The following is a 69,836-nucleotide window of genomic DNA, read 5'->3' on the forward strand; positions in this document are numbered from 1 at the left end:
GATTATTTTCAAGAAGATTTATTTCTTTGCCCTCATTAATTTAAGCACAGACTTCCCCCTATATGTCATCCTGGAACATGATTTATTTATGAAAGAAATATAAAATCGATTCCGACTGTACACTTTAAAAATTTTAGGTACCTTCAGCAATATGTGATCTTCATTCAATAAAAAGTCCAAATAGCACCCCATCTATAATAGCTGTCCTGAAAGGGAAGAAAGAAACATGGAAAGGCTTCATGGAAAAAGCAGAACTGGAGCTGGGCCCAAAGGAATTACAGAATCTTGAAAGGCAGCAGGGAGACAGGGAGGCTCGGTGCAGGGTGGGGGGACAGGGAGGCTCGGTGCAGGGTGGGGGGACAACCACACGGGGAGGTGGAGGGCGGAGAAGCCAGACAAGCCAGGAGCTGGGACCCAGAGCAGAATGCAGCCCTGCAGAGTTTCTGTCTGACAGGAAAATCCAAGCTACATCAGAAGAAGATTCCAAAATCAGAGAGAAGTTAAAGCTCCTGCCTTGCTCCTAGAATAACCTGAAGAGGAACAGACTCTGAGATGCTCACGTGCTGTATGCAAATCCTTTGGCGCACTGTCATTTTTCAAAACTTTTCTTAGAATCATCCCTTCCCCCAGACACACAATACCCTGACTTCCAAGGCTTGAAATCCTAGAGGTTATTTCAATTTCTGATCCTTTACCATCCATATCAAATTTCCCTCAAAGCCTGTCATCAATTCCTTATCAGTGGTGCCTTGGAATTATCCACTCCATTTCCACGTCCACAGGTAGTCACCAGTGCACCCCTCCTTGTTATTTCACATATGAGTTAGGGTTCAGCCTCCCACACCAACATAACCAGAAGGCAATGGAATGACATATTTAAAGTATTATTAAAAGAGAAATCAGGAGATCCAAGATGGCTGAGTAGATATACACTGTGCCTCTTTCCTTTTATGAACTGAATTATAGAACATTACAACTAAATTATAGAAAAATTAACCTGGAGAACCATCTGAAAACTGGCTGAACAGAAAGTTTATAACTAAGGATATAAAGAAGAAGCCACATCAAGACTGGTAGAAGGGGTGGAGATGCAGAACTGGCTAATCTCAAACCTTCGTGTGGCCACTGAAATCAGGAAGGACATCTTGGCTGCAGAGGTTCCCCCGGAGGAGTGAGGGACCCCAGCCCCACACCAATCTCCCCAGCCCAGAGTACTGGTGCCAGGAAGAAGAGCCCTCACAACACCTGGCTGTGAAAAACAGTGGGGATTCTGACCATCTGGGTGGGACAGAAGATGGCAGGAAACCCAGACATCCTCTTAAAGGGCCCATGCACAGATTCTCTCACTTGCAAGAATCCATCTTGACCTCCAGTGGAGGAACAGTAACTCAGGGGGTGTCAGAGACGTATGTGGGAAGGGGCAGACTGAGTTGTGTTGCTTTGGGTTGCAGGCAGGAAGATAGTCGCCATTTCCCTGTGAGGGGGAATTCCTCCTGTGCATCCGGCAGGTGGGCACCATCTTCCTTGTGTTGAGCCCACCCCAGCACAGCCAAATCTGAATCTGATTGGTCTGGTGAACTCCACAGCTCCACCCAGCTGACTCACTGGGACTCCTCCCCATCCAACTCCCCCACCCCCTGAGGCACTTTTTTCAAGAGCAGCCAGTCCCACCTGCATTGCAAAACTATCAGAGTCCTACAGACCCCAGGTGGGCAGCAACTGGCCTCGGTGTGGCTCTGAGACTTTTGCTGAATAACTTCAGGCTCAGTGCTGTCACCAAACCAGAATATATATTAACCTGGTGACCACAACTCTTCCCACTTTAGTGACTCCCTAACCCTGCTTCACCTGACTTGTGTACTGCACGAGGTTTTATCTGTGGCTAAACCTTAAAGGAACTGGCAGGTGGCAGAAGGCCTTGGGGTGTCCTGGCATTTACAGAGCTACCCTAGGCCTGGTACTGGTTGCAGACATCCTCAGTTAACAGCATGGTCTCTCCCACACACCTCCAGGGTTAGCACAGGCAGCAAACAAACCACGGATCACTTTGTAGCTCCTACCAGATAGTCCTTGGCCAGTCACAGGCAGTGGGTGACTTGGACCTGCACTGGAGCCTCTCACAAGAGGCCGCAGAACCAACATACTTGGAGGTTGGCTTCAGAGCACAGCTGAGCACCACCCAATTAGCCCCACAAGCAGCACACACAAAGGGCCGTCTCACAGTCACCAGAACCTGCTGGGGCCAATCCCATTCAGTGGGGTTAGACTCCTGCACAGAAGCCTGTAAGCTGTGGATGCGGCCAAACCCCACAACAAATTAGCCTGAGGGTCAATCCCACCTACTGACATGCCAATAGCAACCAAGGCTCAACTATAACAAGAGAGCACATACAACCCACACAAAGAACACTCCTGGAGCACCTGATGCAGGTGACCAGAAAGACTGTGCCCCTGGGCCCCACAGGGCACCTGCTACATAAGGCCACCCGCCAAGACTGGGGGATGTAGCAGACCTAATACTTGTGCATAGAAACAGAGAGGCAGCCAAAATGAGGAAACAAAGAAATATATCCCAAGTGAAAGAACAGGAGAAAACTCCAGAAAGAGAACTAAACAAGATGGAGAGAAGCAACCTACCAGATACAGAGTTCAAAACAATGACGATAAGGATGCTCAAGAAACTTAGTAAGAACTTCAACAAAGAGATGGCAAGCATAAAAACCATCAAAAAGAACCAGTAACTGAAGAATATAGTTACTGAAATGAAGAATGTACTAGAAGGAAATCACCAACAGACTAGATGAAACAGAGGATCGAATCAGTGATTTGGAAGACAAGGTGGCAGAAAACACTCAACCAGAACAGCAAAAAGAAAAAAAGAATCCAAAAAAAATGAGGATAGTTTAAGAGACCTCTGGGACAACATCAAGCATAACAAAATTCACATCGTAGGAGTACCAGAAGGAGAAGAAAAAAAGCAAGGGATTGAGAATCTACTTGAAGAAATAGTGACTGAAAACTTTCCTAACCTGACAAAAAATTGACATACAAGCCCAGAAAGTGCAGAGAGTCCCAAAAAAGATGAATCCAAAGAGGCCCACACCAAGACATATCATAACTAAATTGGCAAAGGTTAAAGACAAAGAGAGAATCCTAAAAGCAGCAAGAGAAAAGCAGTTACCTACAACGGAGCTCCCATAAGGCTGTCAGCTAATTTCTCAACAGAAATGTTGCAGGCCAGAAGGGATTGACACAAAATATTCAAAGTGATGAAAAGCAAGGACCTACAACCAAGATTACTCTACCCAGCAAGGCTATCATTTAGAATCAAAGGACAGATAAAGTGCTTCCCAGACAAGAAAAAACTAAAGGAGTTCATCAGCACCAAACCAGTATTACAAGGAATGTCAGAGGGACTTCTTTAAGATGAAAAGGGGGGGGAGGGGGAGAGAGAGAGAGATCAAAATTATAAATAATAAAATGCCAATAGATACATATCTATCAAAAATTACTTTTGATGTAAATGGATTAAATGCATTAAGGAGGGCTGAATGGATAAGAAAACAAGACCCTACATATGCTGCCTACAAGAGATTCACTATAGATAGAAAGACAGACACGGATAGAATTAGTAAAGGGACGGAAAAAGATATTTCATGAAAATGAAATGAAAAACAAACAAAAATCTGGGGTAGCAATACTTATACTAGACAAAATAGACTTTAAAACAAAGGCTATAACAAGAGACAAAGAAGGACCCAGTAATCCAATTCTGAGTATTTACCTGAAGAAACCCAAATGCTACTTTGAGGGGACACGTGCATCCATATGTTCACTGCAGCATTGCTTACAATGACCAAGATGTGGTGGCTTCCTGGTTGTCTATCAAAGGAAGGATAGATAAAGAGGAGGTAGTACATATATACAATGTAATATTGCTCAGCCAGGGAAGGGAATGGGTTCTTGCCATATGGCATGGATAGACCTGGAGGGTATTGTGCTGAGTGGAGTGTTAGGGAAAGACAGATGCAATGCGATTTCGCTTATATGTGGAATTTAAAGAACAAAATAAACAAACAAAACAGGACAAACTGATACATACGGAGAACATATTGATGGTTGGCAGCTGGGAGGGGGATTGGGAGTGAGTGAAAAAGGGGAAGGGAAGGGATTGAGAAGTACAAATTAGTTGTTACACAGTAATCATGGGGATGTAGGGTATAGCATAAGGAATATAGTCAATAATATTGTAGTAACTACGTATGGTACAGATGGGTACTAGATTTGGTGGGTTGATAGATGAGAGGGGGTTATGGGCAGGGGGAAAAAGTGAAGGGATTAAGAAGTACAAACTGATAGTTACAAAATAGTCAAGGGAATGTAAAGTAAAGCACAATGAATATGGTCAATAATATGGTAATAACTATGTACAGTGCCAGATGAGTACTAGACTAGTCAGGGGGATCATTTCTTAAATTAGACAAATGTCTAACCACTATGCTGTACACCTGAAATTAATATAAAATAATATTGAACATCAACTGTAATTGAAAAATTATAAAAAGGGAGGAAAAAGTGAAGGGGAATAAGAGGTTCAAATATCCAGGTATAAAACAAATAAGTCATGGGGATGTAATGTACAGCATAGGGAATATAGTCAATAGTGTGATAATGTGGTACGGTGTCAGATGGTTGCTGGACTTATGGTGATCACTTCTTTAGGTATATAAATGTTGAATAACTTTGGTGTGCACCTGAAGTTAATATAATATTGTACGTTGGCTATATTTTAATAAAAATCTTAAATAAAATAAAATAAATTGAAAAAATGTAAATCAGATTGGAAAAAATATATAAAAAATTAAGTATTAAAAGAAATTGTCAATAAAGAATTCTAATAAAAGTAGAAGTAGTTAGAGATTTCAATATCCCATTCTCAATAATGGATAGGTTAACTGTACAGAAGATCAATAAGGAAATAGGGAACTTGAACAATACTATAAACTAACTAGACCTAACTGATGTATATAGAAAACTCCACCCAACAACAAAAGAATACACATTTTTCTCATGAGCACATGGAACATTCTTTTTTTTTCTTTTCTCTCTCTCTCTCTCTCTCTCTCTCTCTCTCTCTCTCTCTCTCTCTCTCTAAGATTTTATTGGGGAAGGGAAACAGGACTTTATTGGGGAACAGTGTGTACTTCTGGGACTTTTCCGATTCAAGTTGTTGTCCTTTCAATCTTAGTTGTGGAGGGCACTACTCAGCTCCAGGTCCAGTTGCCATTATTACTTGCAGGGGGCGCAGCCCACCATCCCTTGCGGGAGTCCAACTGGCAACCCTGTGATCGAGAACCCACACTCCAACCAACTGAGCCATCTGGGAACTCAGCAGCAGCTCAGCTCAAGGTGCCGTGTTCAATCTTAGTTGCAGGGGGCAGAGCCCACCATCCCTTGCGGGAGTCAAGGAGTTGAACCGGCAAACTTGTGGTTGAGAGCCCACTGGCCCATGTGGGAATCGAACCGGCAACCTTCGGCATTAGCAGCACGGAGCTCCAACCACCTGAGCCATGAGGCTGGACTTTTTCTTTCTTTTTGATTTAATAAAGTTTTATTTTTCAAAATGTACAGTTGGTAGGACCTGTTGCTCTTCCATCTTTACCAGCAGCTGAGGCATCCCCACTCTTGGTATTTTTGGTGTAAATTACTTGAGCTCTGTGCTTTGAAACTAGTTTAATAAGTCCTTTACTAAGGAGCTCCTGAAGGACTGCCCTGGCCAAGGAACTGGAGATCTTCAGTTGTCTCTCAGAGACAAGAGCTCGGTTATAAGCTTATAGTTGGGAACTTCCTTACAGAGTTTGTCATATGTCGCTTTGTCAAACAAGATTAGGATATTGAGCTTGTCCTGAACTTTGCCTTTGGACCACTTCTTTTTGGCCTTGCCTCCAGATTTGTTCATTGGGTCTTTGTCTTTCTTGGCTGACTTTCCAGCATCTTTCTTCTTCTTGTCATCTTTGGGTGGCACAGCAAAGCTTGGCGAGAAGCTGCTACCACTGAAGCCTCACTAAGATGTCGGACCTAAAACATTCTTCAGATAGACCATATATTAGGTGACAAAACAACTGTCAATAAATTTGAAAAGATTGAGATTATATAAAGTCTCTTTTGAAAACAATAGATCAAAGATAGGAATCAGTAACAAAAGGAAAACTAGATAATTCACAAATATGTGGAAATTAACCTACATGTCTTGGACCAAAGTAGACCAAAAATAAACACAAGTAAAATTAGAAAATACTCTGAAATGAAGGAAAATTAAAACAAAACATACAAAAACTTATGATATACAGCAAAAGAAGTTCTCAGAGGGAAATTTATAGCTATAAATGCTTATATCTTAAAAAAAAAAAAAGAAAGATCTCAAATCAATAACCAAATTTTGTACCTTAATACCCTAGAAAAAGAAGAGCATTTTAAACCCACAGCTAGCAGAGGAAGGAAATAATAAAAACCAGAGCAGAGATAAATGAAATAGAGAAGAGAAAAACAAAAGGATAAACAAATGAAAAGTTGGTTCTTCGAAAAAAATCAACAAAACTGATAAACATTTTAGCTTGATAGGCCAAAAGATACCAAAGAGAGACTGAAATTATTAAAACCAGAAATAAAAATGGTGACATCACTACAGACCTTCCAGAAATAAAAATGACTTTAAGAAAATATTATAAACAATTTTACACCACTTAGCCTGGATTAAATGAACAAATTTCTACAAACATACAAACTACAAAAACTGACTCAAGAAGAAATAGAAAATCTGAAAAGATCTCTATAACAAGTCAAGAGATTGAAGCAGCAATTGAAAACCTTCCAACAAAGAAAAATCCAGGACCAGATGGTTTCACTGGTAAATTCACCAAAATACTTAATTAAAGAATTAACACTAAACCTTCTCAAACTCTTCCAAAAAATAAAAGAGGAGGCAACACTTTCTAAGTCATTCTATTTGGCCAGTATTACACTGGTACCAAAGCCGGATACAGACATCAGAATAAAAAAACTATAGACCAATATCCCCTATGAATATACAAGAAAAAGCCCTCAACTAAATATTAGCAAAAATTTCCAGCAACATCTTAAAAGGATTATACATCATGACCAAAGAGGATTTATCCTAGGAATACAAGGATGGTTAAAAATATGAAAAGCAATGTAATACATCATATTGGTATTATAGAATTAAGGGGGGGGGGAGACATGATCACGTAGAAAAAGCATTTGCAAAATACAACTCTCTTTCATCATAAAAACACTCAACCTAGGGCTAGAAGGGAACCCCCTCAACATGATAAAGGGCATTTATGAAAAACCTATAGCTAAACTTATCTTCAGTGGTGAATAACTGAAAGCTTTCCCCCTAAGATCAGAAAAAAGACAAGGATGCCCACTTTCACCACTTCTATTCAACATTGTACTGGAAGTTCCAACTAGAGCAAATAGACATGGAAAAGGAATAAAAGGCTCTAAAATTGGAAAGGAAGAAGTAAAAACTATCTCTATTTGCAGATAACATAATCTTGTACATGTAAATTCCTAAGGCATCCACATGCAAAAAATAAACAAACAATAAGAGCTTATGAAGTAATTCAGCAAAGTTTCAGGATATATAACTAACATAAAAAATCAGTTGTATTTCTATACACTAGCAATGAACAATGTGAAAAGGAAGGAAATTAAGAAAACAATTTCATTCACAACAGCATCAGATAGAATAACATACTTAGGAAATTTTTAACTAAGGAGGTTCAAGACTTGTACACTGGAAACTATAAAAAATTGTTGAGAGAAATTAAAGAAAACCTAAATAAAAGGAAAGATATCCCATATTCATGGATTGGAAGATGACACTGTTAAGAAGGCAATACTACCAAAAGCAATCTGAAGATTCAATGCAATCTCCATCAAAATCTTAGTGGCCTCTTCTGCAGAAATGTAAAAGCTTATCCTAAAATTAATATAGAATTGCAAGGGATCTCAAATAGCCAAAACAATCTTGAAAAAGAAAAAATTGGAAGACTCACACTTTCAAATTTCAAAAATTATTGCAAAGCTACAGTAATCAAAATAGATGGAACTGGCATATGGGTAGACATATACACCAATAGAATAGAATTGAGAGTCCAAAAATAAATTCATACATCTATGGTCAAATGATTTTCAACAATGGTGCCCAAACCATTCAATGGTGAATGAATACTTTCTTCAACAAATAGTGCTGCAAAAGAATGAAGTTGAATTCCACCTCACACTATATACAAAAATTAAAATAGATCAAAAATATAAACGTAAGAGCTAAAACTCTTAGAATAAAACAGGAGTAAATTTTCATGACTTTGGATTTGTTAATTGATTTTCAGAAATGATATCAAAAGCACAAGCAACCAAAGAAAAAAATAATAACACCTTATCAAAATTAAAAACTTTTGTGCATCACAGGACACTATAAAAAAGGAAAAAGATGATCTAGAGAATGGGAGAAAATGTTTGCAAATTGTATGTCTGATAAGGGTCTAATATCTAGAGTATATAAAGAGCTCTTAGAAAACAGCAGCAAAAGGAAGGAGGGACGGAGGGACGGAGGGAAGGAGGGAAGGAGGGAGGGAAGAAAATGGGCAAAGGACTTGAACAGACATTTGTCCAAGAAGGCATACAAGTACATAAAAAGATGCTCAAATCTAGATTTGTTTTTTCAGGTTCAAAGTGTGTTGGGAATCAGACTCTTTCTTTCACCTTGTATGTCTTCTGTTCATTTGTTATGCCTCATTCTGAAACCGAGTCTCCAACTGGAATGCCTTTGAGGACAGATGCTTCTATAGAGATCGTCTGACCTAATAATTTAGTTCAGCGTTTGTACTAAGTTTTATATCCATAGCTGTTCAGAATCCTAATCATAGTCCATGAGAAGTAATGTGATGTTAATATTGGACTTAGCTGATGTGCTTGCATGTCTGCTAGTTTTTTTTCCTTTAAATCATAGCCATATGGTAAATTTTCTGTTTTGTTATGGTTCTCTTTTTATTGATGGGCATGCAGTGGGTGTTTCTTGGAAATGGCTAATTTTTACTAAAATATTTCTGGAAGAAAATTTAATATGACCTAAAAAAAAAAAAGGTGCTCGACATCATTAGTTGTTAGGGAAATGTAAACCAAAATCACAATAAGATATACTTCAAAACCCAGGAGAATGGCTATAATAAAAGAAAAGAAAAATAACAAGTGTTCATGAGGATGTGGAAAAATTAGAACCCTCATACATTACTGGTGGGAATGAATATTAAATGCTGAAGCCATTGTGGAAAACATCTTGGGAGTCCTTCAATACGTTAAATATAGACTTACTACGGTAAATATAGACTTACCCAGTAATTCTGATCCTACTTATATATCCAAGAGAAATGAAAGAATATCTTGTACCTGAATGTTTATAGTAGTACTACTCACAATAGCCAAAACATAGAAACAAGGCAAATATCCATAAACAAGACAACTGGATAAGCAAAACATCCATGCAATGGAATATTTTTCAGCCATAAAAAGGAATGGAGTACTGACATGTGCTACAACGTGGATGAACTTCAAAAACATTGTGTCAGGTGAAATAAACTAGACATAAAAAGACATATACTATATGTTTTCATTTATAGAAAATGTCCATTTATAGAAAATGTCCATTTATAGAAAATGTACAGAAAGTAAATCCACAGAGACAGAGAACAGATTAATGGTGGCCAGGGGCAAAGGGAAAATGGAGAATGACTGCTTAATGGGAATGGAGTTTGGGGGGGACTGATGGAAATGTTTTTGGACCTAAATAGAGGTGATGGTTGCACAATATTGTCTATGTACTAAAATGTCACTGAAATGTATACTTTAAATGGTTAATTTTATGTTACATAAATTTTGCCTTAAAAAAAGGAAAGAAAAAGATGAATGAACACAGGATTCAAGATTATGATTAGTCTGGTTGGAGATATGATGGTAGATGAGATAGGAAGGGAAGGGATGGGCTACTGTCAAGAGTCAATTTATGTTCCCATAGCTAACGTCATACTCAATGGGAAAAAGATAAAAGCATTTTCTTTAAGATCTGGAACAAGATAAGGATGTCCACTTTCACCACTTTTATTCAATGTAGTACTGGAAGTCCTAGCCACAGCCATCAGTTAAAAGAAATAAAAGGCATCCAAATTGGAAAGGAAGAAGTAAAACTGTCATTATTTGCAGATGACATGATACTATATAAAGAGAAACCTAAGATTCTACCAAAAAACTATTAGAACTGATAAATGAATTCAGTAAAGTAGGAGGATACAAAATCAATATTCAGTTGCATATTTATACACCAATAACGAACAATCGCAAAGAGAAACTAAGAAAACAATCCCATTTATAATTGCATCAAAAAGAATATAATACCTAGGAATAAATTTAACTAATAAAGTAAAAGACCTATACTTGGAAAACTGTAAGATATTGGAGAAGATACAAATAAATGGAAGGATATACTATGCTCATGGACAGGAAGAATTAACATTGTTAAAATGTCCATACTATTCAATGCAATCTACAGATCAATGCAATCCCTATAAAAAAATCCATGGGATTTTTCACAGAACTAGAACAAATAATCTTAAAATTTATATGGAACCATAAAAGACCCTGACTAGCCATGGCAATCTTGACAAAAAAGAACAAAGTTGGGAGTATCACATTACCTGATTTCAAACTAAACTACAAGCCTATAGTAATAAAAACATCATGGTACTGGCATGAAAACAGACACATAGATCAATGGAACAGATGAGAAAGCTGAGAAATAAACCTATGCCTATACAGTCAATTCATCTTTGACAAAAGAGGCAAGTATACACAATTGGGTAAAGATAATTTCTTCAATAAATGGTTAGGAAAACTGGACAGACACATAAAAAACATAGACCACTTTCTCATATCAAGTACAAGAATAAATACAAAATGGATTAAAGACTTATATGTAAGTCCATAATACTCCTAGAAGAAAATATAGGTAGTTAACACTTTGACATTGCTTTTATCAATATTTTTTTGGATATGTCTCCTTGAGCAAGGGAACTGAGGCTGGCTTTGAGGCTGTTTAGCAAGAGGTTCAGGGCACGCTGAGGCCAGATGCTGCTTGTTTGCAGTTTGTGGACTTTTGAGAGATTTTGGGAAAGTCTCTTGCATAAGCCAAGACAGGAAATTTGTGTGCAAAAACCAGTGGAAGTAGCTTGAGTGGGCCCGAAAGTTGGGGTGGGGTTGCAGGGAATCACCAGGACCGGGGTGAACAGTGTTAGCCAGGTTGATGGACACTGAGATATGGGTGGGGGGAGGGCTCAACAAAGGAACAATGGTTTCTGTCAGGTCTTCTGTCTGGGAGAAAGCTACCCCTCCAGCCCTCGCCCTGCAGCCCAGACAATTCAGTTCCTCCTCGTATGTTCCTGGTGCCTTTCAAGCTGCTGTCCCAGGGCTGGGGCTCAGAGTGAGTGAGTCCATCAGTGAGTAAGTCTATGTGGAGGCTGTTTAACAAGGAATGCCTGAAACTCCAGCAGCCTTCCATCTCACTTAGCCACAATCTCCAGTGTTTTTCACATTCAGAAGTTATGGGGACTTCTTTTCCTGGCACTGGAAACCTGGACTTGGGAGCCTCATGTGGGCTTCATCCTCAGGGGGGACCTCCACCCCGAGATATTACTCTTGATTTTTGACCACACATTCTACCAGTGTGCCAGCCCATTCTGAGATTCTGCCCCTCCTATCAGTCTTGAGGTGGTTTCTTTTGTATGTCCTTATTTGTAGGACTTCTGTTCAGCTAGATTTCAGATGATTGTCAATGATGTTTTTTCTGTAGGTTAGTTGTAAATTTGATGTGGTTGTGGGAGGAGGCGAGCATAGAATTTACCTTGGCCAGAAAAGGGAAACAAACAAAAAAATAAACAAATGGGACTAGATCAGACTACAAAGTTTCTGCACAATGAAGGAAACCATCAACAAAAGGAAAAGACAACCTACTGAATGGGAGAAGATATTTGCCAATGATACACCCGTTAAGGGGTTAATATACAAAATATATAAAGAACTCATATAATTCAACACCAAAAAAGAAACAATCTGATTAATAAGTGGGCAGAGGACCTGAATAGACATTTATCCAAAGAGGACATACATATGGCCAACAGATCTATGAAAAGATGCTCAACATCACTAATCATCAGAGAAATTCAAATTAAAACTATAATGAGATATCACCTCACATCTGTCAGAAGGACTATCATCAATAAATCAACAACAGTTGGCAAGGATGTAGAGAAAAAGGAACCCTCGTGCATGCGGTGGGATTGCAAATTGCTGCAGCCACTATGGAAAACAGTATGCAGGTTCTTCAAAAAATTAAATTAGAACTACCTTATAAGCCAGCAATTCTACTTCTGGATATTTAACCAAAGAAATCCAAAACACTAATTCGAAAAGATATATGCAACCCTATGTTCACTGCAGCCTTATTTACAATAGCCAAGATACGGGAGCAACTCAAGTGTGCATCGACAGATGACTGGATAAAGAAGACGTGGTACATATATACAATAGAATATTACTCAGCCATAAAAAGAATAAAATCTTACTATTTGCAACAACATGGATGGACCTCAAGGGTACTATGTGAAGTGAAATAAGTCAGACAGAAAAAGACAAATACCATGTGACTTTATTTATATGTGGAATTTAAAAAACAAAATAAATGAACAAACAAAACAGAAACAGACTCGTAGATACAGAGAACAACCTGATGGTTGCCAGATGGGAGGGAGGTTGGGGGGCTGGGTGGAAAAGGTGAAGGGATTAAGAAGTATAAGTTGGAAGTTATAAAAATAGTCATGGGGATTAAAGTACAGCATAGGGAATACAGTCAACAAATTGTAATAACTATGCATAGTGCCAGGTGAATACTAGACTTATTGGGGGGATCACTTTGTAAATGATATAAATGCCTAACCACTATGCTGCACATCTGAAAATAATATAAAATAATATTGAATGTCAACTGTAATTGAAAAAAAGAGTACCACTGAAAAGGCTGTGAGGTTCCCAATTGTTTCCTCCAGTATCAATGGCCTAGACCCAAGGCAGCACAAAACTCTGAAGTGGGCACCGGGAACACACAGAGAAATCTCCAGGAGAGACTCTCTTATTCTGAGTCATGAGCAGGAAAGGGGTTCCTAACACTTTAAGGGAATGGAGGGAAATCCTCTAGTTCTTTTTCTTTTTTCCATTTCTCAAGCCCCAGCCTTCAGAGAATTCTATGGTGATATAATTGGTAATGGGAGCCTGCAGGCACCTAAAATTCTGAAGGAGGGGAAACTTTCTCTCTGAGTGGAGAAGCTGTGACCTCAGGAAGGTGGAGCTAATGCTTGTTGCTTTTCTACCACTTGGCTTCTGTTGTGGAATGGAAAGTGCACAGCAGAGTGGGGTAACTGAAACCCAGCTTTCTGGACAAGGACCAAAAGGGGAGGCCCAGAATGGGAAGATCACAGAGGGAAGAGATCCCCTAATGTTGTACCACACTAATGTAAGATATTAATAATAGGGAAACTGGGTTCAGGGTATAAAGAAACTCTGTACTATCTTTGTAATAATTCGATAAATCTAAACCTATTCTAAAATTTAAAAAAAAATTTTTAAACTAAATACTTACCTTGGTTCAGTCATTCCCGTATTCATTCACTTCACTCATTGATTTATTTACTGAGCACCTACTATGTCCCAGGCACTGCTCTAGCCTCTGGAGACACAGACAGCAAAAATATCCCCAACATGATTCTTGGCATCAAGGCACTTACAGTGCAGTGGAAAATGAAACAAATAACACCAAGGGTTGGTAAATCATAGAAGGAAGTAGTCAACTCTTTCAAAATTAAAAAATTGAAACACTGGCATGCTGTGTTTGCCTCTACTGTGGAGGGCCTACCCTAATCCTGCCACATAGTAGGCATCTAATTCATGTTCAGAGAATGAATAAGTGGAAGGTGAGAATGGGAGGATGAGTGGATGAGTCGATGAGTGGATGCATGGGTCCCTGTGCAGCTAGGGCAGAACCTGCACAGGGAGTCACTGCTTTCAAAATGAAAAATGATCACCTTGAGACTTCATCACAGCAGGAAAATTTTTCAGAAGTTAAAGGCTGAGGCTGCAGACCATACAATATGGCAACTTGACAACCAAGGAGCAGGATTTCAAAAAAGGAGCAAAATGCCGTTCTGGAACCAAATAAGGCAAATCCCTAGCTGGAGGCCCAGACTTCTAGCCCCTGTAGGAGTAGCTGCCGGAGTCTAGGCTTACAGCAGGGGGCCAGGTTAGCTGCTGGTTCTCTGCAAACCAGATCTGTGCTGGGGGAGCAAGACCTGGATAGCAAGCCACATCCCTATCGGGATGCGGCCTCAACCGTGGCTGTGCAGGCAGGAAAGGTAGAGGGGCAGCAAGGCCAGGACAGGCTCTACTCCAGCTGCACAGGGACCCACATGGTCATCCATCCTCCCGTTACTCTCATATTCCACTCATTCATTCTCTGAACACGAATCAGACGCCTACTATATGCCCAGAACAGGGTAGACCCTCCACAGCAAGGACAAACACAGGTATACCAGGTGACGGGGTAAGAACACTTACTAAGGCTCACAAGCTGCAGAGCATGAAACCTTCATGACATTTCAAATGCTTCAGTGAGGCTGGGGTGTGGAGCATGGGCTGGGGGACAGCAAGACTAGAGGTGGTGGCACAGGCCAGGTCATGAAGGGCTCTGTGGGTCCTCTAAGGAATTTAGACTTTTTTCTGACAGAGAAGCCAAGGAAAGGTTTCAGGCACAAGATGTGCATGGATGGGGCAGAGGATCAGATGTAGACATTTACAGAAGCCATTTGGCTAGCTGCTGCTATTGTGTGTGGACACTGCATTAGGTAGGGCTACCCTGGAGGCAAGGAGGTTATGTCGTGTTGTCAGAAATTAGAAGTGGGATCTGATGCCTCACTGGATGTAGGAAGTAGGGGAGTGGGAGGACTCACGGATGACTTCCAAGTTTCCGGCCTGGGAGAATGTGCAGGATGCCAGAGTCAACTAACGATGACAATAAGCACAAACATTGCACATTACCAGCATGTGTGAGGCACGGCCAGAGGTGAGTGAGTGTTGGCGCCCTGGGGAAAACTGGGTGCTCTCCATGACCTATTCTAGTCACCCACCCTGCAAATACTAGTGCTGCCTTTTTCCAAGTAAACAACTTGCTTAACAGGTCAGGACATATTAAATACAAAACCAAAAAGTTTAAACATTGTTATAGATATAAAATATAAAAATAATTCCAGATCATAATAAAGCAATTTCTGTAAGGATTTTAAAAATAAAAATGTGATTCTATATTAAATAAGCAATATTCTGAAGGCTGTGGTTATCACTAAATAAACAGTACTCACTTTACACAAGCAAACACATTCACCAAGGTAAATATCCAACTGAAGTAAAAATGGAGACAACATGGGTGTGTTTAAAATTAACCAGTCATTTCAGAGGAAAAATCAGGAACTTGGGTGGGACAGAGGGGCAGCATATGATTGGCCAGCTGATCTCCCAGCAGAGGGTGGAGGGAAGGAAAGGGGAGGATTACATAAGCCCAACTATTGTCAGGTGGAGAACCACAAATGGTGAGCGCTCCTGCAGAATTCTCTGCTCAGCAAACAATCACTCTACTGTAGAATGGCTTTTACATTTAAAAAAAAAAATTATTTTTCAATTATAGTTGACATTCAATATTGTATTAGTTTCAGGTGTACAGTATAATGGTTAGACATTTATATAACTTACAAAGTGATCCCACCAATGTCTTTTTTTTATTTCTTTTTTTTTAATTGAAGTTTATTGGGGTGACAATTGTTAGTAAAATTACATACATTTCAGGTGTACAATTCTGTAGTACATCATCTATAAATCCCATTGTGTGTTCACCACCCAGAGTCAGTTCTCCTTCCATCACCATATATTTGATCCCCCTTACCCTCATCTCCCACCCCCCACCCCCCTTACCCTCTGGTAACAACTAAACTATTGTCTGTGTCTATGAGTTTCTGTTTCTCATTTGTTTGTCTTATTCTTTTGCTGTTTTTGGTTTATATACCACATATCAGTGAAATCATATGGGTCTCTGCTTTTTCTGTCTGACTTATTTTGCTCAGCATTACACTCTCAAGATCCATCCATGTTGTCACAAATGTTCCTATATCATCTTTTCTTACCGCCAAATAGTATTCCATTGTGTATATATACCACAACTTCTTTATCCAATCATCTATCAAAGGACATTTTGGTTGTTTCCATGTCTTGGCCACCATAAACAAAGCTGCAGTGAACATTGGAGCACACGTGTCTTTATCTATAAATGTTTTCAGATTTTTTGGATAGATACCCAGGAGAGGGATTGCTGGGTCATATGATAATTCTATTCGTAATTATTTGAGGAACCTCCACGCTGCTTTCCACAGTAGCTGCACCAATCTGCATTCCCACCAACAGTGTATGAGGGTTCCTTTTTCTCCACAGCCTCTCCATCACTTGTTACTATTTGCCTTGTTGATGATAGCCATTCTAACTGGGGTAAGGTGATATCTCATTGTGGTTTTTATTTGCATTTCTCTGATGATTAGTCATGTTGAGCATTTTATCATATGTCTATTTGCCATTTGTATGTCCTTTTTGGAGAAGTGTCTCTTCAGGTCCTCTGCCCATTTTTCAATTGGGTTGTTTGTTCTTTTGCTGTTGAGTTGCATGAGTTCCTTGTATATTTTGGATATTAGCCCCTTATTGGAGGCATTGTTTGCAAAAATCTTCTCCCATTCAATTGGTGGCCTCTTTATTTTGTCGATGGTTTCTTTTGCTGTGCAGAAGCTTTTACGTTTCATATAGTCCCATTCATTTATTTTAGCTTTTACTTCCCTTGTCTTTGGAGTCAAATTCATAAAATGCTCTTTGAACCCAAGGTCCATAAGTTTAGTACCTATGTTTTCTTCTATGCAGTTTATTGTGTCAGGTCTTATGCTTAAGTCTTTGATCCATTTTGAATTAATTTTGGTGCACGGTGACAGATAGCAGTCCAGTTTCATTCTTTTGCACGTGGCCATCCAATTCTCCCAGCATCATTTATTGAAGAGGCTGTCTTTTCTCCATTGTATGTTTTTTGCTTCTTTGTCAAAAATTGTCTGTCCATATTTCTGTGGTTTTATTTCTGGGTTCTCAATTCTATTCCATTGGTCTATGTGTCTGTTTTTCTGCCAATACCATGCTGTTTTAATTATTGTAGCCCTGTAGTACAAGCTAAAGTCACGGAGTGTGATACCTCCAATATTGTTCTTTTTTCTTAAGATTGCTTTGGCTATTCGGGATCTTTTGTGGTTCCAAACAAATCTGATGATTTTTTGTTCTATCTTTAAAAAATGCCATTGAGATTTTGATGGGGATTGCATTAAATCTGTATATTGCTTTGGGTAATGTGGCCATTTTAATTATGTTGATTCTTCCAATCCATGAGCATGGAATGTTTTTCCACTTCTTTGTGTCTTCTTCAATTTCTTTTAAAAATGTCTTAAATTTTCAGCATGTAGGTCTTTCACATCCTTGGTTAAGTTTATTCCTAGGTATTTTATTCTTTCTGCTGCAATTGCAAAAGAAATTGTTTGTGTGTTTTTTTAATTTCTTTTTCTGAGATTTCATTGTTAGTATACAGGAATGCAATGGACTTTTGTACGTTGATTTTGTAGCCGGCCACATTACTGTATTCGTTGATTGTTTCTAATAGCGTTTTGGTGGAGTCTTTAGGGTTTTCTATATATAGCATCATGTCATCTGCAAAGAGTGACAATTTAACTTCTTCATTCCCAATTTGGATGTCTTTTATTTCTTTCTCTTGCCTGATTGCTCTGGCAAGGACTTCCAACACTATGTTGAAAAGCAGAGGTGATAGAGGACAGCCCTGTCGTGTTCCTGAACGTAGACCACCAATAAGTCTTGCACCCACCTGACACCATACATAGTTATTACAATATTATCGACTATATTCCATAAGGTGTATTTTACATCCCTGTGGCTATTTGGTAACTGCCAATTTGTACTTCTTAATACTTTTACCTTTGCACCCAGCCCCCCCAGATCCCCTCCCATCTGGCAATTACCAGTTTGTTCTCTGCATCTATGAGTTTGTTCCTGTCTTGTTTGTTCATTTATTTTGTTTTATAGATTACACATATAAGTGAAACCATATATTTGTCTTTCTCTGTCTGACCTATTTCACTTAGCACAATGCCCTCTAGGTCCACCCATGTTGTCGTAAATGGTAAAACTTCATTCTTTTTATGGCTGACTAATATTCCATTGTATATATATCCTTTCTCTTTATTTCTTGTATATCTCTTGTATATTTTTGGTTTGTGGTTACCATATGCTTCATAAATACCAAGCTATATTTATAGCAGTGTATTTTAAGTTGATGGTCGCTTAAGTTCGAACACACTCTATAATCACTACCATTTTTACTCACCCTCTCCACGCTTGTTTTTGTCATTATTTTTTCTTTTTTTGTGTGTGTGTGTTCATGTTTATCCCTTAATTTATCTTTATATTTACATATAATTGTCCTACTTTTGCCTTTGAAAATTTGTACTAGCTTTAGTGTTGGTTGACCCACTGCTTTTATTATGTGTTTGCCTTTGTCAGTGAATATTTTCTTTGCAAAATATCTTCTTCTTATTTATTTATTTTTCTTCTTCTTAAAGAAGCCCCTTTGACATTTCTTGTAATACTAGTTTGGTGGTGATAAACTCCTTTAGCATTTTCTTGTCTGGAAAGCTCTTTATCTGTCCTTTGAGTCTAAATAATAGCTTTTCTGGGTAGAGTAATCTTCGTTGTAGGTCCTTGCTTTTCATCACATTGAATATTTTGTGCCAATCCCTTCTGTCCTGCAAAGTTTCTGTGGAGAAATCAGCTGACAATCCTATGGGAACTCCCATATAAGTTACCAGTTGCCTTTCTCTTGCTGCTTTTAGGATTCTCTCTTTGTCTTTAACCTTTGCCATTCTAATTATGATGTGTCTTGGTGAGGGCCTCTTGTTCATCTTGTTTGGGACTCTGGACTTCCTGGGCTTGTATGTGTATTTCCTTCACCAGGTTAAGGAAGTTTTCTGTCATTATGTCTTCAAATATGTTTTCAATTCCTTGCTCTCCTCTCCTTCTGGTACCCCTATGATGCGAATGTTGGTACACTTGATGTCCCAGAAGTCTCTTAAACTATCCTCATTTTTTAAAATTCTTCTTTCTTTTTGCTGTTCTAATTGGGTATTTTTTGCCACCTTATCTTCCAAATTGCTGACTTGATCCTCTGCTTCATCTAATCTCCTATTGATTCCCTCTAATGTATTCTTCACTTCTGATTTTTTTGTTTCCTATGTTCATTTTTATGTTTCCTATCTTCTGTTGAAGTTCTCACTGAGATCATTGAGCATCCTTCTAACCAGTGTTTTGAACTCTGCATCTGGTGGATTGCTTAGTTCTTTTTCTGGAGCTTTGTTCTGCTCTTTCAAGACATATTTGTCTCCTTATTTTGGCTGTCTCCCTGTGTTTGTTTCTATGTATTAGGTAGAGTTGCTATGTCGCCTCGTCTTGGTAAAGTGGCCTTACGTAGTAGGTGTCCTATGGTGCCCAGTGGCACAGTCTCCCTGGTCACCTGCACCAGGTGCTCCAGGAGTGTCTCTTGTGTGGGTTGTGTGTGCTGTTCTATTGTCGTTTATGCTGTTTGCACATCAGTAGGGGAGGGGGGGACTGACCCTCAGGCTTATTGGTTGTGAGGACTGACCATGACTACAGTGGAGGAGCTATTGTGCAAGGGCTGACCTTATGGAGCAGGGTTCACTTTACAGGGCACTGGTGCCTACCTAGTCTGTCTTTTGGGTGTGTCATTTGTGGAGATGGCTGCATGGTACTCTGATGTGGTCTCAAGCTAGCCACCAGATGTATTGCTTCTGGGGACTCTTGGGAGGGACTCCTTTGTAGGCCAAGTTCAGCCACTGCCAGTGACCTGCCTGGAGCCACTTGGTATTAGCTACAAAGCGATGTCTTCCACCCGCAATGGGCTTGGAGGTGCCTGGGAGAGGCTAAACTGCAAACCAAGGCCAGCTGTTGCTACTGCCAGGCTTGGAGCTGCTTAGCAAGAAGTACAGGCATGCTGAAGCCAGATGCTGCTGTTTGGGGTTTGTGAACTTTTGACAGATTTTAGGAAAGTCTTCTGCATGAGCCAAGACAGGCCATTTGTATGGGAAAACCACTGGAAGTGGCTTTGGCGGGCCCAAATATTGGGTGGGGCACAGTCTCAGGGAGTCATCAGGACAGGGTGAATGGTGTTAGCCAGGTTGGTGGAGGCTAAGATATGACACCTTCCTGCTTGTGCAGACTGGGTGGGGGGAGAGCCCAACAGAGGAAAAATGGCTTCTGCCAACACTCCTGTCTGGGAGAAAGCTGTCCCTCCAGCCCTTGCCCTGAATTCCAGACAATTCAGCTCTTCCCTGTATGTCGCTGGAAACTTTCAAGCTGCGGTCCCAGCTCTGGAGCTCAAAGTAACTGAGTTTGTCAGGAAGTAGGGCTGTGTGGGGATTGTTTAGCAAGGAATGCCTGAGACTCCAGCAGCCCTCTGTCTCACTTAGCCACAGTCTCCACTGGTTTTCACAGCCAGAAGTTATGGGGCCTTCTTTTCCTGACACTGGAAACCTGGGCTGGGAAGCCTGGTGTGGGGTGGGGACCCCTTGCTCCTCAGGGGGGACCTCCACCCCGAGATATCACTCTTGCTTTTTGACCACCCATTCTACCAGTGTGCCAGCCCATTCCGAGATTCTGCCCCTCCTATCAGTCTTAAGGTGGCTTCTTCTGTATGTCCTTAGTTGTAGGACTTCTGTTCAGCTAGATTTCAGATGATTGTCAATGATGTTTTTCTGTAGTTTAGTTGTAAATTTGATGCGGTTGTGGGAGGAGGCGAGCATAGAGTTTACCTATTCCACTATCTTGACCAAAAGTTCCTGACTTGTAATATTTTTAAAGTAGAAGAATACTCAGTCAAACCTATGAAACAATTCATAGCTATCAATATGAATATTAAATACACTATACATGGTTTCAAGGAGTTAACCATCACCTGTCAACTCTAAACTTCTTTACTTAGAAGACAGCTTAGCTGTGGACATCTGTCAGCATCTGTAAAGATTACATGAAAGCACATAACTTCCACTTGGAAATAAAATCATAATGGCTATAGCCAGTAAGTATCAATCAGTTTTATATTAAAAATTGAAGATTATCTCTTCTGGCCTCATTAAACTTATAGAAATTTAAAATATCATGTCCTTCCATTTATGTCAACTCACCATAAATTCAACAAAACAGGTGGGAAATCTGGGAAGTGTACTGATTGGTAGAGAACCTTCTGACCTCAGTCCACACTTTACTTAACGGGTAATATCATTGACCTAAGGTTTCACAACAAGGTTTCACAAAGGCTATGGCAGAGACAGAATTCAAGTCCCATCTTTCCCAGAATATAATTTCTTCACTAAACAAACCCCCATCCCAAACAACGAAACAAGAAGTTAGAACATTTTAGAAGCAAAAATTGTGGAGAAAGAAAATTACAGTCATAAAGTAATCTGCCTTTAGTTTTCTCTTAATATTTTGTCTTTCTCTTATTTACCCTAGAAAATATTTTGATAATAATAGTGTTATTGGGGGTCTAAATATTTTAAATAAGAAGCCAAAATAATTATTTAGGCAATTTTGGCCAAACTGACCCTCCCATCCAAGCTTTTACTCCAAAAATGAACACAATTGGGTCAGAAGTGTTTCATGTTTAGCAATGTCTATATAATGGCTCATTTGGGGGTTTCAGAGCAGTTTTTAGAAACATATGTGGATGCAGCGTCCCATCCCTACTCTGCCTCTGATACCAACTTTCCACATTAATAAATACATAGATGGAGAGTCTTGCAGTTTACAAGCACTTCTGCAAGTGTCAGCTCATTCAGTTCTCACAACGAGTCAGGCACGGTATTGTCCCCATTTAATGGAGGGGGAAGCTGAGGCCCAGAGAGAATCATTGATTTATTTTGGGTCATACGACTAGTAAGTGATACCACACTCAAACTCAGCTCTTTCAACGCCAAGTATTGTCTCCTTTTTCCACATTGTGCTGCCTATTAAAAGTGCTTCAGTTTTTTCCTAATTCTACATAACAAAAAGTAATTACCTATAAACTGTGGTTACTTATATAACTGCTACTAGCTGTTCTAAAGCTTTCTGCTACCAGAGCTTAGAAACAAAGCTTTTCACAGCTTCATTTGCAGAAAGCTTGCCATTGGATGCTCTGGAACTACACCCAAAGGGTTCTTGGACAATAAAACAAGTCCATCTCTAATTCCCTTGCTCAGTGTGACCTGCTTCCACTGGCTTTGAAGCCGTAAGGATCATGTGCACCACAGCACTGTGTCCAGTGGACCATCAGACCCATAAAGGAGAAAGGGACGCTGTGCTCAGCCTGGGCTCAGAACCTACAGCCTGAGCCAAGGGCCCTGCCAGCACTGTACTCACGACTCCCCTCGCCGCCCAGCGTTACCCAGGCAACCCTGCACCACCTTCTTTGTAACCGCAGCACTAACCCAAGTGTCACTACTTATTTCCTCTACAGTCCCTTCTCCACCACACACACCCTCTGAGGATACTTGAGGCCCTTGTTATTCAGTGTGGTCCCCCAACTAACAGCCTCAGCATCACCTGCCCACATGTTAGAGATGCAGAATCTGGGGCTCCTCCCTAGACTACGAAATTAGAATCTACATTTTACCAAAATCCACCCTGTAATTTATAAGAAATTAAAATTTGGGAAGCACTACCCTAGGAAAAGGGCAAAGTAAGTGAACTTCCTCCTGTCTGGTTAGTCACCCCATGCTATCCTTAGGTACCAGTTCTTCAGGCCAAGTTCAAACCCTCCAGCACCAGCCTACCCGCTCACCTATTCCCCTAGCATATCCAATTCAGCTAGGTTTTATGGTTTAGCAAAATAGCTTGGGCTACTTTACACTGAAGTACTAATAGCTAATAATGCCTACAAACAGTAGGCTCTGATGGAATGTGACTGAGAGAACACAGTGGTAGCAAGAAAATCTTAAAGTAAAAAATATCATTTCAGCATGTATCTCAGTTCTCTCAATGATCAGCTTTGAGAATCTCAGAAGCTTAAATGACTCTCTGAACTTCTGTTTGTGCCTCTGTAAAATGGGGACAGTATCTGCTTTACACAGGGAGTAGACGTACTGCAAAGTATCTTGCATACCATGCCTGGCACATAGTAAGTGTTCTCTCTTCCTTTTGAATGAATGAATGTAACGTCAGAAATAACTGAATTTCAAAAAGTGTTGATGCAAATAAATATCTAGTGGGTGTCACTCCAGCTAGTGTGGCCACATGGCAGACACTACTGGGTAGGTAAGCATTTCTTGTGACTTATCAAACTGCATCTGCCAACCACCATCAGCCTCGCTGGAAGTCACTCACTCTACACCTCCCACCTGGTAAATTCTCGTGTATTAACTTACACTTCAGAGTCCTCTGATTCAAACGTTCTTTTCTTTTCCCCTTGAAGAAAGAGTTTAATCATCACATTAAAAAATCAAAAATATTAGCAGTGGCGGAAGTAGGTGGAGGTGTTTGAACTGCAATAGGTTCATTTTTAGCACTTAAAATATCATTTCAGCATCTCATCAGTGCACGAGTCATGGGCTAGAATTGTTTTTATTACTCAATGTAACTGGTAAAATTATGCTTTACCTGATTTTTAAATTGTCAGTTTGATTACTGACTTTACTTGAAGGAAATGAATATGAAAAATCTAAATTAAAATACATGAAAATTATTTTAAAAGATAGTTCTTAAATCAGACTGGATAGCTTATAAGAATTATAATGTTTCATTACTTTATTGAACAAAAGACAAAAAAGCACAAAATATGAGTGAAAATTGTACATTTAATGAAAATAAAAGTTAACATTTTTGCCAAACAAGAAACAGCATAAACCAAGTTAAAAGGCAACCCACCACCTGAGAGATTTCCCAACACATCTAGCCAACAAAGTCAATAAGAAAAAGACAAACAAATCAATAACGAATATAAGCAAATAATATGAACATGTAATTCTTAGAAGAGCAAACCTATTGTCCAATCAACAGGAAAAGATTTGTAACCTCACTAATGAACAGGGAAAATGCAAATTAAACAACAAAGAAGCTACCACATTACATCCTGTTATGGGTGAAAATGTTGAAGTGTGACATTACCAAGCACCGGAAAGGACACAGCATATTAGGAACCCCACACCCTCTGGTAGAATTGTCTAGTACACTTACATGATCGCGTTGGAAAGCAGTTTAGCACTATCTGGCAGCTTGAGAGCAAGCACTGGGAAGTCACAGGTGGGCCTCCTCCAGCCTAGAGCTGGTGGGCAAGAGCAGGACCCCTGAGGGCTTGTCAGAAATGCACACTGTCCACTCCAGCCCAGACTCATGCCTTACTGGGGTGCAGTTAAGAAGCCCTCTAACGGATTCTGATGCATGCTCAAGTTTCAGAACCACCGCCCCACAGAAACTCTCACACTTGAGTTCTCACCTGTTTCAACAGGACATGGTGTCAGGAACTAGAGATGCAGTCCTTGATACATTCTCTAGGAAGGCCATCTGACAGGCCTTGGCTTACTATGACAGTGTCACTGAGAGTCAGGGACATTGTGCAGGCAATCCGATTTCCTCAATGTACACATTCATACAAAGAGCTACTTACAAGGATGTAGGTATAAAAATAAAAAAAATTAAAGTCTAAACAGCTGCCAGCAGAAGAATGGGTACAATGGTACATTACACAGCAGTTAAAACAAATGAAGTAGATATACTTCAATCAGCAGGGATGAATCCTGAACTAAACAAAGCAAGTTGCAGAATGCCACCTATAGTGTGATACCATTCAACACTAAATTCAAATCTCACACCCCCCAAAAAATTGACGTTATTTTTGCACAAATAAATAAGCAAATATTTGTAGGAAAACATCAGGGATGTATACCTGGGGATGTATATCTTGAGATCTACTGATCTCAAGATATTATCTGTGGGCATGAAATGAAAGGAATGGGATGAGGGAGTACAAAGAACATCAACTGTAAGATTTTCCTTTTCTAAAAAGCTGTCAAATATATGGTAAAATGTCAATATTTGTTAAATCTGGGTTGGGGTAAAAGATATTGCTTATATTATTGTGTACTCTTGTGCATATTTGGAGTATTTCATTCTAAAAGTTGTATTTTATTATGTTTGTGAATATTAGAAAACCTAATTTCTGTACAAAAGGAAATCTTTCAAAGCCACAGTCTCAAGAAGTAGGGCTATTGAAAACTGAATCTTTGTGACATCTAGTGGTAGCAGAACTAGTTACAATTTAATACACAATTAGAAACAACCTTGATTCAAGGCATTATTCATATCTGAATTCTAGGTTTAATTGTCACAAATGTTAAAAGCTTGTGCTTTTGTTTTTATTTGTGTTTTCAGTGGTCCATACTTGAATATTTTTAGTGGAGATAACACTTTGGAATAGGTTATCTTGTATACATAACAGTACTCAGCCACTGGTCTCCTAAAAACTGTATCAATTTTGTCAGTTCTAGTCCTCCAAACAACCACCACACACACACACACACACACACACCACCACCACCACCACCTGACTCTAGGTCAGTGCGAGCAGCAGGAAGAGGCTCTGAGCTTCTCCCTTACACCCTGCTACAGATCCAGGTGAGGCGTCCTTTCCTGCCCCAGACCTGCACCTCTGCATGATTTTTCTAAGCTTTTGATGGCCTGGCCATTGTTCCAGATCCCAGGTTCTTCCAATGTCCGTCACATCTACACAATCAGCTTCCAAATCCACTCCAGGTGTCACCCACCATTGTTTTCTTTACATCCCCTACTAAACTGTGACTGATTTGAGAGCAAGAACCATGCCTTGCATGTATGTTCCCCATGAGCACCCACTACACTTCTTGGCACATAGTAGGTGCACAATAAATGTTCATTGAATGAATTTCCACTGCCATAACCCAGGCTCAGACCTTAATTACCTGAAGCCTAGACGATGGCAATAGCATTCGAAGCCCAAATCATCCTTCAGCGTGACAATCACCATTTAAGGATCTTAAAACACCTCTTTGCAACCTATTAGGTTGGTGCAAAGGTTATTGCGGGTTTTGCAATTATGTTTAACCTTTTAAACTGCAATTACTTTTGCACCAACCTAACAACATCCCTGTCTCATCGCTGATTCCCAATAAAGTTGCTCAATGTACAATTTTCATTTCTATTCCCACTGTCAGCAGATACTGTCTCAACTCTTAGCTTGGAACTTAATAGGCTCTGCAATCTGGTCCAGATCGATGTCCCTGAACGTCCCTCTCACTACGTCCCGGCACGGATCTGGAGTCTTCAAGCATCGTGCCCGCACTCACACCTTTGTTTCTCTGCTCATGCCTCCTACTGCCCACCCACAATCAAGTCTGTACCTTTGTCCTTTGGTTTTTGGTGTGCTGTGGTGCCTCACTTCCCTGAAGCTCTGACCGACTTCTCTCCATGTACAAAGTTAAGAGCACTAACTACCAAAGTGGGCACTGGGAGCTTGCCTCATCATTTACCTTCTTGCCTGTGCTCTAGCTCCCATCTAGAAGAGTGCTTCTCAGAGGCACTGACCACCTGTTACACCAGTGTGTGCACTCATAAACTAGCTAAGTCCTCAGAGGGGAAGCAACCAAGAGAGGTTTGTCAAAATGAGGAAAATCAGGTCAAGGGTAGAGGCCACTGATTGCAACCGGGATAAACCCTTATAATCTTTAATCTGGAGGTGGCTGGCATGTGATTCTGAATAATGTGTTAAGGCAAGCTGAGCTTTTATACTTTGACAAGGGACTGGAGACAGTGACACCAGGAAAGTGACTAAGAAATCTGTCTCCTGTGGCTTCAGAACATGAGAAAAAGAGGAGCAAGTATTAGGCTCATTGTATTAGACTAAAAGTATGATTAACCACAAAAGGTCAAGGGTGACGCCCACACTATAAACTGGGCACTTGGACAATTATGAAGCCGCCTAGGATACCAAAGAAATAAGGAGGAGAAAAAGCTTCTAGGAAAATAAAGTCAATTCTGTTTCAGACATAGCTATCTTTTAATGCTCTTAGCATTCCAAAGTACATTCACAAATTAACACATGCCGCCCAGAACTGGGCAACAACGCCAGCTCCAACACTTACTCGCTGAACAACTCTGAACAGTTACTTCCTGCAACTTCATTTGTCTAGACATTCAAACACAGGCTCATGTAAACAATCCTGTAAAACCCCAGTCAAGCCTTTGGCATTAATAAGAGCTCACCGTTAGTCTCCTTCCCTCTCCTTCGGCACCTTCCTGCCTGACCCCTCCCCACCCAGGCACAAGCCCCCTTCTGTCTTACCCAGGTCCTAACATTGTATGTTTTAGCTGCACAATGGGTATCAGCCCTGCTCCTAGTTACAGTCAATTTACAGTCAAGCTCCTAGTTAGGGCCATGACCCTTCCTGAACGCTGGCTGCTTGGCTGGGCCGAATCGTTGCAAAATCCTGTCTCATGAGCTGTGCCCTTCACTGTCTCCTCTCCGACCTTGATCTCCCCCTTCGTCCCACCCCACTGCTCTGTTCCTGGACAAGAATCAGCTTTGAAAAAGACTACTCACCTCCTTCCCTAGAGACACAGTGCTGTCACCCAGCTGCTAGTGAGCATGGGGGCCTCCCACTCCACTGCTGCTGTCCTTTGACTCTGTACCCCCCTGGTCTGGTGACATTGTACCAACCCTGTCATAGGGCACCTCCACCACCCACACTCCGGCCTCCCTCTGAGCTATGGGCTATTGGAGCACATGATTTAAGGACTGTGATGAGGTCTCTACCTACGTAGCACAGTACCTAGCGTGTGATCACAGCAGTGACAGCTTCAGTCTCTGTTGAGTGCTTACTAAGTGTTAGGTACTGCCAGAAAAGCTTTACCTGAATTAAGTCATTTAATCTGCACAAAAACCCTAAGAGGCAGGCACTATTACTTTACTTGTTATACAGATGGGGAAATTGAGGCACAGTGGGCATTCACAAGTGTTTTTAGAATGAATAAATTTCAAGTGGGCCCACAGAGCTGTCCAACAATCATTTATTCATCCATCCCCTGCCAGATGTTTTAAAATCCATCTTCACTCGAGTAGCTGACCACCTCTGCCCTTCTCTCCCTTACCAAGAGGGTCAGAGGTGTATACTGCAGACCGCAACACACCACAATCCCAAATGTTCCTCCTCTTCACTCAAAATGTCTTTCTCTATATCTCCCCCCCTCCTGGAAGAGAAGGGGTTCCCACCGCGCGTCCTCCCTCTGTAATTCTGTTCCACACCCAGTTCTTGCGGAGCCCTGCTCTAACTCTCCTGAGCCACACTTCAGTCTATCTCTCCACTGCCCAACGTTCCTCTGGCCAAAACCCAAAGAGAGAAACCTCATTTCTCCCCCTAAAGGAATCCCTTCTCAATCTTGCTACATCCTCAAGGCACTCTCTCTTCATCACCAAATCTCTGTAAGGAACAGCTTTACCCTCTTTTTTATTCTTTACCAAAATTCATGGCCTGAATCCCATGATCTGAATTTCACCTCCACATCCTTAAGGAAAAGTGTAAAAAGCTCTCAAAGGCCATGATGGGTCTTTGCACACGTCAACCCCATGTCTCAAGTCCAGACCTCGGGTGCTGGTGGCCGGAGCCGCCGCGATCCAGTTCCTAACAGTTGCTCTAGGCCTCTCGTTGGCTAGTTTTCTCCACATCCCCATGGGTTTCACAGGTTCAAAACCTACCTCTCCTTGATGGTTCTTCTAAGGGCTTTCCCTTTCACAAAGCTGGCTCCTATTTGTACCAGTTAATACTTCTTCACACATGATGACCCCTATTATATGTGCACACAAGTTATCCTTCTTAACTGTGAAAAACCTCTGTAGGGGTAAAAATCACGCCTTAGTCCTCTATTCCCATAGTAACCAGCAGGGCCAGGACGAGCTCGAGGCAAACAGAGTGCCGAGGGAGCAAACTCTGAGAGGCAGGCATTCTCAGGTTTGCGGAATTGCTGAGTGAGCCCTTAAATTTCATCCCTCCTTTGCTTCACCCTGGCCCAGTCCTGGCAACTAGTGATGTCCCTTCGACATAGATTCAGAATGAATGAATCCATAAACCAATGAATCAACAAGATGACAACAGTATAAGTACTGTGGGTGATTACTCATCCTTGTTGAAAATGAGATTGGAGACAACAGTCAGAGGTTCTAAGATCAACTGTGGTGATGGTTATTCAACTCTGAACGTACTAAACACCAATGAATTGTAAATTAGCTATTTTAGCCATACCAGGAACCACCTGAGGGCGAAATCAATAATAGAGGAACAAGGCAGAGCCAAGAGAAAGCCAAGCGAGGGGAGCTAGGACCCTGAAGTACCTACCAAGTTTAGGCGTTGGCTGAATAGGAAGATTAACACTCATGTGAGATTCAGCTAAAAGTGTATTTATTGCTCTCGTATTTTGGTGATCTGGTACAGCTCACCTTTTGCAGTGAGAAAATCTAGCTTTATTGTCTATGTTTAGATCCTTTATGTCTCTCCATTCTTTCATCCATTTCTTCCTCTTCTTCTATTATCCTTGTCTTCCATGAGACCAGCTTAGCAGAAAAATCTAGAATACTTCAATCAAGCCCAGGGTGTCATCTAACAACAAAACGTCTGCTGGAATAGGAGCCATCCCCACTCCTACTGCTGGATGGGTCTTGCTGCCATTGGCAAGAAACTGTAAGGCCTAGACACAGAGTAAGCGTGGCTGTCTGTCCACAGGCTACAACCTGGCCCCAGGCCCCGCGGGCAGTGGGCATCTGCTCTCTGAGTCATCTCCCGCTGGACGGAGCCTCTTCCCACACACCAGCCCATTTCCCTGGTCCCTGATCACTTGCTGGATCTTCGTTGAGGGCTCTCCCCGCAGAGACTGAACCTGTTTTATCTTTTTTACCCCATTCTTCCTCCTCCCTCTGATGCCTAGCTCTGGCTGGCAGCTCTTCACACAAGACTACCCCGGCCGCAGAACCACAATCCTTCACCCTATGACTAGCTAACACTCAAGAGACTCCTGCTGTTCAATCCCAACAGCAGACTGCACCCTGTGGAGTCCGGCAGGGGTTATGCTGAGCCGGAGAGCCCTGTGAGCCTGCCCTCCTGCCCCACCCCTGCACCATGGTACCTGGCAAGGCTGAGGCGGAGTCATGGACACTCCTGCCCGGTCATCCACACCGGGGACACAGTGCCTGGTAGCCTCACTGACACAGAAGTCATCTCTCCAGGGCACCTGAGACTTTTTCTCATAATGTACAGAACTGATATGACAAGATAATATTTATTTTTAATGAAACCAATATTTTTCCCATTATGTTTTTCCCCCTTTTGTCTTTCCATTTAAGCAACTAGGCTGTTCTGTTCTCTTGCCTCAGGAAAGGTATGTTTATAACCAAACACAGCATTTATTTTAAAGGAGCCTCTTCCTGGCATTTATGTTTCCCTGCCTATACCCTTCCCTAAAGAACAGAAAAGACTCCTAATATAGATTTGGGAGAATTTTATAAAGGAAGTGAAGTTCTCCCTGAAGTTCAAGGCTAGACCTGAAACTTCCCAGGGGCTAAAAGTGCAGGGTCCACAGACCACCCAGTGTCCATTCAAGGCAGCACCTGCGTGGCCTGTACCCAGTGCGATTTCCCGCCAACGGTAGCACAGTACTTTTGCCCACTGACTGCTCCAGAGGAAATGATGAGTCTGTGTCCTTACCCATTCCAGCCCCATTGATTATCCTGGACTAAGTGATACTACGAAAGATCACTTCCCAGCAAACTGGGGAAACCTTTGCCGTTCACTCCCAGGAAGAAATGCCATATCTAAAGCACGTTGAATATTCTTAAGCCCTGCACGGTGACAGTGTCTTCCACTTTTCACAGACAGTCACTTTCATCTCAGGCACGCTTGTTCGCACTTAGACACACACATTCTTTTCAGCTTGTCTCAGGTTTGCCCCTTGTGGTTGCTTTGGGAAACTCTCGCTTCTGTTCTCCCAATGGAATCTACGAATAATCAGTTGCACTAGGGACTCCAAAACAGTATTTTAAGGCCACCCTGGAAGCCCATTTATAAAACTGTCTTAGAGGGGAAAAAGAGTTTAAGTTTGGAAGAAAAAAATACAATTGGGGACTTCATAGTTTGAAACTTGAAACAATCAGAAAAGTTTATTGTTCTTAGGTTGGATGATCCTACAAGTCTTGATCTATGTTTAACGCAACCTAAAAGCAAAATAAAAAGTAAATGTGCTTTAATACAATTAGAACTGTGAAAACGTACAAGCTGAAGAAAAGAGAGTTTAGGTGATTTCTATGTGATTATGTAAATGAAGCTTTTTTATTATTTCAAATTATTTCAAATAAAATCCAAATTCAACCAAGTCATAACTATGTTCTCAGTGTATTTATGGCCCTCCTTTCTTCCATTTCCCTGTCGATCCTTTATTGATGTCCTTGTCCTTCTTGCAGGGGTCCTCTTCCTATACCCTTAAACGTTGGATTGTCTAATGGCTTCACCCTGAGCCCCCTCCTTCATTCTGCAGCGCTGCAGGCACCTTCCTCACTCTCCTGGCTTTGCTTAGCGTATATGCCCATGCGTGCGGGACTTCTCTCTACCCTCCAGACCCATATATATCAACTGGACCTTGGCCATTCTCACCAGCATATCTCAGAGTCATCTGAAACTCAACATGTCTACAACTGAAGCCATCGTTTTCATAAAACCTACTTTCTCTTATTGTTCCTCAACAATTGGTAAAGCACCAAAAATGGTAGAGTCCAGTTGCCCAAGGCGGAAATCTAGGCATCAGCCTTGATTTCTTTCTCTCCCTTACCCTCCCAGTCAGCGGAATCCACTCAGCGCCCCCATCTCTGCTGTGTGCACTCTGGTCATTTTGCCTCTGGATGACTGTAATAACTTCCTAAGTCCCCTGTTTCCACTCCTACCCACTCAAATCCAATCTCCACTTTCTAAAAACGCACATTTAATCGTTACATAAACCCTCTCAATGACTCACTCCCACTGCACTGAAGTCCAAAACCCCTAACAGGATGTAGAGAACCCAGTGTGATCTGGGTTTATCCACTTCTCCAGCTGCGAACCACACTATTCCCCTAGCTCCATACAACCCACCCATAATACTGGGCTATTTCAGTTTCTTGAAAGCATCTTGCTCTCTCCATCTGCTGGGCTTATCTCAGGCTGATTCTTTAAACTTTACTTCCTCAGGAAGACTCATACAGGCAAGGTCAGGTTTCCCTTCTCTGTCCTCTCAGAGCACCTTTCCTATGGGAGCCTATGGCCCCAAAGGGCAGGGACCCAATCTGTTTTGCTCACTGGTATTTTCTAGCACCCTGTATATTACCAAAACATAATACCAAGACATTCAGTAAAAATGTACCCACTGACTGATTAGCACCCAGCTCCACTTCCTGAACAGCTTTTAAAACATCATTTTTCGACTTCAGGTCATCAATGTTATCCTGTCTAGATTCCTACAATGGCCTCCTAACAGTCTGCTCAAATCTGTCACTCCACTCTCTTCTATATGCTGTAGCCAGATGGTCTTTCCAAAATACAGTTCTGATCATATCGGCCTCCACTGCCTTTAGAATAAAATCTAAATGTCTGAGCACAGATTACAAGTCGTTTCATGGACTGGCCCCTACCTTCTCCCCGCCTATTCTCATCCCTGACTGCTTTATACTCTCTGAGTCTTCATACTTGCTGTGTTCTCAGGCCCCCGGCCCACCAATGAATGACAAGTACCTGACTTCCTTCCGGAAGCCCTCCCTGACCTAGGTTCCTCAACTTGGCTGGCTGTCCCACCTGCCAGTGCACACTGACTAAGTGCCTAAAGGCACCTGTCTGCCAGGACAGTCCTGCTTATGCCTGCTGATCTGCTTGCTTACCCAAGCTCCTCCTCTCACTCTCCAAGCTTACTGGTGTGGACAATAAATTCCCTGATCACTCTAACAGTAACTATTAATCGCTTGTCCAATGATCTGTTTCTCCCCTAGCCAAGGTCAAATTTTAACTATCTGTTTTATGCACCACAGGATCGGGCACAGTGCCTGGCACGTAGAAAACACTGTATGTTTATTAAATAAGCAAATATACGTATATACTGTAAAAGCATGCACTTTGATTAAGACACTTATCTGGTTCAAGGGTTTGCTACTAAGAACCAAATTGAAAATTTATGTGTTTCACCAAATGATTGAAATATTATGAAATATTATGTGTTTCACCAAATGATTGTAAATACATATTTTGACAATTTCAAAGCCTAACTCCAAAATATATCTATCACCCTCTGCACAAGAGGGCACACTGCTACATCAGCATGAGCTCCCAAGCTCCTTTCCCACGAGTGCTGACACATTTGTGAGGAGCCGGACATGTGCCTGCCCTCGCCGTGTGGCCAGCTGCACACATTCACAGAAGGGCAGAGGGCCAAGGGAACCAGTTTGCTTTCTATGAAACAAAAGGCCCATTTGCCAGACAACCCAGGCCTCGTATGCACTAGGCTTTCCTGAAGTAAAAAACCTGGTTTTCACAAAACACTCTCTAAAGACACTTACATCCGATAGTATTGATTCGTCAACCTCTTCCACTCTGCTCAGGTTAGGTGCCCCGTATCGGTCACTGATTTCAGCGAGTGTCTTGCCTGAGTCTGCTGCTGCATCCTACAATTGGAAAAATCATTTTTACTTTTAAATGACTTCAAAATTACAACATTAATTTTCTTTTAGTTTTGATAAGAAACTTCTGAATTACAACATCAAAATTCAACATTGTTAATTAAAGGAATGAACCAGTATCTGTTAATGGCAAGAGAATTCTAGGAATAAATGCTAAAACTTGCTAAAAAAATACATTCAGAAATTTAAAATATATCATTGTAAGTAATCAGGTGGTCAATATCTCACAACATTCTGGTTTTAAAGATACAAACACAAACTGAATATCTGATTTTTATCCACTTTGAGATTTTGCTTTTTAAAGCACATCATGTTTGTGGCTTGTTATTACCAGAATTTATATTTAGCCTTTCAATTTTGATAATCTCCTTATTAAAAATTTAGCTACTAATGTATCAAAATTAAGCTCTATATTCCAGGATACTCATTTATTTCACATAACGTAGAATAACTTTTTCTTCTCACATCTAAATATGAAGTATCTTCACTCATAGCTGTATTTTCCATATTCATTCTCATCTACAATATATAAAAATAAAGAAAAATGCATTGAATATACTTTGCCTCTTAATTTTGTTTAATTTTCAAGCATCTTTATTTTTACATAATGCTATCTATAATCAATTTAACAGTGAAAATGTTATCACTCTTGAAGGAGTGATAATCTGAATCCAAATAATATAAAACTGCAGATAAAAAACAACATCAACTGCAGATCACAGTCTATACTAACAGAAGACAACCATGTTTTGTTTACAATTAAATACAACTTTTTGAAAAATGAAAGGGGCTTATTAAACATCAAACCTCAAGCCAAGTTATTAGCAAATGTAAAAAGTGACAAAATAAAATTTTCAATGAATGCTTAAAGGAGAGGTTTTAAAGAGATCTTGCAGTTAAGTAGAAGTTTATAGATAGCAAGAAAGACGTAAATATTTCTGAAGAAACTTATCTGGCCCAAGTCACAAGCCAATGCATGAATCTTCTCATAGTACCCAAGCAATGCCCTCGATAGTACTCTGAAAACATGGGAGGCCTTGTTCTGACTGTGAAAACATCCTTCTAACCAACCAAACCTTGCTACAGCCTCTACCTTTTCATCCTAAGGCAGCAGGGTGACCTCACTGATTCTGAGCTGATTCATTTTGGCTGTTCCAAGATGAGTGATCTTGTGACCATATATGCAGTCACCCTAATTATAGGGGACATATGTGGTACTGTTTTCTCAAGACCATTCCATTCTCCTGTAACATCTTAGCCCACCACCACATGGCCATAGTGGGGATGTCGCTGTTCTCATAGGACCCTCTCCCTCACCCACCGGATAGATACTTGACACAAACTAACCCAGTCAGAATCCTTCCTCAAGATGCTTCACTCAACTGAAACCAAAAAAAGGAATCCACTCCCCTCAGATGGTAGGAACCACAACATTACAAGACCCAGGAGCCATGAAGAACCATGTCCCTAACCCATATGCAGCAAACCATGCCATGGTGACAGAGAGTGAAACTAAGGGCCAGAGAACAGCAGAGGTGAGAGCCCTGGTGGTATTTGATTCTCTTGCCCCCAAAGGTCTGGAAGGCCCAATTGTACCAGAGCCCTTCACAGTTTAGTTATAAAACACTTTCTTCAAACCAGGATACTTCCAAGAAATTTCCTTTGGCAAATGATAGTTTAAGTTGTGTCTCTGCAGCTACAAGAAGGCCAGGGCAAAAGGACATACATGGACTCACCTCTGAGCACTGGGTAAGACGGGGGTACTTTGCAGGAGAGAGGTGAGGGGTGATAGGCAGCAGGAATATGGATTATTGTAGTTACTGTGGCTCTGGTCACACAGTCTGATGATGCCGGCAGATAGCAAATAACATGAGTATAACCTTCATGGAGCCACAAAACAGAGTCCAATCCCTCCTATGAATCATAGACTTTCAAACATTCAAATACAGCTATCAGGGCATCTTGATAAAAAGTGCTTCCAATTCTCTAATAATTTTAATCACTGTCTTCTTGATACATTCTGGTTTTTCTTTCATTTTTGATCACTGAATCTTAACTGAAGAGAAAGGGGGTATGTCTTTATGCGGATTTGTATTGTGTATGCATGTAGATCCACGTGCCCCACCACACTCAGACTAAGATAGCATCAGCATCTGTATTTTTTAAAACTATGTATAGAGCTTTGAATTTATCCTTTTCAAAAATCTCATCTTTTTTATTCAATTTACCCTTCCAATGTTTTAAAAATTGCTTTATATAATGATACTCTCATCTAAGCCGCTAATAAATATAGTCTATAAAACTTGTTTCTGTTTTTATTTTTAAGTATGGAATAAATAGAGGAGTAACATTTACGTAACAGGTCTGGCTATAAACATACTATATGAAATATCCGGTTAAAAAGTATAGCTCAGACGTCCAGAAGTTGGTCTGTGTGACATACACATTTTTGATACCTGGACGCTTGATATTATACAGACACAGTCAATGGAGATGGACATTTTGATTTAAGTCACTGCATTATTTATTTAATGAAAGACATGAAAAATCTCTATTAATAACATATTTTAAAATGTAAACTATTGTTGAGAATACATCTAACATAAAGAAAAGAGACGCACGACTCTTGCAGAGATCAGAATACCCCCAACATTACAAAGAACTTAACCCTCAACATCAACCACCAGAATTAGGAACAGTTACCACTTAACTAAAATGTTGATAATATCACCACCAGAGAACTTTCCTGTTCACAAAGCAGTTTCACATACACGATCTTATTTGATCCTTATAACAACCCAGTGAGATATTGCTAACAACACTATACTGTTGGGCCGGCCCGGTGGCTCAGGCGGTTAGAGCTCCGTGCTCCTAACGCCGAAGGCTGCCGGTTCGATTCCCACATGGGCCAGTGGGCTCTCAACCACAAGGTTGCCAGTTCAATTCCTCGAGTCCCGCAAGGGATGGTGGGCTCTGCCCCCTGCAACTAAGATCGAACACGGCACCTTGAGCTGAGCTGCCTCCCAGATAGCTCAGTTGTTGGTTGGAGCGCGGGCTCTCAACCACAAGGTTGCCAGTTCAATTCCTTGACTCCCACAAGGGATGGTGAGCAGCGCCCCCTGCAACTAAAATTGAACACGGCACCTTGAGCTGAGCTGCTGCTGAGCTCCCGGATGACTCAGTTGGTTGGAGTGTGTCCTCTCAACCACAAGGTTGCCGGTTCGACTCCCGCAAGGGATGGTGGGCTGTACCCCCTGCAACTAGCAACGGCAACTGGACCTGGAGCTGAGCTGCACCCTCCACAACTAAGACTGGAAGGACAACAACTTGAAGCTGAACCAGAACCCTCCACACCTAAGATTGAAAGGACAACAACTTGACTTGGAAAAAAGTCCTAGAAGCACACACTGTTCCCCAATAAAGTCCTGTTCCCCTTCCCCAATAAAAAAATCTAAAAAAAAAACCCAAAAAAACCCCACTATACTGTTATCCCTATTTTTATAAAGGTAAACTGAGACTAAAAAAGGTTCTAAGACTTGTTTAAGTCACACAGCTAACATGTGGCAGGTCTTTAGAATATGAATCCCATGATACAACAGCTAGAAAAAGTAGGCATTTATAAAACTTCAAATTACCTTTTCCAAAAGTTCTTGAGCTCTCTGTAATTCTTCTAGTCTCTGTCTCTCTTTTTCTTGCATTTCCAACTCCAGCTGTTGCTGAACATTCAGAAATAAATAAGTCATGTTAGAGTCAGATCAATCGCAAGGAATTAACTCTATCACTCTGAAATGTCCCAGGATAATTAAGTTTACACTCACCTTAATTTCAGAAACTTACAAAAATTAATGATCACAGACACCTAATACTTTAGCTTTTACAATATTTCCTGAAGTATAAACTAAGAAAGGAAGCTTCCTTAATTGCCAATTGTAGAAAAGCACGATTTGTACAAAATCAAGTCATTTCCTCTGTTCTTGAAGCAACAAATGGTCTTTTTTTTTCCAGATAAAATCTCTCTTAAGCATAGACGGGTCAAACCAGGCCAAACTTTGGTTACAGAGAGTGGATGAGAAAACCCTAAGTATATTATCTGAAACCATAGATAATCAACAATATATTTGGTCCCAACTCAACAAATATGCCACACTAGCATAGGGGTCAGCAAACTAAATTCTGTGGGCCAAATCTGACCCAACTCCTGTTTTTGTACAGCCTCCAAGCTAAGGACAGTTTTCACATTTTTAAAGCGTTGAAAAATATGAAAGAATAATAATAATGAAAATTATGTGAAATTCAAATTTTAGTGTCTATAAAGAAAGTTTTATTGCTTGATGGCTTTTGCACTACAGCACAGTTGAGTAGTTGCGACAGAGACCATAGGTGGCACTCGCATCACTTTGCACCCCTGCTCAGCACCCCACCAACCACAGTGCAATGGTTACAACAGTTTTGGAGCACCCCAGTATCACTATACTATGGCACTTAGACTGCATAGAAGAAAACATAGGTACTAAACTTATGGACCTTGGGTTCAAAGAGCATTTTATGAACTTGACTCCAAAGGCAATGGAAGTAAAAGCTAAAATAAACGAATGGGACTATATGAAACTTAAAAGCTTCTGCACAGCAAAAGAAACCATTGACAAAATAAAGAGGCCACCAACTGAATGGGAGAAGATTTTTGCAAACAGTGCCTCCGATAAGGGGCTAGTATCCAGAATATACAAGGAACTCATGCAACTCAACAACAAAAAAACAAACAACCCAATTGAAAAATGGGCAGAGGACTTTTTTTCATTTTTTTTAATCAGTGCATACCCAACATGTCAAAACAAGAAGTGGATTTTGAAGGTGGCCTTTTAAGACACAGTGGAGAATGGATTATTTAATTATCAAATTAAATGGCAAAGTATAGTGTTTATTCAGCAGTGACACTGTACTAAAAGAATACAATAAATATCAATATTACCAGACTAAGAACTCATCACAATATTCTCAACTCACATGAAAGCAACGGTCAGACATATTTAAAAAAAAAAAAATGTTTTTGGTTTATATACCACATATCAGTGACATCACATGGTTCTCTGCTTTTTCTGTCTGACTTATTTCGCTCAGCATTACACTCTCAAGATCCATCCATGTTGTCACAAATGTTCCTATATCATCTTTTCTTACCGCCGAATAGTATTCCATTGTGTATATATACCACAACTTCTTTATCCATTCATCTATCGAAGGACATTTTGGTTGTTTCCATGTCTTGGCCACCGTAAACAAAGCTGCAATGAACATTGGAGCACACGTGTCTTTATCTATAAATGTTTTCAGATTTTTTGGGTAGATACCCAGGAGAGGGATTGCTGGGTTATATGGCAATTCTATTCGTAATTTTTTGGGAACCTCCACACTGCCTTCCATAACGGGTGGTATATAAACCAAAAACAACAAAAGAACAAGACAAACAAATGAGAAACAGAAACTCATAGACACAGACAATAATTTAGTGGTTACCAGAGGGTAAGGGGGGTGGGGGGTGGCGGGTGGGAGATGAGGGTAAGGGGGATCAAATATATGGTGATGGAAGGAGAACTGACTCTGGGTGATGAACACACAATGGGATTTATAGATGATATAATACAGAATTGTACACCTGAAATCTATGTAATTTTACTAACAATTGTCACCCCAATAAATTTAATAAAATAAAATAAAATTTAAAAAAAAGTAAAACAAGAATTATTCCATTACAGCAGAATTTCTTCACAAAAATTAAAAATGAAAATGAGACTGCAACAAAAGTCAAGTTTCCAAATGGCTCATTTGTTAGTCAAGCAAAGAAACACATTTTCCAATGGTGATTTAATTAAAACCTGTTTAATTTCAGTGTCCAGAAAAAAATAAGCTTATTTAAGATTATCAGCCTTTGGGGAAGAACAGTTGCTCCAAGAATTGATTACACTGGGAGCAACATCAATAGTCAATTAAATACAAGGCAAACGATTCTGAGTGGTTTCCTTGTCTCTTGATGAGTAGACAAATATTCCCAACACTGCTCAGTTATTGTTTATTCAAGGAGTCAATGCTGAGTTCGAAGTGGCTGAAAAATCAGCCTCTATGAATAGTCTTCTTCTTGGGACAACTACAGGCAAAAATATTTTCAAAGAATTTGAGAAACACTAATTCAGTACAACCAGAAGTGAAATCTGTTAAGATGTGTTACACATAATGCTGATAAAAATATGCATGGAACAGAAAAAGGCTTAGTTGGACAAATTTACAAAGCTTGTGAAAATACAGTGTTTAAAGCCTATTCACTGTATTATTTGACAGCAGTTACTCTGCAGAAAATACTTGAATCGATCATGTATTATTGAACCAGTATTGTCCTTCATTCACTCTTATGAAGTTAACCATCATTCTGTCAATTTTGCTCAAAAATAGAAGCGGAATAAATCCTGACTTGCGCTAACCACAGCAGTTTCGTGGCTTAACAGTGGTGATGTTTTATTGTGAATTTTTGAGCGCAGGGTCAAGACAAATCTTTCTTACTGAGAAGAACCATTCTCAACCACTACCATCAAACATTAAATGGCTTTGGAAATTAGCTTTTGTTGCAGACTTAACAATGCTTTTTTAATCAATTCAACCTAAAATTATAAGGCAAAACAGCAGGTATATGTAAAACTTAAACTGCAGGAAAATCATTTCAACAATTAATATTGTTTGAATCACAAAATCAAGCTGCTTTATACACTTGCAGTGCTATCAAAAACTCAAGCAAGAAACTAGATCTCCTTTGCCATACAAATTTGTAGTAGATCTGTCTTCAAGCTTATATAGTTCCAGAGTGTTTTAGGCCTCAATGTAAGTGCAAAGGAAATTTCCGTATTTCAAAATCCACTTAACTATGTAATTGAGAAACTTGTATAAACCTTCAATTGGAATTGATTCATCTACAAAGTAATGAGATGCTATAAGGCAAATATCAAGAGAAAAATCTAACAGAATTCTACAAATGCCTTCCAAGAGATGAATATGCCCAAACTTATATGCACAAGGACTCATATCAATTCTTGGCAGCACCTATATGTGAAAAGATGTTTTCAAAGATGAAACATAAAATCTCATTTCAGATCAGCATTAACAGACAAACATTTTCAATCAATTTTGATGGTAGGGAACATTAACTTTGAACTCCAACTAAGTGAAAACTTATCTTTAAAAAAAAAGAATTTAATTCTTCTCAGTAAGTGAGCCTGTATTACGAAAAATAAATAAAATTATTCAATTCTTATTATTTATTTCACCAACAAAACATTTGTGGAAATTTGTTTTCTCTCTTGTTATATCTACATGCTATATCTACCGTAATACCTATATCATATCCTCAATTTTGCCTCTATAATATCTACCTTTGCAGAAAGAGCTTGTCAACCCCTAAGCTAGAAAATAATTTCTTACCATCAATCCAGTGCCACACCATAAACAAGCTAATAGACTCATCCCATTAAGAGCATTTTAAAACTACATTTTTAAAATACATTTTTAATTTTATTTATTTATTTTTTAAAAGATTTTATTGGGGAAGGGGAACAGGACTTTATTGGGGAACAGTGTGTATTTCCAGGACTTTTTTCCAAGTCAAGTTGTTGTCCTTTCAATCTTAGTTGTGGAGGGCGCAGCTCAGCTCCAGGTCCAGTTGCCATTGCTAGTTGCAGGGGGTGCAGCCCACCATCCCTTGCTGGAGGTCGAACCGGCAACCTTGAGGTTGAGAGGACACGCTCCAACCAACTGAGCCATCCAGGAGCTCAGTGGCAGCTCAGTTCAAGGTGCTGTGTTCAATCTTAGTTGCAGGGAGCGCAGGCTGCCCACCATCCCTTGTGGGACTCGAGGAATCGAACTGGCAACCTTGAGGTTGAGAGGACGTGCTCCAACCAACTGAGCCATCCAGGAGCTCAGCGGCAGCTCAGTTCAAGGTGCCGTGTTCAATCTTAGTTGCAGGGAGCGCTGCCTACCATCCCTTGCGGGTCTCGAGGAATCGAACTGGCAACCTTGTGGTTGAGAGCCCACTGGCCCATGTGGGAATCGAACTGGCAGCCTTCGGAGTTAGGAGCACGGAGCTCCAACCGCCTGAGCTATCGGCCGGCCCACATTTTTAAAAGTAACACATTTTGGGGCGGCTGGGTTACTCAGTTGGTTAGAGCGCAAGCTCTGAGTAACAGGGTTGACGGTTCGATTCCCACATGGGCCAGTGGGCTCTCAACCACAAGGTTGTCGGTTCAACTCCTTGAGTCCTGCAAGGGATGGTGGTCTCCGCCACCTGCAACTAAGATTGAACAGGGTACCTTGAGCTGAGCTGCCTCCCAGATGGCTCAGTTGGTTGGAGCACGGGCTCTCAACCACAAGGTTGCCAGTTCAATTCCTCGAGTCCCGCAAGGGATGGTGGGCTGTGCCCTCTGCAACTAGAAACGGGAACTAGACCTGGAGCTGAGCTGCGCCCTCCACAACTAAGACTGAAAGGACAACAACTTGAAGCTGAGCAGCACCCTCCACAACTAAGATTGACAGGACAACAACTTGACTTGGAAAAAAGGCCTGGAATTATACACTGTTCCCAATAACGTCCTGTTCCCCTCCCCCAATAAAATCTTAATAAAATTAAAATATAACACATTTTTATAAATAAAGAGATAATAGTGATTAATATTGATTCACAAAGGGTTGTTAAAGGCAATTCGTTCGTATTTCTATATTATCCCCACTAAGATAAAAGTGACCGGGTAGGTAGATAAAATGTAGAAACATCAATCAATTTTCAGACAATGGTAGAGGAAGTGAAATAACTACTCTCTCAACAATAATGCAAAGTGCAGTTGTTAAATACCAACCACATTGGTCAACATACCTGTTTCTTAACATTTTTTGGGAAATTTTCAAAACTCAATTCCTTTCTTCACTTAAAGGAAATAAAATCATTAGAAAGATATTCAAATAAATAACCAAACAAAAAAGCTTCTACTTCCATAAGCTCTTCTGTAGAAAACAGCAATAAAACTAAAAGTACTACCCTGTTCACAAGGCCCTGGGCTTGCTGGAGACTGCCTAAAATTTGAAGGAGTTTCAAGTAATTTGTACGAGAATACCTGCTTTTGCAGTGACCAGAGTCCTGAACCCCCAGCTCACTTGACTCAGGGGTCACGGAGAGGCCTCTCTGCTTCTCTTCATCTCAGCCTCATTCTCTCTTACGCTCCTATCGGTTGGTCCATCTCTCCATATATTCCTTCTCCTTCTCTCTATTTCTGCCCATCAATCCACTCTTTAACTGGTCATAAAGTCTGTTGCAGAATATCATTACATCATATCATTACGAACTTCTCAATAGAGTTCGATGCATAGTGGATTGCTTCACTGGCCAGGATGATACAGCTAGATAAATGTTTTGTTTCTAATATTGCCAAATTTTATCTAAGTAAGGTCAAGTAGATGAGTCCAAGAAAGTTAAGTATCTCCACATTTGTGGTGTAATTGTCTTGGGGAAGGAGAACTGCTGAGAAGTTCTGTTGACTCTGACAGACAGGGACAGACACGAGCCATAGGAGCTGTAAGAGGAAGGGCAGACCCTCACTCAAAGTTGGGGCTCCTGCAGCAGACACTTGCTGGGGTGACTGTTTCACACCCACCTCAACACTTTGCAACTTCCCTTTAAGAATAAGTCAAATGACTGAAAAATGAAGATTCAGAAGCAATAAAGTTTTCAACAGTCACATCCATCTAAATGTTCTACCCCAGTATCAAGGATGGATAGAGAAAGGTAGAGAAGTTATTTGCCATGTCGATATTTAACTTTTTATCCACACACCCAAATAATTGACTTCTTTCCCTTTTTTAAATGTGTAGACTTGAGTCAAGATGCTAGAGTTAAGTTCTACATGGTAGAACTACATGGGTGACTTAACTTTAGTTCAGAAAATCTCCATAAATTAAATTGGTCCAGAAACCCTCTGGAACTTTCCCCTATCAAGTTTATCCTCCATGACCCATCCCCCCAACTCTTACCAACATCTTCAGCTCCCCAATCCTGCTACCCAAACCCTACTTCAGTCAAAGGGTCTGCCTCTGACACTTCTTTACTCAGATACCCAGGTCTAAGTGGAGAAAAATCACATAATCACAAAACCAAATCAGATGGCAACATTGTAAATGCTTGGTCTCCAACTCCATCTGGGTACTCAATGCTACCAACCAAGCAATGCTGTTTCCCTGGTCAACTCTCTACCATTCCCCAAAGCCACCATCTCAAACCTTCACCACTCTCCACACACCTCCTACCTCACCTCATTCTTGGAAGATGATTGTGGTCCCTACTTCATTCATAAAGAAGAAACAGTCACACAAGAACCACTTTCAGCTTTGTGCCACAAAAACCTATACACCCACATGTACCTATGCCATCCTCTCCTCTTTCCTTGAATCAAAGATGTGCCCTTCTACCTGCTCGAACTATGTTCCAGACAAAATTTCCTTTTAGCTGACTCTAGAAATCATCCCCTCTATTTCTTAACATCAACCACTCCCCCTCCACTCTGTTCCTTAAACAAAAAAACAAAACAAAACAAAAAACTCCTGAGGCAGCTGGATGGCTCAGTTGGTTAGAGCGCGAGCTCTTAACAACAGAGTTGCCGGTTCGATTCCCACATGGGTCAGTGAGCTGTGCCCTCCACAATTAGATTGAAGACAACGAGCTGCCGCTGAGCTTTTGGAGGGGCAGCCGGATGGCTCAGTTGGTTAGAGCACCAGCTCTCAACAACAATTCCCGCATGGGATGGTGTGCTGCGCCCCCTGCAACTAAATATTGAAACCTGTGACTGGACTTGGAGCTGAGCTGCGCCATGCGACTGGTGGGTCCTGGAAAAACACACTGCTCCCCAATATTCCACAATAAAAATTAAAAACCAAAAACAACAACAACAACAAAAAACTCCCTCCCTGAAAATCTCCTAGAAAGTATGACCTAAACTCACCCTCTCCCCTGCTCTACCTCACCCCACCCATACTGCTCCCACCAAAGTCACCGAAGACCTTGAACGAGCACTTTGAAGTCCTGCTCTCACTCAACCAGCAACACATATGGTTGACCTCTGAGGTCTCACGGAGACACCCTCTCCCCTTGGCTTCCATGAGAGCACACTCTCTGGGTTTTCCTCCTACCTCACTGTTGCTGCTTCTACAGCAGAGAAGACATACATAAAGATGAAAATATAAGGAAACCATACCTAAGTAACCAGAGATGGGGAGCTTTTCAACATTTGGGTGGTACCACACCGAGGTTAATACTGCTAATTCCAGTCACCTCTGCACTCTCTTACTTGTCTCACCTGCTGAAACATGAGCTCCTCTGCTTTAAGTCTCTCCATCATTTCCTGCTCCATCAGAGCAAGTTCTCTTTCACGCTCCAAGTCCGCCATTTCTTTTTCTCTCTAGTATTGTTTAAAAACAATATCACATGACTCATTAGAGATAAAACCATTTGTAAAAACAATCTTGAAAGCATCTTAATCATCAACAGTGGGGAAAAGGTTAAGCAAATTATAGCCTATCCCTTTGAAAACTGTATAATAAATAATTTGGGGAAATATGTGCTTTATTTGAATAAAGAGCACAGAACTAAAATTATTCATTGAGTATGATCATAATTATGTTTAAAAAATCTACAGCGAAATCTGTAGAAAAAAGACTAAAGGAAATACCTAAAAATCTAAATAGAGGTCTTCTTTGGGAATTTTCTTCTTTTTACTTTTCCATGTTGTCCACGTTTTTGTGTAATAAACATACTATTTTTATAACAGAAAGAAATAACATTGAATTTTTTTAAAAAAGCAGACAAATTGGACCAATTATTTTACTCTAATTTTCTAAAAGAAGATTCATACTTACCAGTTTCTCCATGGTCACATTTTCCTTATACTTGTAAAGCCACAATGCTAAATATTCTATTGGATCCACTGGGCGAATTCTTGCTACTTCTGCAAGACCTTGAGTTAGACAAGCCCCAAGGTGCTTTTGAAGATATGCTGACTCCATTTCTAACTCCTAAGTTCTAAAAGATAAATGTTTTTGTATTAATGCAGGAAATTTTCAATTAAGGCACCATAAAAGTAGAGTCCAGTGAGGCTACTAGATCATTACACCCTGTCACTAGTCATGGGCTCCCATCAGGGATGGCACAAGCAAGCTGGCCCCAGGAAACTTCTAATGGTTTCCAAACAGGCTCCACAGAAGTCATTACAAATAATACAGTTTCAAAATCCGGAAGGGGCCTCAAGTCCAAGAGTCAGAAAAGGAATACAATCATTATTGATTGTGAGAAGACTGTATGCCAAGCAACGCCTGTCTCACTTAATCCTCATAACGTACCTGAAAAATGGGTATCACATCCTGCCCTTCTGCTGATCACACCCCGCATGTTTCCATCTCTGTGAATTTTGCACACAATGATGCCTCACTATCTCTCAGCTTGGAAAGTATCTCACCTCCAAGATGTAAATCACCTTCCATTCCCTGAGCTTTCCTGGGCAATGCAAACAAGTCCCTCCTTCCCCAAGCCGCTCACACAGCACTTGTCACCCCAGCTGAGGATTATTTGTGTATTCACACGTCTGTCCTCCCACTAGAAGACAAGGTCCTCTAGCTCCTCAAGGAGTGTTTTAATCACAAGGCTGACACAGCTGGCTTTCCATCTTGGCAAGTGAATGAATTACTTCACTCTCTCAGTAATGTGCCAGCCTGTTAGTTATGAAGATGGACAGGAATAACCTTACACCAGACTTTCTTTTTTTTAAAGAATGAAATGAATCAACCACTGTATCTCAGATGCTTTGAAAAAATTGATCATCCTCCAATTACCCTTATGGAATCCAGACTCTTCTGCATATATATATACTGAGTACAGTATATGTACACTGAGTACCTAGCATGTCAGGTATGAGCAATCATAGGGGGTAGAATGTCAGTGTGTCTAGACCTCTCCCTGGACAAACGCACCTAACATTCTGAGAAAATTTTAAACACAATGACTAGAGGGTATTATGATAAGTTGAAATAAATCAGACAGAAAGACAAAAACCATATGGTTTTACTTATATGTGGAATCTAAAAACAAAACAAAACGAAAACACTCATATAAAGAGATCAAACCGATGGTTGCCAGGAGGGAGGGGAGTGGGGGGATGGGTGAAAAAGGTGAAAGGAAACACAGTCAATAATACTGTGATAACTTTGTACGGTGACAAATGAGCACTAGACTTAGTGTGGTGATCACATTATAAGGTATATAAATGTTGAGTCACTACATCATACACCTGAAATTAACATAATATTGTATTCCAACTGTACTTCAATTTTTAAAAAATGACCTCCTGAGATTCATCTGTAGACCCCAATACTGCTCTCTCTCATGCTATGGTGGTGAAGAGTATAAAACAGTATAATCCCTATAGAGAGGAATTACACAATATCTAGAAAATGACATCAATTTTGACCCATCAGTCTCACTTCTAGGATCCTTTCTTGCAAAAATCTGAAGTAGCCATACTGAAATAGCATCCAAATGTTCATCATTAAGGGATTGATGAGGTACAGCAACACAATGGATGACTGTGAAGGTATAAAAGAGAATGAGGAAGACCTCGAAAAATAAAGAGTGATCTCTAGGACATAGTATGAAGAGGGAAAAAAAGCAAGGTGCAAAAATTGTATATAGTATGCCATTTTTGTACTAGCAACAGCAGTGGGGAAAGGAATATGTATGTACAAGGTCGGGCAATTAAGTTCACGAACTCATCCTAGAAAAAGTGCTACAGACCTCATTGCTGAATATCATGACAGTCACCTTCGAAGTACTCCCCTTGGGAAGCTATGCACCAACACCAGAGCCTAGACCACCCTTCAAAGCAATTTTGGAACTGTTTTTCTGGAATGGCCATCAGAGCTGTCCTCACATTACCCTTGATGTCCTGAACGTCATCAAAATGTCTTCCTTTCAATATTTCCTTTATTTTCAGGTAAAGAAAGAAGTCATTGGGGCCAGATCAGGTGAGTAGAAGGGTGTTCCAATACAGTTATTTGTTTACTGGCTCAAAACTCCCTCACAGACAGTGTCATGTGAGCTGGTACATTGTCGTGATGCAACAGCCATGAATTGTAGGTGAAAAGTTCAGGTCGTTTTTGTTTTTTTCACGCACCCTTTTCAGCACTTCCAAATAGTAAACTTGGTTCACCGTTTATCCAGTTGGTACAAATTCATAATGAATAATCCCTCTGATATCCAAAAAGGTTAGCAAGATCATTGCAACAAGTTCAAGAATTTAATTGCCCAACCTCGTATGTGTGTATAGATAAATGGAATCATAAAGACCAAATCTCTAAAAACTGGAAAAAAACTGATTCCCTATCAAGCTGGCATTGTTGTCTTAACCACACAGAGAAAAGAATTATTACAACTGAGGTTGGAACACAATATATTCTTCAATGGGATATACTCTAATGACAAAAATAACTACATTGACATCTGTCAACGTAAGATAAAAAAAGGCTATCTTATTGCTCCTCCAGAAAGATAATGCATGGGAAGAGGACCGTGGTCCCTAAGTGAAAAACCTCTGGCCTAAAGGTACGGCCTCATCCAGGGTTCGTCTCAGATCTATGGACCCTGCATGGTATTATGAGGGGGACCCAGGTGACAGCTCATTACCTCGGTTGGCATGTTTCCTGTCCATGAAATGGTGATAATACCCATCTCACGAAGGTGTTGTAAGCAATGTTTTTTGTTGTTGTTTTTTTCATTTAAGAAAGCCCCTTCCCACAGAAACAACTGCCTCAAGCACGGATAAGTTGTTACAAGAAACAGAAAAAGGTCCCTCACCCATGCCTGGGAGAAAGCCAGCCAGCCTAGTGGGAAAGTGGGGGCGATCCAGGTAGGGCGGCCAAATTCAGCAAATAAAAATACAGTATGCCCAGTTAAATTTGCATTTCAGATAAACAACGAACGACTTTGTATTATATTATACTTGTACTAAAAAGTTATGCCTTAGTTCTCTGAAATGCAAATTTAACTGGGCGTCCCGTATTTTATGTGGCAACCCTCCATTCGGGGCGCTTGGGTTCCCTTTCCTACCCGCGGTCGGCCGATGAGTTCCCGCCTCCCCCCGCCCTCCACGCCGCCCACTGCGGAGGAGGAGGAGGGAGCCCGCCCCAGAGGCGCCTGCCGAGCCCCCGGCGCTGAACTAACCCTCGCTGGGCTCGGGGAGCCTGGGCACCGCCTGAGCCCTACACCACTCCAAGGTCCAACGGCCCAAACCGCTTGCGCAGCCAGACCCCAGCCAACCCCTAAGACCCGGTCTCCCAAAAGGCGCCTGCGCTCTCACACGCACGCCTGGCGCACGCGCCTACCCTCAACCGGCGAGCCGCGTCCCGTCGCTAGGCAACGAGCGCACTTGCCTGGGGTGGGAATGAGGCGCTCGGCAAAGACCAACGCGAGCACGGGCTGGCGAGCTGAGAGCGCAGGGTCGGGGCGTGGGGGACGCGCAGCAGAGAGGAGGGGGCTCGAGCGCGGGTGAGCTGAGGAGCGCGGGAGAGAGGGCGAGAACGCGCGGCGGATAGGAGTGGGTGCCAGGATAGGTAGGTGAGTAGAGACTTGCAACTATGAGGCTATAAGGAGGGGCCTTGAAAACAGGAATCGTGCGGGACCGGAGGCGGCGGGGTCGCGGAGAGGAGCCGCAAAGGGCTATCTGTCTGTGAATGGGGGGAGACCCCTCCACAACCCCCCGGGCCAGAGGTGACAATCACTGCAAGTTCGATGGCCCGGTATTTCATGACTTCACACCTTTGCACTTGCTGGTAACTTCTGATTGGTGGCTTTTAGAACCAGCTCAGGTGCCCTCACCTCCGAGAAGCCATCCAACCTCTGCGAGGTCAGAGCCATTGCAGTTTTCCCTGGCCTGGTCTTGTGCCCAATACTCTGCTAGTGTATCCTGGGAGTGTTCTGTTTTAATTCACGTGCAGGGCAGGCAGTACTGGGCAGGAGATGCCTCACTAAACGCTAGCTAAGGTAGGAAGTGCCAGAGTGGGCACTGACTGAAGGGACCATGAGCTTGTGTGGGGACAGAGCTGCTGGCTCAGGTAGCAAATGGCCATCAACTGTGATTGGATGGCCATCAGCTGTGGCTAGTTGGCTGTCAGCTGTAACCAGTGAGCCATTGGCCACTAATATAACTGCCATGGCTACGCTAACAGAAAATGGGGGCTAGCAAGAAGATGGTGGCTGAGCTAGCAAGGCGGATTGCAGCTAGCAAGTGGGGTTGGTTGGTTGACAGAGAAGCGGACAGCAGGTTGCAGGTCATGTGGATCCTGTTTCCTGTGTCTCCAACCCAGCCACCAGCGAGAATATAGTGGTATGACTCCCCTATCTGTGGCTCCGTGGGTGTTCCTTTCTGGCCTCACCACGTCCTGTGTTTTTATGTGGGGAGCGGGACCAGAGACGCCGCCTGACACCCTGCATGACAGCTTGTCTGGGTGGGCTCACAAGCATCAGAGTCCTGGCAGATAAAGAAGTATTTACTGAGCACATACTGTGTGCCTAGCACTGGGAATAGAGTGTGAATAAAGACAATCTCCATGCTTATTGCTCTGCCTACTGCGTGCAAGGCCATGGACAAGGGACACCAGTGTACGCAGACCCTCTGAAGAGCTCTAGGAGACTCCAAAAAATAGCCCCCTCCCCCTTGGTGAGTGTACCCGGAGTTGGTTGGGAGTGGGCTGGAAAAGTCCCTTTTGCCCCCTCCCTCTCCGGGCCTTACATTGTGGCTCTGTTATTGTGGCTCTGCTGTCTTTGCATCAAGTCTTAGTAACTGTCAGATCAACATATTTCATTGAGACCATTGTTGAAAATGTGCAATTTGGAGCAGATGCTTCCTCCAGAAAGGGTGACAGCCCCCCAAGGACCAGAAGTGGAGAGGCTTCCTGGGAATGCAAAATTGGTAATTCGACTCTCTGGGAAGGGCAGTTCTACAATGATAAAGGCAAAGTAGACCTGTGACTTCGAGTCACCTGGGGATTTTGTTAAACTGTAGACTGAATCGTTAGGCCTGGGATGGGCCTTGAAAATCTGCATTTCAGCAAGCCCCCAGGTGGTCCAAGCCCCCAGGGGATGTAGAAGGTAGTTTATCCAAGTGCATTGGTTCAGGTGGGCCACAGATTAGCAGAAAGAGACAACATATACCCCGGTCTCCAACTTCACCACTATCCCTGTGGGAGAGGAGGAAGCTTTCCTCTACCCTCAGGGTTTTTTCAGCTGGTCTAATAATCAATTAGACATGAGACAGATGAAGAGATGTTCAGTAATTAGAAGTTTTCCCTGCCCTACCGATTGGTCAAAAAATGTTATGTCTGATAATCTCTTATTATGGGCAAGGCCACTAATTCAAGTTTTAGGTAGTTACGGGGGAAGGGCGGAAGTTTCTCTTGAGCCCACAGGGTCTTGGTTGGCTTCAGCTCAAAACAATCTGCATGCAGAGGCACATCTTGGGGTGACTCATTCTGAACCCCTATACCCCAAACTTAGTGACTTCAAGCACATGTTTATTCTTTTAAAGTTTTTGAAGTCAGAAATCTAAAATGAGTCTTACAGGGCTAAAACCAAGTATTGGCAGGGCTCGTTCCTTCTAGAAGCTCTAGAGGAGAATCCATTTCCTCGCCTTTTCCAGCTTCTAGAGGCTACCTACATTCCTTGGCTCATGGCTCCGAGTCACATCACCTTTTCTCCCTCTGTTCTGTCATCACATCTCCTTCTCTGTCTGATCCAACTGTGTCCCTCTTATAAAGATCCTTGTCATTACATTGGGCCTGCCTGGATAATTCAGATAATCTCCCTAAATCAAAATTCTTAACTGAATCACATCTGCAAAGTCCTTCCGTATAAGGTAACATACATTACAGGTTCCAGGTATTAGGACTTAGACACTTTCGTGAGCCATTTTTCATCCCTGTCACACTGTGTATTTCCTTAAATGAAGGACATTTTCTTACTCATATTTCAATTACCAAAACCAGGAAATTTGACTTTGATGCAATTCTATTATGTAGTCTACAATTCATATTCAGTTTATCCAATTTTCCTAACAATGTCCATTATGGAATTTTCTTTTTTTTTCCTGGTCCAGATCCAATCAAGAATCATGTATTGCATGCCTACTTAGGCTCCTTTAATCTGGAATGGCTCCTCCTCTTGTTTTGTCTTTCATGACCTTGGCATTTTTAAGAGTACAGGTCAGTCGTATACTGTCTCTCAGTTTGACTTGATTTGACGTTTCCTCAATCAGATTCAAGTTTTGCATTGGGGGCAGGAATCCACAGAAGTGTGTTATGTCCCACTAAGAAGTGTATCACATCAGGAGACACACTATGTCACTTTGCCCCTTATTGGTGATGTTTACTTTGATCCTTTGGTTAAAGTTGTGATGGCCAGGTTCTATCACTGTGAAGTTTCTGTATTTCCCTTTGGAAGTAATACATAATTTGTGGGGGAGAAACTTCAAGACTATATGTCGTGTGGGAGACTCTGCTCGCTGCGCCATTTGTCGTGCGGGGCAGCCTGCAGGTTCTCTGCTCCCGCTCCCCACACAAGAACGCAGGATATGGTGAGACCAAAAAGGAACACCCACGGAGCCATAGGTAGGGGAGTCATATCACTATATTCTCGCTGGCGGCTGGGTTGGAGACACAGGAAGCAGGAGCCACACGATCCACAATCCTCACTCTGCCGCTTGCTAGCTCAGCCACCATCTTCTTGCTAGCCCCCATTTTTTTTATCTTTCTGCTAGTGTAGCCACAGCAGTTATATTAGTGGCCAATGGCTCACTGGTTACAGCTGACGGCCTGTCGTGCGGGGAGGCCTGCAGGGTCTCTGGTCCCGCTCCCCACATAACGCAGGACATGGTGAGGCCAAAAAGGAACACCCACGGAGCCATAGGTAGGGGAGTCATACCACTACGGTCTCACTGGAGGCTGGGTTCACTGGACGTGCGACCTGCTGTCCCTTTTGTCTGCAACCCACCGACGACTCTCTTTCACTCTCCTCCCCTCTCCTCTCCTCTCCTCCGTAGCCGCAGCAGTTATATTGGCGGCTAATTGGCTAACTGGCTACAGCTGACGGCCAATCAGCCACAGCTGACAGCCATCTACTACCCGAGCCAGCACCCCTCCACGTGAGGCCGAGAGCCTATAAACTACTTTCTGGGGCTCTGCCCCCACACAGCCAAATAGCCACAGCTGATGGCCATGCAATCACAGTTGATGGCCATTTACTACCTGAGCCAGCACCTGTCTATGTGAGGCTGAGAGCCTGGAAACTGCTTTCTGGGGCTCTGTCCCCACACTGTATAAATATCCTATTCCTTGTCAAATGTTCTCTGAGTTTTAGCCTTCACTGATAATTCTGGCTTGATTCAGTTATACTATGGTGGTTACAGTATGGTGATTTTTTAAAAAAAACTCCATTATTCTTTCCACATTTATTAGTTGGCATTGTACTTTAAGAAAGAACTTACTGTATATCACATTACGAACTTATTTATTCTTATGTGGATTCATGGATTCTTATTTTACTCCAAGGAGTCCTGATTTCTCTTAAGTGGTGTGTGGGGACAGAGCCCCAGAGAGTAGTTTACAGGCTCTCAGCCTCACGTGGAAAGGTGCTGGCTCGGGTAGTAGATGGCCGTCAGCTGTGGCTGATTGGCCGTCAGCTGTAGCCAGTTAGCCAATTAGCTGCTAATATAACTGCTGCGGCTACGGAGGAGAGCCGAGGAGAGCCGAGGAGAGCCGAGGAGCCAAGGAGAGTAGAGGAGCAGAGTCGAGGAGAGTGGAGGAGAGTCGTTGGTCGGTTGGCAGAAAAACAGACAGCAGGTCGCACGTCCGGTGAACCCAGCCTCCAGTGAGACCATAGTGGTATGACTCCCCTACCTATGGCTCCGTGGGTGTTCCTTTTTGGCCTCACCATATCCTGCATTCTTATGTGGGGAGTGGGAGCAGAGAACCAGCAGGGTCCCCCGCACGGCATGGTGACAGCTATTTAAGGAGAAGTTCTGAATGCTTAGTGTGCTCGCTGCTACTGAGGTGTTTTTGCTTCTAGGCCTTTGCAATGGGAAGAGCTAGGAAATATATATATTTTTCTATACTATGTCTATCTATCAATCATCTATCTATCTTTCCTTCTTTAAACTGAAAAATGCCTCCAGAAAATGTTGATTGTGTCGTGGCGTGTAATTAACCTCTGGTCATTCACAAAAGGTGAAAGCATTCACAGACTCTACTACAAAGGAAGTTTTTATTGAAGTTAGGGCAGAGAGAGAATGCCCATGGCAGTGTCCAAAGATGATTGCTGCCACGGGTTGTAAGAAGAGAAACACCAGCGCGGTGGTGGTGGAGGGGGTGGGTGTCACTGGGGCAGAGTCTAGAATCTGAGAGTGGGCAGCTGCCCCTAAGTTCAGGTTCGTTTTTTCTTATATAGGAAGGGGGGAGTTGGTTAGGCAGGTCCCAGGGCTGACATCCTTCCTGGGGTCTGGTCTGTTTGAACACAATGTTATCTCCGGACTGGGACGCGGCCATCGAGGCCTGGGACTTTAATGCGTCACCAGTAAAAACTGCGAGGGAGTTGTCAATTGGATTCCGGTGTCCCGGCGCTTGAGGATTAAGAAATTGCCCTTTGCAGGTTGAGATTCTGTTGATTAAATGGATTCAGGAGGTATGGGTAGCCTTGAGAAAGGGAACAATCAGAGTTCTTCAGTTAATCAGTGAGGGGAGAAACAAGGAGAAAACAGCTGAATATCAGGATGGATCAAACTGCAAACAAACTAAGTGTAATTACAGGTGGCTGGATAGTGAGCTATGCAGTGAGTTAAACTGCAAACTAGCTAAGTTTAACTACATTATTGATTCCCTAAATTTCACCCTTACAGATTGGATCTGAGCCTTTATTAGTCATTTTATCATTAGCTCTTTTGGAGTTAAAACATGTAAACTTTAGGAATATGGAGTTGGTGAGGAATAGGCCAGATTTTAGGGCATTTTGTATCACAATATTCCACTGTAATAGCTAATGTTTATTAAGCACTTACTATATGCCAGGCTAAGTGCTTTACATGCATTTATTGTCTCCTTTAATCCTCATAATTACGAGGCACATACTTTTGTTCTTCTGTTCTACAGATGAGAAAACCAAGGCTCACAGAAACTGGTGACTTGCTGAAGATCACACAGCTAATAAATGGCAGAAGCAGGAACTTGGTCTGTCTGATCCCAGAGTCTGTATTCGTACTGCTGCACTACACTGCCTCTCCTCACTGTAGTCTTAACGCAGGCTACACTGCCTCCAGCTCTTGAAATCTGAATAATAGTGAATCAGCTCAACCTAAAGTAGTTTCTTGCTTAAGCAGTAGAGTAGAATATGGTGTTTAGTGCTGGCAGAGCCCCTGACCAGCAGTAGCTACAATGCCCAGCATTTCCCATCCCGCTCCTCCCCAGGACTTCTCAGTGGTCCCTTGTGAAATAAATAAGCCTATCTTATCTAGGTCATAGATGACTGTAGCTCCCAACCTCACAAGAGCACAGCTTGCTGGGTGCTCAGCCCCTTCAGGACCCATCCCTTCTCAGTTATTTTCTCTCTACTCAAGGGTAGAAATGTGTGGGTAAGTGGAGGCCTTAGCCACCCTTAACCACCAATCTGTCAAGCTCCTGTCAGGCCTGATGACCCCTAGGACCTATTGTTATCTGACCTCGGATAATTTCTACCCTTGAGTGGAGAGGAAATAACTGAGAAGGCATGGGTCCCGAGAGGGCCTCTGAGCACCCAGCAAGCTGTGCTATTGTGAGATTGGGAGCTACAATCTCTATGACATAGGTGAATAGGCTTATTTATTTCACAGGGGACCACTGAGAAGCCCTGGGGAGGAGAGGGATGGAAATTGCTGGGCATTGTAGCTAATGCTGGTCACGGGCTCTGCTAGGATAGCTGGACAGCTTTAGAAGAAAGTCCACTTGAGTGTAAGAGCTATTGGTGTGTATGTATTTATTTATTCTTTGGGGAACGGTGGGATCCAGAAACGTCTCATGGAATGTGTTTATTTTTAAAATCAAATTAGATTTGTAAAATAGTGTGACTCTGTTTTGATATGTCCCAAGCCCACAGGATGGAAACTGACTACCTGAAGAGGTGCTTTGGAAATTGCCTGGCCCAGGGACTAGCAGAGGTGGCGAAGGTTCGGCCCAGTGACCCCATAGAGTACCTGGCTCACTGGCTTTATCATTACAGGGAAATCACTAAAGCAAAAGAAAAGGTAGGTGTGTATGTGCACTGGGTGGGCTTGGGGAGGGCTTTCCAGCTTTGCCAGAGTAATTTGAAATCCAAGGCAGGATTCTGGAGCTGTCCTGGGGAGTTTCTTGATTTATTCAGCTTTGAGGGTAGCTTAGGTCCAGATATGCTAGAAGGGCAGGGAGCCTGGGAGAGGCTAAAGAAGGAGTCCAACTCACAGGAGTGATGGAATTTGTGGGTTTGGAGCTACTAGCAGGTAACGCTGGTTACAAAAGCAGACTCAGGAAGCCTGATGGGCCTGAGGCCAGTCCCAGTGAGAGGGCCCCTTTGTACAAGCTTCTGATTCAACTTTGTCACATTGCCCAGGATAGACAAGAGAAGATCCAGCTGAAGGAAGAGGATGACAACAGCCTCAAGGAAACCCAAATGGCAGAAATGCTGAAGCAAGAAGAGTGTCAGATTCAACAGAAGTGTGAAGTGTCACAAGGTAGGGAGAAGAAACCCAGCGTTGGGCACACACATCCCAGTGATGGGTTCTAGGTGTGGATTGTAGTGTTGGATTCCACCCTGACCACCATGCAAAACACATTGAGGCCCCCATTAGCCTACTTTTTCCTCCATGTTCATATGTTTCTATATAAACCAATCTTATTGACATGACATGACAATCTTTGCCAATAAGATCATTGTCAATGAAGAAGAAAATGTTTAAAGGCAATTCCATTTTAGAGTTTAGGAAATACCTGTGATGTTACTGGTTTAAAACAAATCAGATTTACAAATAATCTAATCTGTCACTTGGAACATATGTATTTTTATACAAGATCCTTTGAGCCCTTTTCAAAAATTATTCAATATTTTTCAGAAACCAAATATGGTTATAAGTATATTATTTTATTTATTATATACTACTTATTTATTATATGCTATTTATTTATGCATCAAGCCATAGATGCCACCTCAGTGATGCTGTAATAGTGGTCATAAACTACTAACTTGGAATAGTTGGAGACAACTGAGCATTCATTGGACTGAGCATTCATTGGTCTGACAGGCATACTTTTCCTATCCCGTAATTTTTGCCACAATCTTCTGATAAAGGTGTCGTCTTGCGTTTCCTACAAAAGACATGCTATCTGGATAGAGAATTGATTTGCTGGGCTTGATAGCTGCCATCTTTATAACTATCACTATATCCCATGCATTAAAATCTTTAATGCAGTTTTATACAATTAACTAGCTTTTGCTAGTTTCCAAAGCCCACTTTGATGAGACATGAAAATATTAAGTTTATTTACATGTATAGAAATATGCTCAGCTTTCCTCATAAACAAGTAGTAGATTTTTTTAAGTCTGGATGTTTTATAAATAAATCAAAACAAAGATTGTTTCATACTATTGTTAGACAATAGCCTAAGTGAGCCCTCCCTTCGGAATATTCTTAGAATAGTTGTTGGGAGAGGGTAGAGGTGAGATTATTAGGCAAAAGTTGGCATCACGTTGCTGCCCACTCAAATCCTTTTCTGACAACGTACTGTACTGTTAATAGAAATAGAAACATATAAATAGAAATATATAAACCCCACCCTGGTTTTATGGTGCCCGTATTAAAGAAAACTTCGTTCGCATCAATATCTTTGAATAGTCCCTTTGCGTTGCACTCAAGAGGTTTTGTGTCCTGTGGCAATATTCCTTAGCAAGAATCACAGGAGTAAGATGTATGCTATTCTTTGTCCAAGTGTGAGACAAGGTCAGTTGTAAGGGAAGATGGAAAATAAGAGTCAGCACGATGCCTGCACTGTGTGCAAGTTCTCAGCTTTAGGAAAGAGTTCACGTCCGAGTTGTGGTTATGATTCCCTTTGTTAGAGGGAATTAGAACCCAACAGTGGTCTAAAACAAAGCTGAATGTATTGCTTACTTGGCCCGGGAGAGCCATGTCATTTACGTGCCAGTTACTGTGCTAGTATAAATTGGAAGCTAGATAAAGGGCAAAGAGGTGGGGGTACCTCAAATTAGACAAGATTCCAAATTCTGGTTTCTTGGTGGCTAAAGGTGAATTGCAAACTGTTCCTTGCTATTGATCACTTTCAGATTTTGTGTCACTAGTGCTATAAAACCTGGTCTTAAACAGGCCCAGGATGGGTTGCAGAAGATTTCAGCAGACCTCTTGATTTCTCTGACGGGCCTATACGCACATAGTCAAAGCTTTACAAGATTTTAAAAAATATCTTCGAACGACCATTTCTTGCATATACCTTAGAAAGTCTTCGAGTCGCCCAGATTGAATACTAATGGTCCAGTGGATATGTCGAAAGAGGAGTAGAAACAGAGCACTATGTGTGGTAGAGGTCATATCCAATTATAGCAATCAAAACGGGATTCACAGAGGAGGTGGCATTTGAGTCAGACCTAGAAGAAAGCTGGCGTAAGTTGCCTTTGTCTTGGTTTCTCTACATTAAGCAGAGGCAGATTTGAGCAAGTAAACCACAATTCTGTTTCTAAATCTGAAAGCAATCCCTTTGTTTATAAAGATCTGAGCCATATAAATGTTTTAGAAATACATTTTTATAGAATTAGTACACATATATGCTGCATAGACTCATAGCACTTTGAAGTTAGAGGGGTCTTAGAGGTTATGTGGGTAATCTTCACAGACCTCTCTGCAGTGCCCCACGGGGTCCATTGCAGAATGTTCTCCTGGGGCTTCTGGGCAAAGAGGGAGGTAGAGGTGTCCAGTAGAGTTTAAGCTCCAAGGATTCCAACCTCAACCAGGGACTGAAATTACATGGACGTTAGACTGCTAGTTATTGCCTCATAGGTCACTGAGGCGATGTTTATTTTTCAATCTTTTTCCCTCTGTACCTCAGTTTGGATGATTTCTATTGATCTGTCTTCAAGTTTACTGACCCTTTCTTCTGCAATGTCTGATATCCTATTTAGAGATTTGGTGAATTTTTTTCATTTTGGATACTGTACTTTTCAATTCTAAAATTTCTATTTCCAATTTTTTTCTACTGATATACCCTATCTTTTCACTCACGTTCATTTTTCTCCTTTAAACTTTTGAAAGTATTTGTAATAGCTGATTTAAGTTTTTGTCTGCTAATTCCATCATCTTTGTCATTTTGGGGTCTCTTTCTATTAAATGCTTTCTAGATTATGGTTCACATTTTCCCACTTCGTCACATGTCTAGTAATTATGTGGATGCTGAATATTGTAGATGATACTTTGTAGGAGTCTAGATTGTGTTTTCCTTTAACAGGTGTTGAGTTTTGTTCTGGAAAGCAGGTAAATTACTGCTGAGTTATCTTGATCCTATCAGATTTTTGTTTTATGCTTTGCTAGAGCATGTCTGTTTCCATTTTGTCTTTAGTCTTGGGTGTGAAAATGGCAATATTGTGTTCTTGCCATACCAAGTGTGTTTTAGACTCTGCTAATGACTTTTTTGCTTTTTTGTTCTCTATTTAGCCACTGATATCTATAGCCAGTTCCACAAAGACCATCGTCATGCAGGAGAACACAAAACCCCTTGAAAAGGAGGTCTTGAAGCAGGAATCTCTGCCAGGTAGTTCCAACATGCTTCCAGGAATGCCTCAACAGAATCCTTCTTCTGACTCATCTGGACAGACTGAGTGGAATGTTGAAACTCACAGGGAATAAATTACTAGGCTTTTCAGCATGAAAGTGCTCCCAAAATGCATCCTGGCTCCAAATCTCCTTCTTAGGTTGTCAGAATCATTAGCATCATGATTCTAATGACGCTTCTGTTAAAGCTGCAAATCTAGAAAATGGCCATCTAGAAAAGCTCTTAGGTAAAGATGATAACTATATGAATTAAACCAAAATTTGAGGGGCTGTGGAAGGGGAAGTGTCTGCAGGGACTCTCCACCCCAAGTTCTGTTGTGATAGCCATGAAAAATCCTTAATCATGTGAAAATTTGAACTAGTTATAGGATAAAATAAACTCATAATAAGGATTTAAAATAAGTAAACAAACTGATGATACTTTTTCCTCTTGTTTTATCATTTTTTTGGCAACTGGACAGTGAAAACATAGTCGTCTCATGTGTTCATGTCTTACCTTTAGCTGAACTTTGCAGTCAGGCCCCTCAGAATGTTACACGTGTCCTCGAGTGTACCTGCAGCACCGACTATAGGTATTTTGAAACAGCTCTAGTGTCAGTAAAAGTCAAAGGTTTGAACGTTTAAAAACTTTATTTTCTGCATACAAATATCATCTATGAGGTCTGACAATTAAGTTCGCAAACTTGTTGCAATGATGTTGCTAACCTTTTTTTGACATCAGAGGGATTATTCATTATGAATTTGTAGCAACTGGACAAACAGTTAACCAAGTTTACTATTTGGAAGTGCTGAAAAGACTGCATGAAAATATTAGACGACCTGAACTTTTCGCCAACAATTCATGGCTCTTGCATCATGACAATGCACCAGCTCACACGGCACTGTCTGTGAGGGGGGTTTTAGCCAGTAAACAAATAACTGTATTGGAACACCCTCCCTACTCACCTGATCTGGCCCCCAGTGACTTCTTTCTTTACCCGAAGATAAAGGAAATATTGAAAGGAAGACATTTTGATGACATTCAAGACATCAAGTATAATATGACAACAGCTCTGATGGACATTCCAGAAAAAGAGTTCCACAATTGCTTTGAAGGGTGGACTAGGTGCTGGTGTCGGTGCATAGCTTCCCAAGGGGAGTATTTCGAAGGTGACCGTAGTGATATTTAGCAATGAGGGATGTAGCACTTTTTCTAGGATGAGTATGCGAACTTAACATCATAAGTTGTTAGAGAAATGCACATTAAAATCACAATGACACATCATTACACATCTTTCAGAATGGCTAAAGTTAAAAAATAGTGACACCAGCAAATGCTGTCGAGGATGACAACTAGATAACTCATACTTAGCTTGTGGGGAAGTAAAATTGTATACTTACTCTGGAAAAGAGTTTGACAGTTTCTTATAAAACTTAACATGCAACTGCTATATGACCCAGCAGTTTTTCCCTTGGGCCCTTTTCTTAGAAACATTAAAAACATGTTCACACATAAACCTGTATACTAGTGTTTATAAAAACTTTATTCAGAATAGGCAAAATCTGGAAATAACTCAGATATTCTTCAGTGGGAGAAGAGTTAAAGAAACTGTGGTATGTCCACACCATGGAATGCTATTCCACTCAGCAACAAAAAGGAATGAACTATTGATACATGAACAACTTGGATGAATACGCAGGAAATTATGCTGAGTGGAAAGAGCTAATCCCAAAAGGTTACATATTATATGATTCCACTTACACATTAATATTCATAACTTTCTTGAAATGACAAAGTTCCAGAAATGGAGCCTAGCTCAGTGATCGCCACGGTTTAGACAGAGGGGTTGGGGAAGGAAGGGGATGGATGTAGTTATAAGAAGGCAACAATAGGGATTCTTGTGATGAAACTATTTCGTATTTTGATTATGGTGGTGGATACACAAACGTATATATCTGAAAAACATTGCTTAGAATTAAATACACAGATACACAAATAAGTACAAGTAAACCGGGGAAATCTAAATCAGATTGGTGGATTTATCAATGTCAGTATCATAGTTCTATAGTTTTGCAAGACATTGCCATTTGGAGAAAGTAGGTGAAAGGGACACGGGAGCTCTCTATATTATTTCATACAAATGCATATAAATCTAAATTATCTTAAAACATTTGATTTTTTAGAAGTTGATAAAATTCTTACCATACATACAGTCCATTTTCAAACAACCTCAATTATCCCAATAATGTACTTCAGTTTTTATTTATTTTAAAAAGAAAATATTATTTTTAATAGCAACCACTTTTGTCAAATTGTCATCTGGAAAGGCTAGACTAATTTACATGCCAACATGAAAATAGCCATTTCTTTATACTCTTGCCACACTGAGCTAGTTACCGTACTTTTTCTGCCAATCTAATACAAGAAAAAAGTAGAGATTTTTATATATATTCTGGATACTGAATCCTTATCAGATACATGTTTTGCAAATGCATTCTATTATAATCCCCATTTTACTGATGAAGAAACTGAGACACAAAGACATTAGGTAGCCTGCTGGAGCCCATGTGGCTAACAAGGGAGAGGGCCAGTGTTCAAATCCCAACAGTTTGGTTCCAAAGTGAGGTCTTGAACTCACTCATCAGTGGGGCTCTCAGAAAAGAAGGCCTGGGAATCAAATGGTTAAGGGCACTTGGCTCAGGCAGCCCAACACACCCCTCTCCCAGTGGAGATGGCCCTACCCTGCGGTTCAGGACAAACCAGTCATGCCTAGTTACCAGACTCTCACAGGTTTTTCCGAGGGTGCATCTTGCCCAGGAACTGAAAATGGCAAAGTAAAATGACTGTGGGGGCGGAGCCCCAGAAAGAAGTTTCCAGGCTCTCGGCCTCACATAGAAAGGTGTTGGCTCAGGTAGTAAATGGCCAACTGTGATTGCATGGCCATCAGCTGTGGCTAGTTGGCCGTCAGCTGTAACCAGTGAGCCATTGGCCACTAATATAACTGCTGTGGCTGTGCTAGCAGACAAAGAAGAGAGAGAAAGAATGGGGGCTAGCAAGAAGATGGCGGCTGGGCTGGCGAGCGTGGATGGCGGTTTGCGGACAGTGTGGATCCAGCCTCCAGTGAGAGTATAGTGCCGCCCGAGAGAATATAGTGGTATGACTCCCCTACCTATGGCTCCGTGGGTGTTCCTTTTTGGCCTCACCATATCCTGCGTTCTTGTATGGGGAGCGGGAGCAGAGACCCCACCGGACGCCCTGCACGACAAATGGCGCAGCGAGCAGGGTATGGTGCCGGCCAAAGCTCTCCAAAGGATGGTGGAGCAGTTTGTGTGTATGAACACTCATTCTCAGGAAGACCAGGAGGAGCAGCTGCCGGAGAGCTGGACCCCCGTGGAGGGGTGGGAGGACGTGGACGGTTCTCCCACCAGCACAGGAAAAGCCATGCAGCTGCTGCAGAGATGGAGCCCCGTGGAGAGGTGGAAAGATGTGGACGGTTCCCCAACCAGCACAGGCCGGAGAAAGCGAAGGTCGTTGCAGCCCTGTGGGCCGGGGAAGTTCCTGCTCAGGCAGCCCGGATGCAGGACTTATAGTCCCAGGAGGTAACGCTTGCTGAGTCCTCCGTGGGAGATAAGGGTGAGGTCACGGTCGTCCCTCACTCCCAGGACAGCCCTGGTGAATGACTATGGACTATGGGGAATTGCCTTCCATCCCTAATTTAATGGACAACTTGACTGTTTGTTTGGGAACATACCACCATGTAGTGGAACTGGGGGATATTTGCTTTTGTTTCTTGACTGGCCGCCATTGAGAATATGTAAGCACCTTGATTGTGAGTCGCTGTTGTTCCAGCAGGGTACCCCGAGAGGCACAGAGAGAGTGGCAGTGCCCTGAGAGCCCTGGCTGAGTCCAGGAAGTCTGGCTGAGCCCTGAGATACCCTGGTTGTGCCCAGGAAGTCGGGCTGTTCCCAGAGAGAGTGGCAGTGCCCTGAGAGCCCTGGCTGTGTCCAGGAAGTCTGGCTGAGCCCTGAAGATACCCTGGCTGTGCCCAGGAAGTCAGGCTGTTCCCAGAGAGAGTGGCAGTGCCCTGAGAGCCCTGGCTGAGTCCAGGAAGTCTGGCTGAGCCCTGAAGATACCCTGGCTGTGCCCAGGAAGTCAGGCTGTTCCCAGAGAGAGTGGCAGTGCCCTGAGAGCCCTGGCTGTGTCCAGGAAGCGTGGCTGTGCCCACAGAGAGTGGCAGTGCCCTGAGAAATCCTAGCTGTGCCCGGGGAAACTAGTGGTACCCTAAGAAGTCCAGGAAGTCTGGCTGTGCCCAGGAGTACTGGTGGTGCCCTGAGAAACCCTGGCTGTGTCCGGGAAGACAGGTGGTACCCTAAGAAGTCCAGGAAGTCTGGCTGTGCCCAGGAGTACTGGTGGTGCCCTGAGAAACCCTGGCTGTGTCCGGGAAGACAGGTGGTACCCTAAGAAGTCCAGGAAGTCTGGCCGTGCCCAGAAGCACTGGTGGTGCCCTGAGAAACCCTGGCTGTGCCCAGAGAGCCTGGCTGTGTCCAGGATATTGCATTCACCCCCAGGCTCCTCGCACAGGTCCCCTCGCGGAAGACGCTTGTCGCGTAGATTGTGAGGCGAGAGCCTGTAGGGGTGGAGTGTGGGGGCGGAGCCCCAGAAAGAAGTTTCCAGGCTCTCGGCCTCACATAGAAAGGTGTTGGCTCAGGTAGTAAATGGCCAACTGTGATTGCATGGCCATCAGCTGTGGCTAGTTGGCTGTCAGCTGTAACCAGTGAGCCATTGGCCACTAATATAACTGCTGTGGCTACGCTAGCAGAGAAAGAGGAGAGAGAAAGAATGGGGGCTAGCAAGAAGATGGCGGCTGGGCTGGCGAGCGTGGATGGCGGTTTGCGGACAGTGTGGATCCAGCCTCCAGTGAGAGTATAGTGCCGCCAGGAGAATATAGTGGTATGACTCCCCTACCTATGGCTCCGTGGGTGTTCCTTTTTGGCCTCACCATATCCTGCGTTCTTGTATGGGGAGCGGGACCAGAGACCCTGCAGGTCTCCCTGCACGACAATGACCAAGTCCCTCTTCCTTCCCCAGGGCAGTGCCTGGAGGTCACTGCCAATGCATGTGCTGTCCCCTTCTGACAGATACATTCCTTGTAAAGGGAGCTGAATGCCTTCACTCAGGGTATAGTGTTTCTCATCTCTCTCTCTAAGGTGACATTTTGTATCTCACCTCTGACCAACCTTGCTTTGCTCTTATTGAGCAACTGAGACTAAGCTGAAAAAGACTATCTTATTTTCCTCATCTCCAAGGTAGTTCTTGTGGTTGGCAGCTCTCTTCACCTGTGCTGGCTACCGATTAAGGGCAGGTGTGATGGGCAGGAGCGATAAGAGGTTCAGTGCTGAGCACATGGGAGACGCTCAACGACTGCAGCAGGAGTCCAGTGCAGGGAGAGATGATGGCAGAAACGAAAGCAGGTGAAAGACACCACAAAGAGCATCTCAGACTAGGAGAACGGCATGTGCAAAGGCGTGCAGGCAGGAGGGAGTACTCACTAGACTGGAAGAACTTCCAGAGAGGCTCAGCAAGAAGAATCCACAGCGAGTGGGAGGGAGAAGTCTGGAATGGATCCCAGCTTTTACTTGTTCAGAGGGAAATTCAGGAGTCAAGTAAATTTACCCCAAAATATGCCTGATTTGGAAGAGACTAAAATCAGGACCGTTCCCAAAGAGCTAGGGTCTAGGATGGAACACATCATCCCTCGAAGCTTGTGTGCTCATCAGACTGCCTATACTTCCCTGAAGGGCACACGGAAATTCCCACTTACCACTCAAGTTCATTCCTCCACACGTATTTAAAGAGAGAGAAAAAAGACATAGTTAAAAAGGATTATCTTAGTTTTCAATGATAATAATAATAATATCTAACTTATGCTGGATGTTTAATGTTTGCCAGGCACTCTGCTAAGTGCTTAATGACATTATCTCATTTAATTCTCACCACCCTCCATGAGTTGGGCACTTTTATAATGCCCATGTTACGGAAGAGGAAACCAAGATTTAAAGGTTAGTGGCTGGCCTAAGGTCAGATGGCCAGGAGGTGGCGCTCCAGGATGTCTGTCAGAAGCCCACACACTCTGACTGCCAGGTGGTATTGCCTAATGCTTTCTAATAAAGGAAGTCTAATTCCCCTGTCCACATCCCTTTTGCTCTAAGTCAGTTACATTCTTTTTCTTACCTCTTAGATGAAATGGATTTTTCAAAGAGCTTTCAAATGATCATTGTTATCCAGAAGCATTTAAGCTCACTCATGCATATTTTATTGTCTTGAATATCCGCCAGAATTCACCAAGGCTCTAAGCATCTATAATCCCAAACAGGATACTTCAAAAATTCATGTTAGGTCTTTTAGAGACACCGTTATAACCATATAAGTGATAAGTACATATATTGAAGTTCTTCCCAATGATGGAGTAATATCTTCCAGTAAAAACATTCTTTTGAATAATTAGTACTGAATGTTATCATTCTTGTATTTTTATGCAGATTGTAAATATTTTTTCAAAAGGTTGAATATCCTATGGGGAAATAAATCGCTTTTTTCTATCCTTAGAAAGGGAATAAGAGGAATAACTTTTGGGAAACAAATACAAAAGCTGTGATATCACAGCCAGATATTTATAGAATATGAGAATAAAACGGCTTATGTCAACTAAAAATGTAACTATAAGAAGATGCTTGTCAGCAAAGAAACACTAGTGAGTGATTTTCCTGGCAGGATTAAAATTTATGATTTGTATGAAGACAGCTTAGTGCTTGAGCCAACAGTTCCTCTGAGATTGCTTATAGCTGAGTCATATTGCATGTCTCATATTAGTACAGGGAAGGTTCTCAGGGTCTTTCTGCTTTCATGTTCAAGTTCTATTTGTCAAGAAGAAACTTCATCTGATGTCTTTCAATAAAAGGCAAGCCCAAATGTCATAGAAGAAAGAGAATCTCAGTAAGTGTTCCCAGAAGGCAGACCTTTGGAAGCCATGGTGAGAAGTCATGCTGGCACTAGATGGGGTTTCTTGCGTCTACCGTCCTCTGGAGTCATGGTCAAAAGATACCCATTCCAAAGAAATTATTAGAAAAGAAAGAGATTCTTCTATTGCCATTGTCAAAAAGGATGACCTCCAGGAATAAAATTACAAAATCCAAAGTTATCACTGTCTGAAAATATCACACTTGTGGTTAAGTTTAGCCAAGGTGAAATGGAATAATCAAAAACATCAAGAGAAACACAGGTCACAGATAGGGGTTGTTAGAGCAAAAATTGCTCCACAAGAGGCACCAGGAAAGAAAGAGTCCACATATAATACCAAGAAGGGAGAAACAGATAAGAAATCATTGCCCCTTGTGATGAAACCCAGTACTATTTTCAGTCAGAATGCAATTATCTGTTCCCTCCAAAAAAAAAAAGTTGCCACTAGGAACATATTCCAAGACCATAATGGGCCAGAATGAAAAATCTCCAGATCATTTGTCTGAAGAAACTATCAATGCAAATAGGTGAGGAGAAACTGCAAGAATTATCACCAGGGGAGATAAATTCTACAGGTGAACCTGGCCAAGGAGAACCTTTCATGAATAATGACCAATAGAAAGCAACTGTATGAGTAAAGTTAGCCAGAGAAAATTCCTCACTATCACAATCAGTGCAGAAAAGCAGTATTTATGAGACTCTTCAAAAATCAGTTGCTCAATAAACAGATTCCATGAATAAAATTAACCACGAAATAATTAGTCCTTTGAAGACCTGAGATACTCGGATAAAGCTATTCAAGACCAAAGCTCTTCAAAGCAATGCTTAAATATACCTATAAATATAACTATATAATATAATTAATTTATATGATTTTATTTATAATTTATGTAATTTTATTAAATATATATAATTTAATAAATATAAATTTATATATGTAAATATGTATTTGACTCATTATATAGGAGCTCATTAAACAAAGGCTATAAGGGCAAATTTACTTAAGTGACATCAATGGATATCTCATCCATGGACAAATGGGACTGGAACCCAATTCCCTAAACACTTTTTTCGGGGAGGTTACCGCATAGACACGATTCCTCACAAGTCTGTTCAGGAGCATTTGAGTCCTATTCCACAGGGAAATTCCCCCAAAATTCTGGTCTGGAAGAAGCATTTCCAGTGCTACAGTTAGAACAGAATTACTGAGAAAACGGCTTGAGAAAGAGAAGCTTCCGCTAATAGTATTGGCCAGGACAGAAGATGTTCAGAAGGTTTATAAAGAAAAATAATGCCTAATGATCAAGATGTTGACCATAAAACCTCAAAAGAGATTGACTCTGAAGGATGGCGTGTTGACTCAAAGAGGAATGATAAAACAAAGCAAATCTTGAAATCAGGAGGAATTAAACCAATGTACGAGGGCAAGTCCCAGGACAGTTTCTGGAGATTACTCTTCAGGAGTAGAGAAAGGTTCTGTAGGGTAATGTTCCTGAGAACATGCCTCAGGCACACTGATATCTATCTCCAGATCCCTTCAAAACAAAATACCAAAAGAATTATCATTGTCATGGGTAAAACGACTAAATAAACAGCCCTAAAGAAAGAGCAAATTTCTCAGCAAATGTCACCACAGAAAATAGAATATAAGTCTAGTTAAATAATGCCATCTGGAGATAAAAAGTTTCAAGTATAAGATTAGTCAGGATAAAAATCTTCCAAGCAATTCTTTAGGAGAGGAAAAGTGATGAAGACTTTCAGCCATGGGGCCGCCCCCTCCCGCCGCCCCCCGCACTCCCCCCACCCCCGCAAATGCTGTCAGAAAAATCTATGGAGAGAATCCAACTCAGTGAAATTCCCTGGCAAACACTATCCAAAGGAAGGAAATCTTTTGAGAAGGATAGACAAGGCCAAATGTCTCAGGACTCAGGAGTAGTTTAAAGCAAGGCTGAGCTGGCACTGAGCTCACAATGCCATTTGCCTGTAGCCCCCCGGGAAGAAGGGCTCTGCTTTCTCTCCTGCAGAAACACCTCTCCTGGGGTCCATTCCATTATCTCAGTTCATCTCTTTTCAGGAAGAACAGATAACCAAGGTAAAGTAAATCTAGACCACACAGTCCCACAGATGTCATCTTGTAGTGCAAACTCTGTTGTCAGTGTGACCCAAGCTAAAGTCTTACGAGGTCTCCTGTCTGTATTCTTGACCCCTTTCTAGATAGCCATGATGGCGTGAAGATTTTCTCCACCTCAAATTTAATTTGCTTATTTTTGGTGCCTCAAAAATACAGGAGTCTCTTCTTATCCATGGGGGATGTATTCTAAGACCCTTAGTGGATGCCTGAAACTGCAGAGTATCAAACCCTATATATACTACGCTTTTCCCTATACATACTAGTATAATACATACCTATAATAAAGTTTAATTTATACATTAGGCACAGTAAGAGATTAACACCTGTAACTAATAATTAAATAGGACAATTATAACAATATACTGTAATAAAAGTTATGTGAATGGCTTTGGGGTCATTATTAAGTAAAATAAGGGTGACTTGAACACAAGGACAATTAAGCTAATAACCAAGAGGAACAGGCGGGGAGCATATACAGGGTGGATACGCTGGACAAAGGGCTGCTTCACGCCTTGGTCAGGACAGAGCAGAGTGGGATGGTGAGAGTTCATCACGCCACTCAGAATGAAATGCAATTTAAAACTTATGAATTATTTATTTCTGCAATTTTCCATTTAATATTTTTGAACCACAGTTGACTGAGGGTAACCAAAATCACAGAAAGTGAAACCACAGATA

General features: G+C 41.7%; 2 protein-coding genes and 1 pseudogene across 11 annotated transcripts; 1 reads left to right on the forward strand and 2 right to left on the reverse strand.

The window, feature by feature from the left end:
- Nucleotides 1-5,618: 5,618 nt before the first annotated feature.
- LOC109456933 (small ribosomal subunit protein eS25 pseudogene) lies at nucleotides 5,619-13,782 on the reverse strand (annotated as a pseudogene).
- A 17,734-nt stretch (nucleotides 13,783-31,516) lies between these two features.
- DYDC1 (DPY30 domain containing 1) lies at nucleotides 31,517-49,498 on the reverse strand. Of its 2 annotated transcripts, XM_019749477.3 has the most exons (6): nucleotides 49,371-49,498; nucleotides 46,019-46,181; nucleotides 45,460-45,561; nucleotides 37,717-37,797; nucleotides 33,962-34,066; nucleotides 31,517-31,600 (listed from the first exon to the last, which is right to left on the reverse strand). In XM_019749477.3, the coding sequence occupies exons 2-6, from the start codon at nucleotides 46,163-46,165 to the stop codon at nucleotides 31,571-31,573; spliced, it is 465 nt and encodes a 154-aa protein (XP_019605036.2). In that variant the 5' UTR covers nucleotides 46,166-46,181; nucleotides 49,371-49,498; the 3' UTR covers nucleotides 31,517-31,570. The 2 variants fall into 2 exon arrangements, with proteins under 2 accessions (XP_019605036.2, XP_088648222.1); XM_088792096.1 differs by lacking the exon at nucleotides 49,371-49,498 and having other exon boundaries at nucleotides 46,019-46,290.
- Nucleotides 49,499-49,606: 108 nt separating this feature from the next.
- DYDC2 (DPY30 domain containing 2) lies at nucleotides 49,607-60,454 on the forward strand. 9 transcript variants are annotated; one of them, XM_088792097.1, is made up of 5 exons: nucleotides 49,626-49,763; nucleotides 55,343-55,420; nucleotides 56,315-56,469; nucleotides 56,811-56,931; nucleotides 59,914-60,454. In XM_088792097.1, the coding sequence occupies exons 3-5, from the start codon at nucleotides 56,323-56,325 to the stop codon at nucleotides 59,976-59,978; spliced, it is 333 nt and encodes a 110-aa protein (XP_088648223.1). In that variant the 5' UTR covers nucleotides 49,626-49,763; nucleotides 55,343-55,420; nucleotides 56,315-56,322; the 3' UTR covers nucleotides 59,979-60,454. The 9 variants fall into 9 exon arrangements, with proteins under 9 accessions (XP_088648231.1, XP_088648223.1, XP_074195793.2 ...); XM_088792098.1 differs by having other exon boundaries at nucleotides 49,658-49,759; XM_088792100.1 differs by having other exon boundaries at nucleotides 49,667-49,694.
- The last annotated feature ends 9,382 nt before the right edge of the window (nucleotides 60,455-69,836 follow it).

The sequence above is a fragment of the Rhinolophus sinicus genome, chromosome 15 (assembly GCF_057876585.1).
Source record: "Rhinolophus sinicus isolate RSI-liver-muscle chromosome 15, RSI-T2T, whole genome shotgun sequence".
Classification (NCBI taxonomy): Eukaryota; Metazoa; Chordata; class Mammalia; order Chiroptera; family Rhinolophidae; genus Rhinolophus; species Rhinolophus sinicus.

Excerpts from the sequence above, each read along its gene's own strand:
- DYDC1 (XM_019749477.3), bottom strand. The coding sequence starts at position 46,165 with ATGGAGTCAGCATATCTTCAAAAGCACCTTGGGGCTTGTCTAACTCAA. Across the intron at positions 45,562-46,018 it reads ATGTGACCATGGAGAAACTG|AGAGAAAAAGAAATGGCGGA; the intron begins GTAAGTATGAAT and ends AAACAATACTAG. Across the intron at positions 34,067-37,716 it reads CTCAAGAACTTTTGGAAAAG|GATGCAGCAGCAGACTCAGG; the intron begins GTAATTTGAAGT and ends TTCCAATTGTAG.
- DYDC2 (XM_088792105.1), top strand. The coding sequence starts at position 56,323 with ATGGAAACTGACTACCTGAAGAGGTGCTTTGGAAATTGCCTGGCCCAG. Across the intron at positions 56,470-56,810 it reads TCACTAAAGCAAAAGAAAAG|GATAGACAAGAGAAGATCCA; the intron begins GTAGGTGTGTAT and ends CACATTGCCCAG. Across the intron at positions 56,932-59,913 it reads GAAGTGTGAAGTGTCACAAG|CCACTGATATCTATAGCCAG; the intron begins GTAGGGAGAAGA and ends TTCTCTATTTAG.